The 69,086-nt window shown below is 34.5% G+C and overlaps 4 protein-coding genes and 1 long non-coding RNA gene across 5 annotated transcripts; 3 read left to right on the top strand and 2 right to left on the bottom strand.

Moving 5' to 3' along the window:
• Nucleotides 1–21,912: 21,912 nt before the first annotated feature.
• Nucleotides 21,913–33,186, bottom strand: LOC128159482 (ankyrin repeat and BTB/POZ domain-containing protein 1-like). The gene is made up of 12 exons (XM_052822598.1): nucleotides 33,037–33,186; nucleotides 31,801–31,863; nucleotides 31,103–31,158; nucleotides 29,534–29,678; nucleotides 28,497–28,656; nucleotides 27,237–27,282; nucleotides 26,366–26,482; nucleotides 25,634–25,758; nucleotides 24,960–25,052; nucleotides 24,309–24,470; nucleotides 23,263–23,463; nucleotides 21,913–22,596 (listed from the first exon to the last, which is right to left on the bottom strand). Exons 1-12 carry the CDS (start codon nucleotides 33,090–33,092, stop codon nucleotides 22,390–22,392), a joined length of 1,431 nt encoding a protein of 476 aa, XP_052678558.1. The 5' UTR covers nucleotides 33,093–33,186; the 3' UTR covers nucleotides 21,913–22,389.
• A 167-nt stretch (nucleotides 33,187–33,353) lies between these two features.
• On the top strand, nucleotides 33,354–43,035 carry LOC128159480 (uncharacterized). The gene is made up of 11 exons (XM_052822596.1): nucleotides 33,354–33,620; nucleotides 35,733–35,967; nucleotides 36,322–36,465; nucleotides 36,767–36,882; nucleotides 37,732–37,872; nucleotides 38,464–38,596; nucleotides 39,586–39,754; nucleotides 41,089–41,162; nucleotides 41,482–41,579; nucleotides 41,985–42,080; nucleotides 42,518–43,035. The coding sequence occupies exons 1-11, from the start codon at nucleotides 33,417–33,419 to the stop codon at nucleotides 42,641–42,643; spliced, it is 1,536 nt and encodes a 511-aa protein (XP_052678556.1). The 5' UTR covers nucleotides 33,354–33,416; the 3' UTR covers nucleotides 42,644–43,035.
• Nucleotides 43,036–44,327: 1,292 nt separating this feature from the next.
• LOC128159502 (3-hydroxyacyl-CoA dehydrogenase type-2-like) lies at nucleotides 44,328–48,402 on the top strand. Its single transcript, XM_052822620.1, has 5 exons — nucleotides 44,328–44,386; nucleotides 44,984–45,145; nucleotides 45,678–45,842; nucleotides 46,897–47,134; nucleotides 47,962–48,402. Exons 1-5 carry the CDS (start codon nucleotides 44,363–44,365, stop codon nucleotides 48,147–48,149), a joined length of 777 nt encoding a protein of 258 aa, XP_052678580.1. The 5' UTR covers nucleotides 44,328–44,362; the 3' UTR covers nucleotides 48,150–48,402.
• A 1,749-nt stretch (nucleotides 48,403–50,151) lies between these two features.
• LOC128159533 (uncharacterized) lies at nucleotides 50,152–60,920 on the bottom strand. The gene is made up of 4 exons (XR_008240154.1): nucleotides 60,498–60,920; nucleotides 60,005–60,122; nucleotides 59,502–59,582; nucleotides 50,152–50,245 (listed from the first exon to the last, which is right to left on the bottom strand). It is a non-coding gene; the product is annotated as an uncharacterized LOC128159533 (long non-coding RNA).
• On the top strand, nucleotides 51,195–53,852 carry LOC128159478 (E3 ubiquitin-protein ligase TRIM71-like). Its single transcript, XM_052822594.1, has 2 exons — nucleotides 51,195–51,454; nucleotides 51,676–53,852. Exon 2 carries the CDS (start codon nucleotides 51,735–51,737, stop codon nucleotides 53,382–53,384), a length of 1,650 nt encoding a protein of 549 aa, XP_052678554.1. The 5' UTR covers nucleotides 51,195–51,454; nucleotides 51,676–51,734; the 3' UTR covers nucleotides 53,385–53,852.
• Nucleotides 60,921–69,086: the final 8,166 nt, after the last annotated feature.

The following is a 69,086-nucleotide window of genomic DNA, read 5'->3' as shown; positions in this document are numbered from 1 at the left end:
CTACGTGCCTGTCAAATGCATTAAATATTATATTTAATGTAGTTGACAGGGAATTCACATATATTAGTTAATGTTTATTTTACCAAAGTTGTCCGATTTACGAACTCAACATATAAACTGCCCAAGTACACATACATGCCTACATGTATATTATACATGTAGGCATGTATGTGCACTTTTAACAGGACAGTTTATATGTTGAGTTCGTAAATCGGACAACTTTGGTAAAATAAACATTAACTAATAAATGTGAATTCCCTTTGTGATGTTTTATATATTCCTGAATTAGAACTGATGAAATTTACCATCAGACTATCACATTTATTTCGGCATAGTATGCTTACGCTATATAAATCCTTTATAGTGTCAAACTGACAGGAGGCATAATAATGTGTTATATCACTAGCCAGCCCCCCCCCCCCCCCCCCAAACAAAAAACCACGGATTAGGATTTTCATGATTTGGGATTTTTTTGGTAGGTAAGTTAAATTTTCTTTAGTTATAGGTATCCCCCCCAACCGGATTAGGATTTCCATGATTTAGGGAAAATTTAGTTTTTTTTCCTTGTCAAGATTTCTGATGATTAGTCTAGCCTCCTCCCCCTTTCAATTCGCATTCGACGCCACTGCGTAAGGATCGATACTGGTATCTATGAACCAACGACATCGACGTTTCCGTCTCTTAATGTCACTTCCCATCTGATTCCGTGCATAAAAACAGTCAACCTTTTCGCCATCTTATAATAAGTGATAATGTTCATACACCGATAGATGGATGGGAAGCGTCTATGGTGTCAATATATCTGACTATGTTAAGTATGGCACGCCAAATTCAAAAAAATGAGCTAAACATAGTTTCACAGTCGATAAACTAGGTTTATCAGCTGTTAACTATAGTTTACGGATCCAAAACTATAGTTAACGATTCGTTAACTATAGTTTACATTTGTGAAACTATATTTCACGAATGTAAACTATAGTTTTATACGAATGATAATCATAGTTTATCTATCTGTAAAAAACGTTAACAATAGATTTTGCTGATAAATATAGATTCACATTAGTTAATTATAATTTACAATCGTAAACTATAATTAAGAGTTGTTAATTATAGTTTCACAATACGTGAAATTACATTTATCAGACAAATTCACAAAAAAGAGCAAAACATAGTTTCACAGTCGATAAACTAGGTTTATCGACTGTTAACTATAGATTATGGATCGAAAACTATAGTTAACGATGTTAATCTATATTTCACGTCTGTAAACTATAGTTAACGCGATAATCTATGTTTCACATCTGTAAACTATAGTTAACACTGAAAACAATCATTCGCGATTGTTAAACATAGTTTATCTGGTAAATATAGTTTCACAATTGTGAAACTATGATTAACAACTCTAAACTATAGTTCACGAATGCAAATTGTATTATTTAGACATTAAGGCGCCAAATTCACAAAAATGTGATAAAGATAGTTTTACGTTTGTAAAGCATGGTATAAATGACAGTTAACTATAGTTTAGAACCGAAAACTATAATTAACGATTGTAAATCATAGTTTATCTGATAAATATAGTTTCACAATCGTGAAACTATATTTATCAACTCTAAACTATAGTTAACGAATGTGAATCTATATTTATCAGCAAAATCTATTGTTAACGTGTATTTCCAGACAGAAAAACATAGATTTGCATTCGTAAACTATAGTTTACAGATGTGAAATATAGATAAACGTCGGTAATTATGATTTAGGATCCGTAAACTATAGTTAACAGCCGATAAACCTAGTTTATCGACTGTGAAACTATGTTTTACTAATTTATGTGAATTTGGCGTGCTTTAGATTTGTAAACCGTAGTTTACTGATCATAAAACCCTATTTATCAGATAAACTATGTTTAACAACCACAAATGATTGTTTTCAGTGTTAACTATAGTTTACAGATGTGGAACATAGATTATTGCGTTAACTATAGTTTACAGATGTAAAATATAGATTAACGTCGGTAACTATAGTTTACGATCCGTAAACTATAGTTAACAGTCCATAAATCTAGTTTCTATGTTTAGCTCATTTTTGTGAATTTGGCGTGCCATAGTTAAGACAGTGACTCCTAATGTGTATGGAAAGTGGATCGTTTATTTAACATTTTGCTTTTGGAAAACTACACCATATAAATCTGCTCAAACTACTTCAGATCATAATATACACTTAATTTTAAAAATATATATATATTATACCATTTCCTTTATTTGACTGTAAAGCAAAGATTGATTTTACTCCTTGTTTTAAGTAGAATATGTATTTACAATCTAATGAAATGTTAAAATTTCATTTTTTGCATTTTACAAAAGAATTTACGACCAAATTAATGAATGCTTATTAATCACCAACTAATCAATGATTAGTTCATAAAATAAAAACCCAAAATAAAAATAACAGACAACAAATTATATGCACACACTCAAACCAGTAACAATGATAATGTAAGTACAGGGGAAATTTTGCCCTCTTTTTATATATTGACTTACTTCAATATTGCCCTCGCTGTCATTATCGCCACTCCTTTTATTATCGCCCATGGTCAACTAAATGAAAGACATATTAAAAATGGGGCTCATTTGTTATTTTCTGATTGTTGTTTAAAGGGCATATAAAAATTATTAGCACTTATATAACATTTGAAATACATGTACATCCGTTGTCATTTCACATATAACATCTGGTTGGCTTGCAAAAAAAGATCTCAATAATACTACATGGATGAAAAATTAATTCTAACCAGCCCCCACCCTTCACGACAGACTGTTACTTTATATTTGTAATAATATTATGTTTAAAGTGAAGAACTTGACAATATGACAAGGGTGACAAATGAATTCTAACCACCCCTCACCCTTCAGGGCAGACAGTCACTATATATATATATATATATATATATATATATATATATATATATATATATATATATACTTAAATAAATAAAACAGAATGCGACAGTCCAAATTAAATAAATTGTTTACTGTTTAGCCGGACTAAAACTTGTACTAGAAAATAACACTTTCCTCTTTGATGATGAAAATTACCTACAGATAAAAGGTACTGCCATGGGCACAAAAGTTGCCCCTACGTATGCCTCACTTGTAATGGGGTACCTTGAAGAAAAACTTTATAGTATATTGCCGGATATCTTTGATGCCGATTTTACGCTATACATTAAAGAGAACTGGAAAAGATACCTTGATGACTGTTTCATCTTTTGGACCAAAACGGAAGAGGATCTTATAAAATTTCATTCTATCTTAAATGAGCTGCAGGCCTCGATAAAATTCACTATAGACGTCCATCGTGAGAAACTCCCATTCTTAGATATTCTTATTATCAAAGACGGCGAGAATATCATTACCGATTTATTTAGCAAAGAAACAGATTCCCATCAATACTTGGATTTTCATTCATGTCATCCGTCTCACACAAAAAGGAATATTCCATACAACATGGCACGGCGTGTATGTACTATTGTGACTCACCCTTCTCTTCGCCTACAAAGGCTTCAAGAGTTAAAACAACACCTTAGACGACAGAATTACCCCGTGAAACTTATTAATGACGGAATTAACCGGGCTATGGATATTCCTTTAGCACAACTTAGAAGGACCCGCCTTAAGGAGGAGAAACAAGATGAGAAAATTCCGTTTGTAACTACACATAATCCGTGTAACCATAATATTTTTAAATCAGCAAAACGTTTTTTTCCAATATTAGAACAATCAGAAAATATGAAAAAACTGTTAAACCAATCATCTATCATAAACAGCAGACGACAAGCGCCGAATCTGAGGAAAATTCTCTCCAAAGCAAAGTTCTCGTCCAGCAATACTATTTCCATCAAAAAGTGCGGCGACCCCCGATGTGGAACATGTGACCTTATACAGGAGGGAGAAGGAATAATATTAAAAAGCGGCCAAATTTTAAAACCTAATGCCCCAATGAACTGCAAATCGTCTAATTTGATATATTGTGCGACTTGTCCAACATGTGGAGAAAATTATATTGGCCAGACTAACCAGCTCAACGCCCGAGTGAGAGTCCACAAACAACAAATAAAGGACGAAACAGTGAGAAACACTCCATGTTCGGAACATTTTGCGAAGTGCGGAAAGGGAACATTTAAAATATTTCCGTTTTACAAAATGTGGAATTCAAATGAAATCGCCCGAACCACAAAAGAGGACTATTTTATTAAAATATTTAACCCGAAACTTAATCGAAAATAGATTTATCATATATATAACTTCTATATGTATTGTATTATATGTCTATGCATTGCTTAACGGTGTTGATAAAGTTCACGCCATCGCTACCTTGATGTACATTGTGACGTCATAATGAACTTTAAAAACACGACGTCATTGACAACGTTACAAACAACGTTTTTAATTTTGTATAACTGTCTGAAGAGCCGACATGGCTGAAAGCGCTAACAGTAAACAATTTATTTAATTTGGACTGTCGCATTCTGTTTTATTTATTTAAGTATTTTTTGCTGTACCAAGGCTTTATTTATCTACATATTCTTTGACTGGTACATGATCAGGATGTCACAGACCAGATCCAAATCGGTAGCGGAAAACAACGGAATCGAAAGGATTTTAGAAGAAATATCCGGAAAAATATCGATTCTCTGTAGTAAGTACGATAACTTTACTACTATGTTTGAAACTTTGGAACAACAAACCCGTGAATACAGGGAAAAGGTAGAACTGTTGTTATTAGATAGAATGGAAATTGAAAGCACTGCATCGAGAAAAAATAACGTGGATGAAATTCCCAATACAAATGTGCAGGAATTATTTCAAGAATGGAATGAATGTAATATTGAAAAAGAGGCATTCAAAAAGCGAAGTCAAATGAAAGCATTGTGGTTCAAATTATTGAATGAAAGAAAACAAGCATATTGGAATGCTATTAAAAGTGAAAATCTCGCTGACACATATGAGAGTTGGAAAAGTAAGGAAAACGTTATTTTTCCGAGGAAATTTCGGGTAAAAGAAATTACAGCAGAGCCAAGTGAGGAAACCAAAATTAGAATTAATCTGGCACTTCAAAGATTTGAGACGGAAATTATATTACTACGTCTCAGAGTTCCGAAATACAAGAACAAGTATGAGAAGACTGATGCAATGATGTATGATGAATTGAACAAAAGAAGCAATGGCAACATTCGGAAAAAACTTATTGAACTGTGGAATAATGATGTCACTAGAGAAGAGGAAAAATCAAAAAAGATTCTTGAGTCAAAAACTGCATGGTTGGAACAGTATGAATCTAACTATGGAAACGAACCAATAAAAATAAGTAAAAACGCACGAAAACAAAATCAGAGAAATAAACAGCAAAACAATGGGTACAAAAACCCACGTACGGAGAACCGCTATACATCCAGGCCAAACGAAAGGAATACTGACTCCAGACATATGTCATATGCAGAGGCACTTAAAAAAGGAATCCTACATCATGTTCGCCGTAGTGATGATTCAAACAGTATGTCAGATCAATATTCTAGACATAACCAAAACGGAGTAAAACACAGCAGTCAACAAAACACTGATGGATGGAGATTCGTTTCTAGGGAAAGACGACCACAACATCAGAACAAACCTAGGAGGAACTACAGAAAAGGACCGTATCATAATTCCAGGAATTCTTCCTCGGGACAGAATTGGACTCAAAGAGCTCATTCGGGAAACTCTTCACAAATATCACGACAAAATCCGGAGAATTCTTTTTTAGGACAACGCCGGTCACAAACGAAGCGGAAAAAACAATAAACAGTCGGGAAAACATTGATTGCACAATTCCAACAGAGCCTAAAATCATCAACCTTTCGCAAAGAGACTTAAACACTGGTGAAATACAACTTCTAGAGCATGGTTTAAAATTCACACCAACACCAAAGTCGGACAAGGTTGATGTTGTCACGGACACGGAAGAATTTTGTCGAAAATTACGTTTAAAAGAGTTTTTTCAAAATGAAAATAACAATGACATATCTCTTGTTAAAAACAATAAGGGGTTCAAACCACCGTTAAATAGAGATAAACATCTGGAGGATTATATTTCATGTCTTCGCAATACTGCGAACTCCAACGTGACAGATAAAACTGTTAAGTCTAATATTTCCCACAAACAATATCAAGCAATGCAAACCTTGAAAAATGACCCATCAATTATAATTAAAAACGCCGATAAAGGAGGGGCTATAGTCATAATGGATAGAGACCATTACAAAGAAATGTCACTTTCTCAACTTCAAGATCATCAGTTTTACACACCACTGGAACAGAATGAAGATCGGCGAACCATGCTCAAAATAGAAAAACTTACCAGAAAGTACCAAGACAATCTAACGGATAATGAAATTGAATATCTGACTAAATATGAGGTTAAATCTAGTAATTTTTATGGTTTGCCTAAAATCCACAAATGTAAAAATATCCAAGAAAACGTCAAAAAATGTAACTCTACTTATATCAAACTTCCTAGACCAAATGATCTAAAACTGAGGCCTATCATAGCAGGACCCGCATCTAGCACACAACGGTTAAGCAATATGCTGGATATCATTTTGAAACCGCTATGCACCAAAGTGACAAGTTACGTTCGTGATGATATGGATTTTCTGAACTACATCCCACAAACAGTACCAGGAGACACAATCCTTGTTACATTTGATGTAAGCAGCCTATATACTAATATTCCTCATAATTTAGGATTAGAGGCAATTCAATATTGGTTGGACAAGCATCCAGATCAAATAGATAGTAGATTTTCAAAAGAGTTCATCTTAGCCGGACTAAAACTTGTACTAGAAAATAACACTTTCCTCTTTGATGATGAAAATTACCTACAGATAAAAGGTACTGCCATGGGCACAAAAGTTGCCCCTACGTATGCCTCACTTGTAATGGGGTACCTTGAAGAAAAACTTTATAGTATATTGCCGGATATCTTTGATGCCGATTTTACGCTATACATTAAAGAGAACTGGAAAAGATACCTTGATGACTGTTTCATCTTTTGGACCAAAACGGAAGAGGATCTTATAAAATTTCATTCTATCTTAAATGAGCTGCAGGCCTCGATAAAATTCACTATAGACGTCCATCGTGAGAAACTCCCATTCTTAGATATTCTTATTATCAAAGACGGCGAGAATATCATTACCGATTTATTTAGCAAAGAAACAGATTCCCATCAATACTTGGATTTTCATTCATGTCATCCGTCTCACACAAAAAGGAATATTCCATACAACATGGCACGGCGTGTATGTACTATTGTGACTCACCCTTCTCTTCGCCTACAAAGGCTTCAAGAGTTAAAACAACACCTTAGACGACAGAATTACCCCGTGAAACTTATTAATGACGGAATTAACCGGGCTATGGATATTCCTTTAGCACAACTTAGAAGGACCCGCCTTAAGGAGGAGAAACAAGATGAGAAAATTCCGTTTGTAACTACACATAATCCGTGTAACCATAATATTTTTAAATCAGCAAAACGTTTTTTTCCAATATTAGAACAATCAGAAAATATGAAAAAACTGTTAAACCAATCATCTATCATAAACAGCAGACGACAAGCGCCGAATCTGAGGAAAATTCTCTCCAAAGCAAAGTTCTCGTCCAGCAATACTATTTCCATCAAAAAGTGCGGCGACCCCCGATGTGGAACATGTGACCTTATACAGGAGGGAGAAGGAATAATATTAAAAAGCGGCCAAATTTTAAAACCTAATGCCCCAATGAACTGCAAATCGTCTAATTTGATATATTGTGCGACTTGTCCAACATGTGGAGAAAATTATATTGGCCAGACTAACCAGCTCAACGCCCGAGTGAGAGTCCACAAACAACAAATAAAGGACGAAACAGTGAGAAACACTCCATGTTCGGAACATTTTGCGAAGTGCGGAAAGGGAACATTTAAAATATTTCCGTTTTACAAAATGTGGAATTCAAATGAAATCGCCCGAACCACAAAAGAGGACTATTTTATTAAAATATTTAACCCGAAACTTAATCGAAAATAGATTTATCATATATATAACTTCTATATGTATTGTATTATATGTCTATGCATTGCTTAACGGTGTTGATAAAGTTCACGCCATCGCTACCTTGATGTACATTGTGACGTCATAATGAACTTTAAAAACACGACGTCATTGACAACGTTACAAACAACGTTTTTAATTTTGTATAACTGTCTGAAGAGCCGACATGGCTGAAAGCGCTAACAGTAAACAATTTATTTAATTTGGACTGTCGCATTCTGTTTTATTTATTTAAGTATTTTTTGCTGTACCAAGGCTTTATTTATCTACATATATATATATATATATATATATATATATATATATATATATATATATATATATATATATATATATATATATATATATCTATCATAGTCAAAATCATGAACTCCCATTAAAACCATATATATATATATATATATATATATCATAGTCAAAATCATGAACTCCCATTAAAACCATGCACTATAGATGATGTTACCCTAAATCTTATTTCACGTGTTTTAAATCAGGAGAAATGGCTTTAAACATTCACTGGAAAATAAACATGGTTGTTCACATGATGAAATCCTGTGGAACCTGAGGATTTCTTTTAAGATTTTATCAAGTTTCAACCATATTCTTAATGTCATTGTAATTAAACTTTTAAACATTGCATTTTATTTCTTATATTCACATTGGAGAAAGTCAAATCAATTGAAATTATGAAAATAACCGCTTGTCTGATGATCATATAGATACCAGACACATATTTAAAATTAACAACAGTAACTGAAAAATTAGTTAATTACGTGTAAGGAAAACTTGCTCTAGTTAACGCTTTCAGCTTCAAACCACGTAAAGTACCCTACGGTAAAAAAATTAAAGAATTAATACTTTTGAACAGTAAATCACGGATTCGCCTTTTTGAAACCAACGTGAAATGTATAACTATAGAAATGTATACTTAACCACCAGCGTAAATAACCACTTTTACAGTACTGCCAAATACATTCAATAGAATGCCTAGATTTAATTGCTCTCACATACTGGTACATTGGTAGATAAATATTCCAGTAATGCTCTTTGAGTTACATCAGTTACATCATATGCATAAACAATGAAAAATCTTAACAGAAACTTGTAAACAACATCAATCATCAAACATCAAATTTCAACCGCAAAAATGTTATAACACAATTTAAATCCCATCGGCACTTAACAAGTTGAAGATAAAGCTCTCTTAGAAAACGGTTAATTAACATGCATCAATGATGAATAACAATAATATTTATAAACACTCCAAAACATAACAAACATAACAATACAGGTAACAGTTGTATAGACACACAAACAGATTGGTAGAATCTCAGGATTAACACGTTAAAAATCAGTATCCGGGAAATATACAAGTAACTTCCAAAAACACAATCATTAGAAGTGGCTCAATTATTGTGGATTTGGTTGATACATGTTTATATACATTTATATATAACAAGGTATTATTTTATTTCGGAATAATTATTTTCCTCGGAATTCACCTTTTTCCTGATGGAATATTGTAATTGGCCCTAATAGCCTTAGTTACATGAAAAAAAATATAAATCCATGAGATAGTGTGATTTTAGCAGTGGCAGGGGTAATGGAGAAAAATACATGATTTGCTATGCTCTAAATTTATATATCAGTATTTATCTTTTTTATTTGTTTTAATTTATTCTATTTATTTGTTTTGTAATTGTTTGTTTGTGCTTTATTTGATAAATTTTCATTTGTATTAATCAGATTTGTACGACAAATCTCCTAACATCTTCCGGTAGAAAAGGGGGGGGGGGGTTAGTTTTTCACTGAAAAACTAACCCCCTTAGTTTTTCAGTGAAAAGCTAACCCCCCCCCCCCCCATTCGCGTAAAATCCAGCTGCCTTTCAATTTAGACATTAATATTTGATCTGTAATACGTAAATCATCTCCACAAGCTGTAAATTCGCCACTATAACATCGCAGATGTTGACTGGAAGCAACACTGCGCTCCTCAAATCTAAACTTACAATGAAACGAAGTGAAGTAGCCTTTGTATGCGACAATGCTTGGCTAAAACGCGATGGCTACGATCGAGACGTACATAATCCATACTGCGGTCGCGGCAGTTAAGAAATTCACCGAATTCCGAGTTACAATAAAACATCATAGCTATAAGCTGGACGTTATTTACATGACAAGTTCCAACAAGCACTGCATCCATTGCCACAGAAGATTTACCGCTCCGCGTCACTTCCGTGTTCGTGACGTCATATATTCTGTTTGCACTGAGAGTTGAAATTGATCGGCGGATCATGAATTAAGCCTGAAATATCCACGAACTTAAAATTGGATACATCTTATCAGTCCCTGGCGACATGAAAATAAATATAATTTCAGCGCGGTTTACATGCTACGTGTTTACACATTACTTAAGTAGAAATACTAACGTAACAAGTATATTTTCTCATATTTTACAGGCACATATACTCTAACAGTACGGTAATTAAATAACGTATATATATTGAACAGGTATTTATATGTTTTGTTCAAGTTGTATTCATTAATTTGATTTTTTAATTACCATATTATTTCAGTTTCTGCATGTGATTACAGTACAAGCAGTACGGTTTTTTTTACTATGGACGTTTTGAATGCATGTTTCTTCTTTAGTCAAACTACACAAATAAGCAGTGGTGTGTAGACATGAATAAACGTCTCTCTGTATTTAACCTGTTGGGTTCATCATTTCTTTGAAAAAAATTCCATAATAATCAATATTATTTTAATATCTACTGACAATACTTGAAATACCACGTTTCTAATATAATGCATTCTTGACGCAGTACGTTGAATCACATAATGCATTAGCGTGATCGTAATATTCATTCATTTTAATTTTATATTTGTAACATGCAGATATTAAAATTATATTGAAAAAAAAACCCCACAATGATTTCTATGGAAGTCTGCGATATGTAACGTTACGTTGTTATGAGTTGTGATAGAATTATGGGCTCATTGTAAATCTTCATTTTAATATTCCTTTTTTTGTATTCATACAGCTGGAGACATTTCCCATCACCTAAGTAAAATGCTGTGTCAGTGGTCTGGCAGAAACTAAAGAGTTCTCTTCAAAATACTAATTCAAAGTTTTGAAGTTTCAGGATCCGCCCATGAATATTTCTGCCAACTAAAGTGCCGATTTTAGTGTGCAAGTCTTCCAAAACTTCTTCAAACTGACGTATAGCCTACTGTTACGTCACGAAGCTAGAACTGGAGATGTTCAGAGGCATTGGAGCACCGGTTGCAGGCAGAGAGAGAGAGAGAGAGAGAGAGAGAGAAAGAGAGAGAGAGAATATTTTAAATGATTGTTATGCATGCATACATTTATTTTCCGAACTATGATAACGCATGTTAAACGGCATATATATGTATATACATGTGAATACATGAAACATACGTACATGACTGAAGAAGATTGAATATTAAAGATCACCGGTTGCAGAGAGAGAGAGAGAGAGAGAGAGAGAGAGAGAGAGAGAGAGAGAGAGAGAGAGAGAGAGAGAGAGAGAGAGAAGGGGGAGGGAGGGAGAATGCCATAAAAAAAAATCAATTATTTTTTAAACAAGTAATACATGTAGCTTTCCAAAAAGCTTGCCTGACAAATGAAAATTGTTTCATAGGAAAGATGTACAAATTATGCTATAATATATATTTTTTAATTTTCGCTGCTGTTCATAAATTCATAAATGGAACGCGTATAATCAAGAATCAATTTAAATACATTTATTTTTTTCATCTAGTGCACGTACTACAATATATGGAAATATTCGCCCCGTTTTATTTTCGCTCATTTCGCCCCGTTGTCAGCGGGCGAATTTAAGACTAGGCGAATTCAAATGTCTCAAAATATCTCAGTCTCTTTAAGAAATAAAGTACGAGTTGTCGTGAATGTTGCAGAATAACCTCCGAGGTCGAGAAATGTTGCTTTGAAATATAAAAGCCGAGGCGTTAGCCGAGGCTTTTATATTTCAAACAACATTTCGAGACCGAGGAGGTTATCCTGCAACATTCACGAAAACAAGAACTTTATTTCTATTCTACTAAAATGTAACAGGCCAGTATTTCTATACAGTTCGTTTCTCCTATAGAGAGACGATCTAGGTCATTTTGAAGGCTGTTCCGTGTAACCCCAACGGTTTTGTTAGTAATGTTTACATGTGTATCGATCAAAGGAATCGCATGCAGACGACAGAATTTATCTTTGGATTTTTAATTCTCTTCACTTCATTGTAAAATATCTGTGAGTTATATTCCTAATATTTTAAAGGCAATTTTATACGATTATTACTACTACACGTTATATATTTTATGTAAAAACACGCAGTGATAATGTGCTGGGGAGGTCCTAGGAACAGCCGCATTGATCTCTTAAAATTATCATTAGAGGCAATACACATCGTTTTGACTGAAACTAACACGTGAAACTGATATGGTTTTAAAACATTTTAAAGTTTGAAGTTGTACTTTCATGATCAGTGCGAGACAAATAAGTATTTCTTATCTGATAATTTACTGATGACGTTCGTGGTATATTGGAGAATAATGTCCGCGGCATCTCTTTGATCTTGGCAATAACTGTAGTAGAATTAAGCATAACTTTGGGCGGGCGATTTCAAGACGGGGCGAAACCGTTAGCAACTGAATAAGGGCGAACATATACGGTACAATAATTTGACTATAAGCTTGTAATGTGGGTCTGGGCATTCTTTCCACATATTTCAACCGCTATTTTTTTATAATCATGATTATATTGTTGTTGAATGTGTATGCCCCTTGATGACCCTTCAATTGGTGAATAAACAAACATAGATTTTTAGAATTTTATTATTTCAAATTATTTTAGGATTGTTCATGTATCAAAAAATTGTAGGCTTGACAGCAGAAGAGAAAACAGACAAAATTTAAATTTTATTTGCTAAATAAAGATGCAAAACCAAAGGCCATTTTCGTCATTTCCAACCATAGGATTTTTTGTTTTCAAATAAAGCTACATGTGTACACGCGGTATTCTCACGATCCCAATTTGGACTCGTACACTTATGTCATGTAATATTAATTTATTATGGCGCGAAGTTCCATTAACATGTACTTTCACCCTCTGCCTTTCACCGAAAGGATTAGATCATCGATGCCTTGAATGAACTCATTAAAGAGCCCATCAATGGATCTAGGGGGGGAGGGGGGTCAAAGAAAGAAGATGGGGCAATAAGAGGGCGCAAATGCCCATTTGGTTTAGTATTGAAACAGAATTTTGAATTTTTTGAGTCAATTGTATGAATTAAAATAGTGATGCACACTACTAGTTGTTGTTTAATGTACATTTAGTATGACACGTACATGTAAATTAGTTTTTTTTCATAATTAATGATATTGAACAATTGATCAAAAAATCGGGACAAGCCCCGCTTCAGCGAATCAGTTAATCAGCTTAAAGTTATACCAATATAGGAGATATATGTAATTTTTATAAACAGACCTTAATTAATTTGTTTGCAAGTTTATAACTAATGATTATTCCTTCATCGGCACCACTTATAATTTACTCAATTCTCTCTCTCTCTCTCTCTCTCTCTCTCTCTCTCTCGCTCTCTCTCATTCAAATCACGAGCGGCAATGTCTTAACTCCGCCCAGCTACGTACTTACATTCTACCATAATATACAACATCCCTGTGAATGTTATTGTCATTTAAATTTTAGACCACGTGTTTTTAATTGACCCTTTCATTTTCGCAGTAAAAATCGTGCATCTTGTTTATAGCCTACAGTAGGGACTTGTTATCAAATATAAAATCTCGAGGTTTATTGATTTTAAACTTTATCTCCATTAATTGGTGGATAAAATATGTTCTAGAAATAAATGTGACAATAAAAAAAAAGCAATAGTTTTTTTTTGCTGTTGCAACATTTAACATGCTTGGTAGAGACCCCCCCCCCCCTAAGGGTTTTTTTTCCATCCGCGCCTGACCTAGTAATGGCATCAATAGTGAAACAGTGGGTGCGTTCAGAGTACTGCCGTTGGCAGACAAAAGTTACCACTGGAAAATTTTTTTACCATTGGTATACCAACGGTAGCAATGTTTGCCGATCAAATTTACCATAGGTAGACATTTCTGCAGACGATCTAGAGCTCTGTTAGCGATGGTAACTTTTTTTATGACGTCACAAAAATGGCCGATATTTTATATGCACTGAAGGCAACAGAGTAATTTCACAGCTTTTCCACCTTAAACCTTGTTGTAGCTGAACAATTCCTTAAAGCATTGTAACATTCCAAAATTACAACTGAAAAAAAAAATTCTTTCCGTATATGTAGGCATGTTGCAGGTGTATGGGGGATATTGGTTGGAATACCGGTATGACTGCCATCTAAAGCACCAAAACATTTTGAAATTGAAAGTTTTCTCCAGTTATTTGCTTAATTGTGATGAAGGCTATCTATTTGGCCTTAATATTTTTTAAGGAGGAGAAAATACTCTATAAAAAACTTCCTTTTGAAGATGTTCTAAAACCGGTCAGCTATACATCGAAAATTCTCAAACGAAGTTTCCACAAAACACCAATAGTTCCTTTTCAACATTAGGGGTGGGGCCATTTAGATTGTTGTCGGTATTAACCATAGCATTGACTTTCAAATGTGTCCCTGGACAAACGGTATCAAAATCATCGGGTGTCTATATTATAGTATTAAAGTAATCGCATAGTTATGACTCACTCTAGCCATGTTTTTCCAAAGATATACACACGTTTTGCGGGAGAAGAAAAACTGTAAGAAAAAAATTCTTTATTGTCCACAAATTATAATTTTGAATGTATCCTGAATGTATCTGGTGCAAAATGAACAACGAGGCAAAAATATTGCATCTTGGTTTGACATTTTCCGCTAAATAATCAGCCAGTGTTGACAATGGTACACCAAAGGTACCATTGATAACATTGGTAAATTTCCTACTATCTGTACCCCAAAACTCGTTCAGAGTATATATGGGTCCAATGGCACCAATGGCACAAATTTTTACCATTGGCAAACTGGTATTGGTACCACTGGAAATACTCTGAACGCACCCTATATATACTATTTTATGCAGAATGTTTCTTGAAAATGTCTTGATATACTTAGTTCTTATGCAAAACAGACACCCATTATTTTTTTTAAAAACATGGTATTGCACACAACAAGCATCAGAAATGGCTATGATTTTTTTAAGTAACCTAAGGGCTAATGTTTATATTTTTAACCACTCTACACGTGGTTCAACACGACCGATAACTCTATTCTGAATATCATCGTTTAATTTGAATAACCGCTAGATTGTGAAAAAAACCCTCATATCTTGAAAGATTTTCATGTTTTAACATAAATCAAAGTAGGATATGATATGAAAAACGACCAGAACTTACGTATTTTGAGAATATTATCCGAACACATATACTTCCGCTCGAAATTTCAAAGGAACTGAACAAATATCGGTGAAGTCTCGTGAACTTTCATTCGAGAACCTCTGGATTTATTTTATACTTAACAACGATAGAGAAAACATTCCGAACACATTCGCAGGGGTGCACAATAGGCAACAATTTGTAGCGGTGACACCCCCCCCCTTCCACCAGGATTACACTTATACATGGTGAACCTCCCGTTTACTTGAATACTAATTGTTGCTAATTATATGCCATATGATAAATATTAATCTTTCTTACATAAAATATTAATATTGCTAGCTCACATTGTCTGCATCGTTTTGGAGAATGCAACTTTAAAACCTTAAATATGCCTGATGTCTAGACGTCAGGCCAATTGCGTCATGCAAGCAAAAAGCACGAGAGCTCACTTTCAGACCCCCCCCCTAAAAATAATGGGAGTCAATTCTTCAAACCCATGCAGCCAATCGATTCTCTATTTTATTTTACTTCTACAAAAGTATTTTATTTTTTTCCAGATATGCAGCTTAAATTGCCTCTCTAATGTCAAATATGAGAGGGGACTTGATGTAAAAGTTAGCTTTTTTCTAATCTTTTAAGAAAACCAGGATTGTATTATTTAGAGAGCTCTATCATTGACAACCATTCAAACATTAGTATATACATAACTTTACTAATACATAAATATATGTGTATAATTAGATACTGGTATATAGCTGAATAACCAATAATTGCATGTACAATTTAGATAACAGTCTCATCGGAAAGATTAATTCTGCACACCTTTAAAGGGCTGTATATAAATAAATCACATAAACATAAAGCCATCTTGGGATTTTTGACGACTGGAGCGGATCCTTAAAGTTCAGAAAGGACCGAGGATTCAATTGGGTCTTCGTCGAACACACCATCATGCTCTTCTCTTTCCACCTGATAATGATGTCAGCATTGCATATCAGTTTTGCATCACCAACTACTTTACATATCTATATATGTGTACACTGGTGATATGTACGTATCTGTGCGATAAACCGTATGCATGGGAGTTTTTATATCGAAAGGATACTGCGGACTTCTTCCTCATCGGTAGATTGTTCATTGAATTTCTCAGTTTAATTATTATGTGTTAACGTTACGCCGCCCCAATGATTTTGCCATTTTTTAGAATAAATGTTATAGCAGCGATCTGTGTTTACCCCACCCCCACCTCCTTTATCGATCAAATTCAGTGCCCCAATAAGAAATACATTTAGATGAACTTGCGTTATACGTACGCATTCAAACATTAATCTGTGCACGCTCAAGTTGATCGAGTTACATGATCAAAATTTAAAGAATATATATATAATTTTGTTGTGCGTGCATATAAAGACAGGTGCGCTTTCCTATCCATAGTCCCAGTATTCGTGTACACTATATAACAATGTTCCTTACATTGACGGACAGCAAGATCCTTCGTAATACTTGCACAGGCCTTCGAAGGTGCGATTATGTTGCATTTTTTACCGGGTAGAAAATCTCAGGTCAGGTGGTAAATCTCAGGTGAGGTGGGGGAGGGGGGGGGGGGCTTAACGCTGCTAATCTCTATACACAGGAAGGAAATTAATACACAGGAAATAAATAAATTGTCAGAACTGATTTTAATTGGAATAACCTATTGTTCTTAATGTCTGTATGACGCGATTTTATACGGAAATGAATCAGTCCAATCTAACAGCTGAACTGTACGTTCTACATCGAAGTCTGTGTCGTCCAAATTTTCTCTAAACAGACGTGCGTAAAGCACAAGTCAATAAATGCAGTAAATTAATTCTGCTTAAAAAAATATAGCTCACCACATTGTACTTAATTTCAAAAAATTATTGTAAAAGAAAACAATGCGATCCATAAGAATCTGGAATGAAAAGGCAGCCATGTTACGATGACGATGGAGTTGTTTACCAACTCTTGCACCAAGTTCAATAGCCTGTATTACCAGTAAATAAAGCTTTAGTAGCTCATACGTTTGTTTTGAAAAGAAAATTTAATATGTTTTGAAGCTGCTCATCTTTGGGAATTTATTAGGTCGCACACATTAAAATATGGTGTAATTTCTATTACTAAATGAAAAGTCCCAATCGGAATAATTAAATTGGGTGTAATGTTTATTATATCTAAAACAATTGAGCGTTCACTCCAGATGCACCTGTTTAAAACCACAAAAGACAATGGCGAGAAAAGTTTTGTAGTTGTAATAGGAAATATAGCTTTATTTATTTTCCTTTTTTGATGTTTTTGTTTTATTTTGTTTTTTTGGTCAAGATTTCGGATGTTTGCCGGTTTGCCATTTGTCAACTCTTCATTTACTAGCAGCAAAAAACACTTACATCCCGCAAGGTACATGTACTATAAGACTTTGTATTTAAGTTACACATGCGTTTGAAATCAAGCCCGGTCTCCCCCCCCCCCCTTTCCTCCGGAAACAACATCACAAATTCAAATGACCTCGCATTGTTACAAAACTGGGATAGTCAGACATATCATACATTTTTGTTTAATCTCATAAAAAATCAGCTCCTGTCCCGGGAGGAAACGCTCTAAATTCAACTCGGCATCTATCGGTTAGTTTAGCAGTCATCTATGTAGCACGATGGATATATACATGTAACTTCTGACCCACAAGTCCCGTGTTTGGAATATAGCAGGGACCTTTTTTTAACCATCAATCTTATTAAAATAATTATAAGACTTGTATAAAACCGCTTTTAATAAATTTTAAACAGTTGATACCCCCCCCCCCCTAAAAAAATAAATGGGTAGACCTTTATCTGTCAATCAAACACATGATATAATTCTATTTTTATGTATCACCGGGAAAAATAAGGTATTTCTATCAAACCCAAAAAAAATCCGAAGCCTAAGTCCCGACTGATGAAAGTGGAATAAATGTTTTTTTCCTCAGTGGTACAATGTGATATTGGTATACATATCTGAAGGTTTGCAACTTTCGGTCTTAAAATTCCGATCCTCCAACCGAATTGTTTTTTAGACCGGAAGCTACAGACCTGCAGCTTATACCGGTTTAACAAATAAAGGAGTTTAGACAAAATGCCTTTAATTACAGTGCATCGAAATTGCATTTCATATTGATAATCTCTATAAAATATAAAAATTTGGGTTTACATGGAAAACTTTTCCCACAGGTGAAGAGGATTCTTACCTTATTCAATAATCCCAACACGTCACTTTCTAGTGGCGTCGGAAGCAAATTGAAAGGGGGGGGGCTAGACCTATCATCAAAAATCTTGACAAGCAAAACGGAAAAAAAGGCAAATTCCACAAATCATGACATGTGTGTGTGTGGAGGGAGGGGGGGGGGGGTACCGATACCTTCAATCTTCAATATCACTCTTAAATTTCCTTATTTTCATTTCAAATTCTATAATAGATACTCCCCCCAAAAATTGGAAGGGGGGGGGGGCAACTTCGTGATACTTCATTTTTTTTTATATGTAAATTAAAGAAAAATAAAATGATGTTTGCTGCGAGAAAAGTTGGGGGGAGGGGGGGCTGGCCTGCCCCCCCCCCCCCCCCCCGACGTTTCCGACGCCTTTGCTTTCTACTGTGTTTAAGCTGCTTATCCTGGTATAGTTGCCTGCTTTGGACCCCTGCTCCAGTCATGTCACGAGATTTGAAGAGTATAAGTAAAAATATACGTTATTAAAATATGACGGGTTTTTTCCATAAAAGGTCAGCTCAGTGTGGTAGAACATAAGTAAAAAAATACGTTATTCAAATCTTGTTGTAAGTGGTGCCCACCGATGGTCTAGGTAAGAATCTCAATGAAAGCTCATGATTTGTTTTGTTGTTGTTTTTTAAATAGAAAAAAATTCACAAGAAGATTTTGCATTGCAAGTGACTTCAAAAGTACCCGGATAAGAAACTTCGATTATTGTGTAAGGTGTTTAAAGTGTCTTTGAATGGCAAAAATGTATTCTTTATTTAATTCTAGACAGGAAGGGGGTGGGGGGGGGGGGGGTAATCACTCATTTGCTACAGTCAGACCGGTATGACACTTATCACACAATGTCATGGAAATGAAATCTGATTTTATGCGTATTTGCAGTTTACGGGATTGAAATCTATTAAAAGCATGTTAAGACTATAAACCTAAAAGTGATTGATTTCTTTTTTATGAAAGATCCAGTAAAAATTCATCTTTTTTAAGAATCTACATAGCACATAATACACGTACATATTTTAGGGTCCAAATTCAACTAGCGTTTTCCTTTTCAACGAATCTGTTTCCTGTGAATTTAATTTTTATTTAATATTCAATCTTCTTCAGTCATGTACGTATGTTTCATGCATTCACATGTATGTACATATATATATGCCGTTTAACATGCTTTATCATAGTTCTGAAAATAAATGTATGCATGCATAAAAATCATTTAATATTCTCTCTCTCTCTCTCTCTCTTTCTCTCTCTCTTTCTCTCTGCCTGCAACCGGTGCTCCAATGCCTCTGAACATCTCCAGTTCTAGCTTCGTGACGTAACAGTAGGCTATACGTCAGTTTGAAGAAGTTTTGGAAAACTTGCACACTAAAATCGGCACTTTAGTTGGCAGAAATATTCATGGGCGGATCCTGAAACTTCAAAACTTTGAATTAGTATTTTGAAGAGAACTCTTTAGTTTCTGCCAGACCACTGACACAGCATTTTACTTAGGTGATGGGAAATGTCTCCAGCTATATGAATAAAAAAAAAAGGAATATTAAAATGAAGATTTACAATGAGCCCATAATTCTATCACAACCCATAACAACGTAACGTTACATATCGCAGACTTCCATAGAAATCATTGTGGGGTTTTTTTTTTCAATATAATTTTAATATCTGCATGTTACAAATATAAAATTAAAATGAATGAATATTACGATCACGCTAATGCATTATGTGATTCAACGTACTGCGTCAAGAATGCATTATATTAGAAACGTGGTATTTCAAGTATTGTCAGTAGATATTAAAATAATATTGATTATTATGGAATTTTTTTCAAAGAAATGATGAACCCAACAGGTTAAATACAGAGAGACGTTTATTCATGTCTACACACCACTGCTTATTTGTGTAGTTTGACTAAAGAAGAAACATGCATTCAAAACGTCCATAGTAAAAAAAACCGTACTGCTTGTACTGTAATCACATGCAGAAACTGAAATAAAATGGTAATTAAAAAATCAAATTAATGAATACAACTTGAACAACACATATAAATACCTGTTCAAGATATATACGTTATTTATATACCGTACTGTTAGAGTACATGTACCTGTAAAATACGAGAAAATATACTTGTTACGTTAGTATTTCTACTTAAGTAATGTGTAAACACTTAGCATGTAAACCCCGCTGAAATTATATTTATTTTCATGTCGCCAGGGACTGAGATGTATCCAATTTTAAGTTCGTAGATATTTTAGGCTTAATTCATGATCCGCCGATCAATTTCAACTCTCAGTGCAAACAGAATATATGACGTCACGAACACGGAAGTGACGCGGAGCGGTAAATCTTCTGTGGCAATGGATGCAGTGCTTGTTGGAACTTGTCATGTAAATAACGTCCGGCTTATAGCTATGATGTTTTATTGTAACTCGGAATTCGGTGAATTTCTTCACTGCCGCGACCGCAGTTTGGATTATGTACGTCTCGATCGTAGCCATCGCGTTTTAGCCAAGCATTGTCGCATACAAAGGCTACTTCACTTCGTTTCATTGTAAGTTTAGATTTGAGGAGTGCAGTGTTGCTTCCAGTCAACATTTACGGTGTTATAGTGGCGAATTTACAGCTTGTGGAGATGATTTACATATTACAGATCAAATATTAATGTCTAAATTGAAAGGCAGCTGGATTTTACGCGAATGGGGGGTGGGGGGGGGGGGGGGGGTTAGCTTTTCACTGAAAAACTAAGGGGGTTAGTTTTTCAGTGAAAAACTAACCCCCCCCCTTTTCTACCGGAAGATGTTAGGAGATTTGTCGTATAAATCTGATTTTATACAAATGAAAATTTATCAAATAAAGAACAAACAAACAATTCAAAACAATTAAAACAAATAAATAAGATAAATACTGGTATATAAATTCAGAGCATAGAAAATCATGTATTTTTCTCCATTACCCCTGCCACTGCTAAAATCACACTATCTCATGGATTTATATTTTTTTTCATGTAACTAAGGCTATTAGGGCCAATTACAATATTCCATCAGGAAAAAGGTGAATTCCGAGGAAAATAATTATTCCGAAATAAAATAATACCTTGTTATATATATATATACCTATAATTCATAAAATCACATTATCTATAACAATTCATCAGTTATTCAAGCAAATATAAAAAATTTTTAACTCCAATCCACAAAAATTAGTCCCCACAAATATAAATGATACCACAGTATCTTTGATATTTAATTAGAAAAAATATCAAACCTAATGGTCATAAAAAACATATTTTCAAGTATCTGAGAACATTCCTAATTCAAAGCGAGGAATAAATATCCATGAAAAATTGCATGAAGCTAATCTCGCTGATTTCATAATCTCACTTTTATTTGTCAGACAGTTGTAAATCAAAGTAAGCTATAATATAATTTGGTTTTCGTGACTTTGTATTCTTGAGATTAACCCAAAATGGTTGAATCGCGGAATTAAATACTCGCATAAGATAAGGAATCTACAGCATATAAACTTAAAAGTTTGGATTGACCACTGCATCTTTAGTCAATTGGATAAGAGAAAATATGTTTATCCGTCTAAGTTCATATCTTCCAGCAGATCATCCACCATCCGCAGCCGTTCATTCGCCTCCTCCATCTCACTGTACGTCTGCACAAAGTTGGTGAGGTGGAAGCGGATATCGTCAATGATTCCAATGGAATCCGTCTCCTGGCGCATTTTGATCTCTGACGCGTCCTCCATCACTAGTTCTCGGAAATCCTCTCTGTGAATCAGCTACAAAGAAAACATCTCAATACAATTATACTCATCTCTGTGGATCAGCCACAGTGAAATCAAAACTGATTTAAACACAACACGCTGTTGTATTAAGAAAACATGATAAATAGTCATTTTTTTCCTGATCTATAGGTCTAAAGTTATTTACTTTACAAGAAAAAAATTGAATACATGTATAAAGATTCAAGAAATATAATAAAGTGTGTACGTTTAACCAACCATTTTAAATTACATTTATTATATTCTTTTTTAGCAATATTAAAGACTTTTTATTATAATTTATATTTTTATCTTTAATTTCAATGTGCAACTCGCAAATTTTTAGTACTATGTTATCTTGGAAGATAAAAACAAAAAAAAAAGATATGATAAGAACTTAAACGAAATTATTCCCTACCTTTAAATAAACATGTATATAAATACTGTATACGGGGATATAGTCATTCACGTTTTTTTTTTACCCCTTTCACCCTTGTTGTAAGCGAGTAAATTTTAGGCTGGGCGAATTCCAATTCACAAGTTATTATTTTTAAAAAATTTTTTAACGCAACTGTGCCTGGACAAATTCAAGAATGGGATAAAACCGTTAGAAAGTGTTAAAGGGCAAAAATAACATTTGCCAAAAATACCAATACAACTTATTTCTACCGCCATTGAACTCACATTAACTAGGTTGTTGGCGATAAATTCCGAACACTGGTCCTCGAGTCTGGCCTGGTTAAACAGACGGGCGGATCTAAGAACTTGCAGCACGTTATCGGAGTTGATGTATTTACCGATACAGTTGGAACACTGTCGTTTCAGGCCCGGCAACATGTAGAGATCGGCGTACCATAGAATGTCGTAGACCGTGTTCTCCGACAGCTGAAAGCAGACAGATAAAGTTAATTTAACTTCAAACAAGATATCTGTGAGCCCATGCTCTCTAGTGATACCCCCGCTCTCATGTGAATATGCAAAATAAGCAAAGTTGACATTTAACAGGAAGTTGACATCAAATTTAACAAAGAGTGTGTTAAAAATTCAAGCATCTGTGATTGACAGTTGCTGAGATATCTTTGAAAGAAATTTGTTACGGACAGACACACAGACAGACAGAAACACAAGGGCAAAAGTGTTTACCCCCCCTCTCCTTTGGAGTGGGGGTATAATTATGAAAACTCGTGTATTTGTTTGGCTATTAAGCAATTATTTTTTTATTAAGGAACATTCATTTTTTTTTTAAATTGCTCAACTATTGTGCAGCAGATAACATTTTTAAACCTGCTATTCTTTTTTGAGTATATTTACTAGATGAAGTAATGAACCAAATAAAAAATAGAATGATATATGAAACGGATTACATGTTGTTTGATGCAGAGCTTGCTAAAACACTACCATCAACTTGAATGCAAGTTGTGCCTATACATGTACTTTAGGATTTATGGACTACATACTGTAAACCAACTTTTATTTGTAACAAAATTATTTTGTGATTTATTGAAAATAAACAAATTCAAAATCAGGACGATTAATTTTTGTGAGTAAGCCTTATTTAAACCGGTGTTGTTCAACAACCATATGACTCGGGCTAGTTCGTGGCAAGAAATATTTACCTAACATAGATAAGGCTCTCTGGAATCTTGCGAAATTTTATAGCTGAGATCATGAAAAGAAGGTGGTTAACAGTACATGACTTATTCAGTATACAGTCTGTTAGCAGCACTGACCTGACAGGAGTCCTGGTAAATGTAATACATTATCTGGGTAAAGATATCACAGGGCACGTCATTGAGGGTCACCAAGGGGAGATTATTCTCCAGGCGTCTGCTCTCCCCAAAGTGGTCGTTTAGCAGGGCCTTGAAATAATCGCTTCTTCCACAGAAAAATACCTTATTAATTAACAGAAAAATAAAGCAATCAGCAGGGTTCACATTTTACAAAACACTTATTGACAAAGTTGTAAACATACATGTGTATATACATGTACATCTTGGCATAAAATGAAAATATTCAAAAATTATTTATTCACACCCTTTTTAATCTTTAAAATCACATTTTACTTTTATTGTGTTGAACTATGCATCATTTTTATTTTGGTTGTATATCCTAAGTTCTATTGTAAAACAGACCCCACACCTTGAAATAATCAGTTCTCCCATAGAAAAGTACATTCAGTTGAACAGGAAAGAAAGGAGAAGAAACTTTTGCATAAAAAAGTCCTCTTACTAGAAAAATATATCATAGGAAACCCACTGTTGATAACACTTAGTAATTCTTTTCATCATAATTATGATAATGGAGAAAAGAAAATATTCAAGTGCTCAACAAGTCAACCTTAGGTTTTCAAGTGCACATGTTGTTGGAACACCATTTCTGACCTTGTGACAGAGGAACTTGTGTCCTTCCACACTGAAGCAGACATCTGGGTAGAAGGATGCGTACTCAGGCTCAAACGGAAGCTCTCCCTGCACCTGTGTAGGGATGAAACAGAATGAGATCGATACCCAAATATGTAAGGCCCCCAAAAATTAATGTATTTACATGGTTCTCAGGTCAATAAATTCATAAACAGGTATTTTAATTTCTAATGTTGTAAGATTTCTAAAGGGGAATAACTCAAATTTTATGATTGAGTAATTCCCCTTTTCATAATGCGGCAATAATACCAGTATTAATCAGTCGGACATGAATACACTAAATTAATTTATCTATTAACGAAGTTCTTAAAAAACCAATTAAGCAGTCACAATGTTCAGCGCATCGGGTAAACAGCAATACAACAGAGTTATTTCCCTTGTAGAGGAATCAATAGCAAATAAATCATTAAAGAAATTTGAGGAGCATTCATTACATAATTTGAATTTTGGAGTTTAATTTCTACTTTGTGTGCTTGTTTCTGTAGAGAGGGGATTAAAAGAGAATTAAAAGTAAAACTGTTAATAAAAAGAGAAATTACATAAATTCCAAGTATGTTTAAAATTTAATAAAGACAAATGATTTAACTCTTTCAGAAAAGAATGAAATGCTAAAAAACACAGGATAAATCTCTTACAAAGGTGGATAACTCTCGAGGTAGTGCTCGATCAGCTAGCTTCCCAAGGTCAAACTCAAGGTCAAATGAATCTTCTGACTTCTCTATCAACAGGTTGGTGATGTTAACACCAGGTTTCTGCATTTCTGAAACAGATTGATCACAGATGTATAATCTCAGCAGAGGTTCTACTCTGAGCTTGATAATTGAAATGATGCCTTCTTTGAGCCAAATTTCAAACAAAATTCATCATGGATTTCATCTCGGCCAAAGCCTACACCAAATGTAATCTCTACCGAGATTGATCAATCAAAGATAGAGAACTTAATTATAACAATACATAATTATTATACAAATTACATGCATTCAGCAATGAATCACTCACTTATCAAACTCTCTGAATAAATATTGATTCCATATATCTGACTTCTTAATCTACTAAAATAAAACTGATTAAGTAGTTAGAACCTGGACTTATTAAAATCATAACATTAAATTTTTTATAAAGCAATGATTAACTGACTTTATAGAATTAATATTCAATTCACTGATTGAACTTTGGAATCAATTAACTCACCAAATGAGCTTTTTTTCTGTAAATCATGTTTGAACTTGCAAGCTCTATTTTATGGTATTTATGATTATGAGCTCCTTTTTCTGGCAGCTCACCAAATGAGCTCTGGTTTTTTTATAACCTTGAATTAACTCACCAAATGAGCTCTGTTTTTTTTTTATAACCTTGAATTAACTCACCAAATGAGCTCTGTTTTTTGTAAGCGTCCTCAATTTCTTTGATGAGTTCTGGTAGCTGGCACTGTCGGGCGAGTCTCTTACAATCCTCAATGTTGTCGATGTGTGTTTCTAGTCGACCTGCACACATCAGTAAAAAAAAAAAATTTTTTTTACAAAAATACATGTCATCAGCAAGTCCAAAATTGGCATGAACTGTTAGTGTGAGGGGGTCAGTGATGTAGGAGGAAGCCACAAATAGTTAAATAAAATGTTTAAATTACCAGGGTATTAGAAACTATACCCATTAATTTTACAATGATTGATAAATGAAACAAGCATATTTTACGTTATTAAGTTTATTTATCTCTTGATAGAATGAATGTTAGAGCGAGGGGTTCAGTAATGTGGGAAGGCACTGAAATATCCAGGAATAAGTTTCTGTGGGGTGGGGGAAAGGGTCTAATTGTAGCTATATAGGAGAAACCCACAAATGACTCTTCTTTCAGGAAAATGTGTCACATAAACTTATCATTATTATATCAAAATCCTGATAGACATGTATCACGATGCTATGTATATTGTTACATGCTTTTCAATACACACAAACATCCTGGTCAATGAAATTAATTTCAATGAACACTAATAAATAATTATCCTGGTTGCCGAAATTAAGGTGGTATGGGACACCTCCATGTTGTGACGTTTTACTTATTAATATAAACAATTAAATCAAGTGTTATTTTATAAATAGTCTCTAACAATTATAATTTAATATAATGTACATTAATATTGACAGATGTCCCATACCACAAGTAATGTAGGAAGAAAAAAATATTGTGGTTTTCATTCCTTGAAAATCATTGTGATCATTTTGTAGATTTTTTTTTTTTACCTGTGTAGATGTACTGTAGCAGAGATCTGAAGGCCCATGGGGCGACCTGTACAGGGACAGAAATACTTGTATAAGAACAATCCTGTAAAACACTTCATGTACTGTTACATTGTGGGAAGTACTGTAGATTCATAATTAAACACGTTGCACGAGGATATAAAGTCTGTGTAAAATTGTGAGCAGCAATCCTTGCAGATTTTGAAATTTTGCCTTTATTTTTCAGACAAAGTTGAACTATATAAAATTATTCAATAATAACAAAAAATTGGTGATTGAGATTTTTTATTTTTGCGATTTGATACAAAACAGCGGAATTACGGAATTAAGTACTTAGTGACATGTAAAACAAGGAATTTACAGTTGGTTTATATTTCATAGCATACAGTAAATTCTGAATTAAACATGAAAAATTAACATCTGTGTAAAAATCGCAAGAAGCATTGATCCCCCTTCCCCCTAATGTGGTTTTAAAATTCTTGCTTTTAAATTCTGTCAGTAAATTTGTGGTAAGTGATCCTATCAATAAAATACCCTGGTATGTTATTAATTGCACTTCAGTGAACATTTGAATTTGTGGATTAACTCAATTAATAATCCAACCTACAACAAGTGAAAATCTGTCAATGTGACAGCAAACCGGGTTTTCTTTTATGTGAACTGTATCCATAATCCATGTCAACCCATATCCAGTGAAATGGTGTACCCTATATGCAATATTTTGCCAAAAAATGACTAAGTTCAAAAGCTGGAATTTTTTTCATAGATTATCGGAAATCAAAATCCTAGCAATATGCACACCTCTGATATATGTAAAATTGGTCTGCAAAAGAACAACTTCCTTTCTTGAAAATTGTAGGAGGAGTTATCCGTACAATTAGGGTACCCTATATGCAATATTTTCCCAAAAAATGACTAAGTTCAAAAGCTGGTATTTTTTTCATAAATTATCAGAAATCAAAATCCTAGCAATATGCACACCTCTGATATATGTACAATTGATCTGCAAAAGAACAACTTCCTATCTTAAAAACTGTAGGAGAAGTTATCTGTACAATGAGGGTATCCTTTTGGCAGCCACCCGCCTGCCCACCCGCCCGCCATTTTCACCATTTTAATAACCGGATTTTTCCTTTGGAAAACCCAGTTAAAAATTGGTATTTAATACATATTGATGAAACAGCAGTTATTAATAATCATACAAAATATTTATGTAATTCAAAACCAAACTGAGTAATTAAGCTTGATTTTACTACTGCATACCAGCTGATGTTTGATAACAATGTCCTTCCTGTTCTGCCAGCGAGTCTGAAAGGACTCCGCGAAATACGAGCAGCGGGCACTGAGGATGCAGCGATGGGCCGGAATCTTTTCTCCATGGACGTGAAATGTGACGTCTTCATGCATCCCCATCTCCAGCAATCTGGAAACGAGTCACAGAGTATTAAGTAGGTCTTGTCTCTACATCAGGAGACAACAAATTAACCATCAGTTCTACTTAAAATTTAATGATATGACTTGTTTAGCAATAAACTATTGTTTAATAAAGAAAAAAATCCTTATATTTTACCTTTTAAACCTGGGTAATTTTATTAATTTTTTTATAGAGCTCTTTTTAAAAGGGAGATCAATACGGTCTAAAAATGGTCATGACCTCGACTTAAGCAATAAGGAATCATTCTTTGAGTATTACGAGGTTAAAATTATGGCCGGAGCTTGATCAAATCCCAAAAAGCCCAATGGCAAATAATCCCCTCATAATATTCAAAGAATTATTCCTTATTCCTTAAATGGAAAATGTCATAGACACAATTAAAGCCCTGCATTGATGTGACCTGTGTAAGGGTACATGTACATCATAGGCACTTTTAGGTCACCATGTTATAGGAATTAGATACTTAGGTATTCCTCGTAGAAATTCCATCATAACATTCTTGAGGGCATAATGTGATAGAGCTATATTTTTACCATTTTAACAAGACCTTGGACTTTTGGTAAGATGTAACTATCTTTTTTTTGCGTCAAAACTAGTTAATGATGCTGGTTTCAAGTGAAATATACACAGACAGCGTAAACTTAGCAAAAAATCGTGATGATTTTTAAAGAGCCATGGCTGAGCGGCCAGGAATAAAATACACAGGTCTAAGTCACATTGCTGTTTGACACAACTAACAGAAGTTCAAGCTTCTGTTAAAATGGTTCTAAGTCTTACCTACATAGAAACTCCTTGTAGAGGTCCCTAAAAATCATAGTGTCTTGTAAGACACCATGTGATAGCTAGGACTGCGTTGATGTCTTACCTGCGTAGGAACTCCTCATAGAGGTCCCTTCGTAAGGTCTTAGAGGACACCATGTGAAAGGACTTCAGTAGGTTCCTGATTTCGTTGTTCAGAGCCCCGTACAAGCACCGCTCCCCATCAAATGTGTTGGCCTCACACCGTGCACCTACAGAGAAGAGACATTTATCATAATTATGAAAGAATCAAAAAAGTACATGTACCTTACTGGCTTACTGATAATGTCAACTTTTTGGGGGTTGACATTCTTTTTTATCTGAAAATCCAATTAAAGCATCTATTGTGAAAGTATTCTTCAAATATCTTAATTTAGTATTAAAAAATTTATTCCATTAGAAAGAGATTCCTGAAAGATTAATGTCCTGTAGGGTTTAATTTTACTTTATTTTCAAGTTCATTTGGTAAATTAATATGTAGATCCATTTAGTACCTAAGAAAAAAGATGCATAAACTTGTACTACTATTCCTAAATAAACATGAGGAATTAATATTCATGTAAAATCACAAGAAGCAACTTTTAAAGAGACAGTACAGCTGAAAACACATGTGTGAATAACTTCAGATTTACCTATTGTATAGTTAGGAAATAAGAAATAACGTTTATTGTAATAGTTGAAATACATGAAAATCCCTTTCACATACTTAATTAACGTAATTATGAGCTTCCGGAAATTCAAGGATCGTACAAACCGGAATAATCTTATATCGTTTATTTGTACCACGTGGACTTTGATTGACAGTAATTGACACGTGCTGAAAACTACAAGATCTTCGTCCCACTACGGTCATCATGGAAAACAAGGTTAAAGCGATTCTCTAAATGAAACACATCCTTACTTACTCGATAATTTATAAATGGTTTACCAATTTAGGTTCATTTTAAAATGAATAGACATTAATATGTCAAATAACCCCTCAAGGGGCCTCATTTATAAAAATAGATTTAGGTTGTAGCAACTCCTATGATAAACACGAAAAATACAAGCTAACAAAATAATTATTGTGGTTATTTTAAAAACTTTGAACAGTTATTACCTATGAGAAGTAGAAAAGACATATTTTTATCAACAAACCTGCCCAGTAGATTCTTCGCGAGCCCTGCATGTGTTTTGTTTACAGTAAATACGCATGCGTAATAGTATAGAAGGCTGAACCCCGAACACGTTGCGATTTATTTATGTGATAGGTTATACGTAATTATTAATTTTAATGAAATAATTAGATTTATTGCATGGAGAACTTTGTAATTTTCTGAAAGTTTATACATTCATGAGTTGTACAAAAATACCGAACCCGATCGGAAAAATTTTTCAAGTCGGTTTTTCGATAAGATGCGCCGTACTGTCTCTTTAAAGATTTTTATGTGCTTTTATTTTTCAGACAATTTTGAACTAATGAAATTATAACAAAAAAAATGGTGTTCGAGAATTTATATTTTTGAGGTTTAATTGATACAAAACAGTGGAATGGCGAAACTAAGTTATAACTGGCATAATATGAAGAATTGACAGTATTTGATGGACAGCACTTGTACAAGCTATTACAGCATTAATTAAATGCCACTTATCTTACCATTCTCAAGCAGGTATTTGACAACATCTTTGTGTCCACACAGGCAAGCATAGTACCTGAAATGTACATAATATATCAAAGTTTGAATGACAACTGATTGAAATGTTTTTTTAGAATATGAGAACTGACTCATTATGCATACTGTAGGAAAATATCATGGGGAAAAAGATCACAGTTTTCTAAATTTGCCAATATTGGTGGTCATTTTGGTTCACAGAAGGAAAAAATACAAAAACTTAAATATATACACATATCTGAACTAGTGATCTGTAAACTAGACATCTTCTCTAATCAGGGGTTTACAATACATAGTACATGTATTATACCTTAATCTGCATGAATCTGATTAAACCTGATGTAATACTGATAAGTCCTGTTTATATTAATTAAAGTGAAAACATGGAAAATGCACAAGACAATTTGCCAAACAATTATTTATTCCTTCTATCATGTTTTTTTTACAATTTGATATTATGAATGCAATATCTAGCTTGGGTATATAACTTCATTTATTCAAGTATTGTTTGATTACTGAACATCATCTAAAAGTTGCTGATGAGAAAAATGGTCACCTCTCTATATTAAGTATATAATTATAAAGCTAGTTCATCCAAACATAAATTTTAATGCATACAGTGTGAACAATTTCATTTACAAGTAACAGTAGATACTCATTGTTGCAGTAGTATTTGGCTTACAATGGAGTGCTGTCCCATTTATCTCGGACATTCAGTTCGATTTCTTTCTGCTCAACCAGATACCTGTTGAAAATATTTATTGGACAATCACATAGATAATAAAGTAACTAGATATGTTGTTTTAGTACATGTATATCACTGGTGCATGTAGCTGCAGATCTGTACCTCACTTCATGTTCCAAAAAAATTTAGATGGATGACCCATTGACCATTGAGCATGGAAAAATGACTATATTATAGTATAGTGCCCTCAGGTAAAAAGGAAGAGTGATAGATTCAACCATTTCAATTTTAATGATTGTCATTGTATATAAAAAATTAAACTATATTATTTGACCAAAGTTTCTGCTTCCATCACTTTTAGCTTACTATTTCACTTATCATAAATACCTTTGTGCCCAAACTTTGTTCATCCACTAGAATGACAAGAAAGTCCAGAATTTCAAGTTTCAATTAATGCACAACCAAAAATAAAAAGTATACTACTGGGATTTTGCAAATGATAGGAAAAGTACCCAGATGATAACATTAAAATCATGCAAAGTGTCCCTAGAACTTACAAATGGAGAAAAGATGTAAACATTTCCTTTTACAAATCTTTGTATGAAATCTGTTTTCGTTCATGTTTCCAGTAATTTCTCAAGGTAAAAATAAATGAAGTGCCAATTAATAAAGAAATCTTGGATTTTTCTTGGTCCTTAGGTCGATTTCAATTGTACTTTTTTGACAGGTTTGTGTATTATTGTTAAAATGCGTCAAAAAGTGATAGAATTAGTCATCTGGGATAGACTACTGGCGACCAGTTCTCACCGAGTACCATATTTCTCGCCTGTACATTGTGACGTCATTTTATCAACACATAAAATTATAGACGAAAAATGACGTCACAATGCACTGGCGAGAAATGGTACTCGGCGAGAACTGGTCGCACGCCAGTATAGTTGTGTTTGCATGTAAAACAGTAAAATTTGAATTTAAATATATGAAGTGAAAAACATTTCAAGGTAAAATCAATAATGTAATGTAAATCCATGTAACATATTCCCTTATCATGTCACTGAATGTTCGACATGGGCTTTGACAGAAAATCTGCGTCTTTTGCTACATGTACAAACGACAAAATAAGCAAACACACTCTTTAGACTAACAGAAAGTATTTCACTAACGTTATGCAATGTCAATAAAGTAATCTGTCAACATACAAAGTTATTGACTTGAGTTTTTAAACTCGCTTACTTTAATTTTTGTAAATCTCCTCTTCTGCAACAGATAAACAACTCATGCGTGTCCATGTTTGTTTACAAACACAGCAGCATCCGCTTTTTACTCATCTGTGTTACGTCTGTCAGCTTGTTTACAAAACTTCGAGGCCGCTTCTAACATTACCAAATACAAAAGTAAAATAATTAGTCATCTGTAGCGCAAACTATCACTAAGTATTAATTTGATCTATATCAATGTAGAAATAAATAAATTATTAAGTTTGAGACATCGAAAAGTATGAATTAATTTTTTTATAATCAGAATTGATAAAACGAAAGTGGGTCGCTTACGTCAACATGACTAGAAAAGATGGGATCCCCCGCCGTTCCCAATTTTGATCCCCAACAGTAAGCATGTCGTCTGCTGTCATGATTGTCGCCGCAGCGGTTTCAGTCCCATTTATCGCCATTCTCCTGCACAAGGCGAGAAAGCACAGGAAACCGTACCGTAAAAAAGTAATATCCATTTTCACAAGGTTCCCTAGCCCTGGGGTAACGAAGACCCGCCTCATACCGTGCTTGGGTGAAGAGGGCGCGTCTTATGCTCAACGCAGAATGGTAACGATTTTTATATCGAAGCAAAGGCAGAGAATGGTATTTAACATATTGTAATAGAATATGAGGAGAGACCGCAAGTAGATGCACTCAAACCCTGATGCAAGACCTCAACACTGTACACTGCCCATCGAGCTAAAGCAAAGGATTAAACCTCTATTTAGTGCTATAGTATGAGAGTGGCAGTACTGAACTTATTACTGTATTCACTATACAGGTTTTTCTGCCTCTTGTTATTTTTGCCCTCATCTGCAAATTGGTTTGCCTTGCACAATTTAAAAGACAGTTATAATGATTTCACAAATACATATACCGGTAATATGTTTAACAAAACATTGCTTTGAAGTTTATGCTATATTTAACATGGCTATGTGCCATTACAACTAAAGTGAACCAATGAATTGATTCAGAGTACTTATTAATAATTAAACATGCTGACAACTTTTTTAGGAGTCTAGCAAAATTAAGCTTTGTAGCAACCTCTAATGATACAGTATCCTCTTATGATATAAAGTTGCAGAAGTGGTCAGACTTCTGACCATTAATTATATAATTTTACCAATAAATGCAACAAAAATTATATCAATAAAGATCAACGATGTACTTATTTTGCATTTTTTCTTATATCATTTGTGCATGGACGTGAAATTTGACCTCTAATTAATGATATAATTTTGAAATTACATGTATATCATTAGTGGACGGCTAGGTAGTTCTATAATGATAAAATATCATTAACGCTCAGAAGTCTGATCACTAGTGCTGCATTGCAAGTTTATATCATTTGTGGATATTGCATCATTAGAGGTTGCTACAAAGCTTCTCTCAACTTGGACAGTAATATCCGCCTACAAGGGCGAGATGCACATCTCGCTGAATTTAAAATCTCACTTTTATTTTTCGGACAAGTGTAATCATGGTAATCTAAATGAATCTATGCTAACAGTTCCGTGTTCACGATTTTATATTCTTGCCATTTGATGCAAACCGGCTAAATTGGATGGACAACCTGAGTGGGAGCTACAGTTCCGTACGTGTTAAATTGCAATTTACGGCGCACAAAAACTTGCTCTAGTTTTGGATTAATTAATCTTATTTACACACAAATTCTGTGGAAACAACAAGGACCATTAAATTCTTCAGACAATTTACTACCAATGTTGTTGCTATACTTGCCTCAGACTTTTTTCATGAACAAGCTAACTGACATTTGAAAATGAAGTAATTACTGGTATGTGAAATTCACATGCAGATCAAGAATATATCCATTTTGACTTGCAAACAAAAAAAACTTATTCACTTAACAGAGCTGGTGATGGTGTTTTAAAGAATTAATATCAGAGGCAAGTAAGGTGATGATATCTGTAGTAAATTATTCAAGGAATTTTTTTGAAATCAAATACTTGTACAGAATGTGTTTGGAAATAAGTACAGTAAAACACAGTGATAGAGAACAATCTTATAATGAATTGATGCTTACAGTGAAGGAATTAAATTTTCATTCCAATGCCAGCGGCTATATTTCATTCTGTAAACTTGACAGATATAACAAATTTCGATTATACAAAAAAAACACAAAAAAAATCAACCATCCCTGGCACTTGGTAATAAGTTTCTTTAATCAGTCTAAGACCAGCGCAAGATTTTGTGTGCCGTTAATTGCAATTTTTTAATAGGCAAGGAACTGTAGCTAGAGACCTGCAGCAAATATTACTTGAAATGAAATCACAGTATTGTATGATCGAGATATTAACAAATACATGTAAATTTAATAGAGTTACCTTATTCATAAAAAGTCATGAGTAAAAACCATATCAAGGTGTCCAACAGAGTATATTACTCCATTCCCGATATCCTTCTATAAATAAAAAAATTTGATTTAGAACAAGAATTCTTGTTTGGTTTTCTCAGCCAATGTTCTAGCTTATTCAACAGCCTTCAAACTTGAAACAACTCCTTTCTTAGCTAGGCCAATGGACTAAATAAAAGGGACATTTTAATATAAGTGGAGGTATTTATCTGTACTTCTCTTACATTTATTTAGAAGGGAGAGAAAAGGAAAGGGGAGGATTGAGAATTTTTTGAAAATCTTGGCTCTTTACGGATCCTTTGTAGACAGAACACATCTTGGAGCGAATGAAAAAATACTGCAGACATCATGAAGACACTGACATAGCTGTTTGGTACAATGGTTCCACTGAGGACAATATGCGATACTGGCTGATCCCCAAATCAGGGGGAGATAACTTCATGTACTTCTTCCAACAGCCACCAGGTGGCCTCGGAGAAAAGTTAAGGGAAGCAACTTTGTCTGGGTTTAGAGGAAACAGAGAGTATGTAGTAATAATAGGTAAAAATAAAACTTGAAATATGGAAAATTATATTTGTATGGATCAATACAATAATGGTTATACATATGTATCTGAATCTGTGCAGTAAAAAGGCAGTTAATGACAAGTCCTAGGGACCTGTGGATTAAATATACTTCACTTTAGCAGTAATTCAACCATCATATCTATAACTTGATGAAATATTATTGTGTTAAGATATTAGTGTATGCAATATATCAATGTATGTGTTTTCTCTCCCTAGCTATGAGTATTATGTGTGCTCATCAATAAAGTTTTGCAATTTGGTCTCATGCACCTGTCGGTGTACCAATTATCCTACATTACTGATCTAATAATAATGTTCCTCTCCACAGGTTCCGACATACCAGGGCTTGAACCTGGGGTGATGGAGGAAGCGTTTGATGCCCTGAGGGGTGGGACTGAGATGGTGCTGGGTCAGGCAGAGGATGGGGGGTACTTCCTGGTGGGCTTCTCCAAGGCTGCTGTCCACAAGATAGGTAGTAATTTTACCTATAAACATTAAACATTGGTTGTTATTAAACAATTTGTCAGATGAGTGCATAATCTACAAATGCACATCCAATCAAAATAATACATTTTCAACCCATATCTTTCTCATGTTTCTGGCTGAATCTGTTAAAGGTTTGCGAGAAGTGGAGCGGATCAGAAACCTTTAATTGGCTTCGATAGAACATGAACAGCGCTCGAAGCACAACTAGTCTTTGAGGGGTGTTTTAATTAAGTACATGTATTTGATAAACAGTTAAGGAGAGCTATGATTTTTTTATGTCTTGATAGGTGGTGTTTTTGATGGGATTGACTGGGGAACAGAGAAAGTGTTCCAACAGCAGTGTGCTAAAGCCAAGGAACTGGACATCAATCTCAAGATTCTGAACACAAAACTGTCTGATGTGGTAAGTAATATTATAGACAGCACTGTCTGATGAGGGAAATACTGTAGAAGCACATATTTTTGTTGGGTTAAAATTTCATTGTTTTGAAACCAAATACAATTTCGCTGGCATTTAATTTCATCATATCTTTATCCCTAAAATGTATTGCACATCAAATCTGTAATTATTTATTCATGTACTTGGGTGAAAAAATTGTCATGGATTTACGTTCGTTGATTTATACCACTAATGAAAATAATGAAATTAAATCCGCATAGAATATTTCTGCTTTTACAGTATCCCATACCACACTAAAGGAAATTTCATATAATATAATTTTATAACTGTAGTTCTACTCACCCTCATTACCCTCGGAAAATTTAAAACAGGGTTAATTTAATGTAAAATTAATTTTTTATCCCTTGAAATCGACTTGTATGGGTTGAGGAGGCTAGATGCTCAACAAATTACATGTATCCTTAGAATCTTTCCTTACATTTTAATAATGAATTGAATGAAAATCCAAATATTTTAGGTTATAAAATTAGAAAAAATTTTTGTATCTGTATTCCTGGGGTACATAGATTTTTACTCTCAGTGAATTAAATTTTTCTGAGAATGACCACAACCATTCTGTTGTCAGAATTGAAAACTGGGTTGAAATTGTTGAGATTTTGATAAAATCAACATAGGCTAAAAAAAAAAAATGACCATACATCATCGATTCTTGTTTGTCTTGAAATGATTTGTCCTAGCAATATAAAAATAAAACATGTGCACCCCCCTCCCAAAAAATACATCATGCATCACTCATTTGGTTCTGGTTTGTTTTGTTTCGTGGGTTCTAGCTCTTTGAATGTTTTTTGACAGGACACGGAGGAAGATTTGTCAGTGTTAGAGGGGGCCCTACAGATTCATCGCCAGAGTTTGACGGACAGGAAGTGGAGTGTGATAGTCCCGACAATGAATGAGGAGGAAAACATCATCAGAACACTGCAGACGGTCTGCCAGGTGAAAAATGAGTGAGTGAAAGGTGGAGGATTGCATGATAAACAAATGAGTGAAGGATAAAAAAAAATACATGTATGAGTGAAGGATTGAAGAAAAATGGTTGATTATTTTAAATTGATGACATCTAGATGTGTGCCAGGTTAAGGAGTGATGGGCGGAGAATTACATCAGTCCTATATTTAGAATTACATCATCCTATATTTAGAATTACATCAGTCCTATATTTAGCAGTTGGTAAGGCTAAATGTATTAAAAGTCTGAGATAAGGAGAAAGATTATATTCCTTTGAGAAAATAAGAATAAAGGGCTTCAAATGTAGGCCAATGCTTAGTCATTCAGGGTTATTGAGTTGTGGGGAGAGGGAGGGTGTTATATCCAGTGCCTACTATTATAGTGACACCCAAGTTTTACACAAATACGATATACCCAGTACTTGCTTTTTTCCCCCCTATTGTCACGATGTTTAGTTAAAAAAAAAAACCTTAGAGCATAGTAAAAAAAAGAATGAAGAAGAAAAAATGATGATTGAACTTATTGATTGCTAATTAGTTAACCACATTTTGAATGTTGAGCTATTTGTTGTTCATGTAGAACTGTAGCAGTGAGGCCAGAATACAGGAAATAATTGTGTGTGATGGTGGCAGCAAGGATAACACAGTTCAAAAGGTCAAGGACTTTTCTCAGAGGGTCAATGTTCCTGTCAAGGTCACTCACAGTCAGCCGGGTTGGTTTTTTCAGTCTTTAAACAGAGTTATAAATATTCATGTGTGGATCCAGAAATTTTTTCCAAAGGTGGGGGGTGGGTGGGGGGAGTCTGAGGCATATTGCATATTTGTGATAATTTTACTATGTAAATAAAATAAATTTTCATTTTCCGGGGGGGGGGGGGGGGGGGGGGGGGCCCTCCTGACCTCCCCTCTAGATCCATGCATGTTGTTCTTTTCCCAGCTCTCATACAATTTAATGAAAATAGGTACGAATGGTAGAGAATAATATATTTGTCATATTTTTGTTGAAATCTTATGGACTAACCTCTGACAAGTAAATTTTTTATGTTTATTATGCCAACATTGTACATATGACTTCATTTAGATTACATTTCATTAATACTGCAGTGACAAGTGATTAATTTTGAAGAAGCTGGAAAAAAATGATATCATGATACTGTAAAAGCTGCATGGTGGTTAAGTATGCATTTTCTATGGTCAAACAATAGCCTGGGAGTTAAATATGTAGATATATGATTTACCTCTCTAAAGTTGAGAGTTTTTTTACCAAACCTACAGGGTTTTTTACGCGTAACTAGACTAAGTGTAAATTTCCCTAATGCCTAAATAACCACTTTTACAGTAGACCTTAAATTAAGGTTAAAATCTGTAAAAATAGGCACCAGATAGATCACTTTTAAGATCACATGGAGTTTTAAAATATCAGTGATTGTAAAAATCATAGCTGCATGTCTGTTGCTATATATATTACAGACAGTTAGATTAAGACAGGAGCATACAATGCATCAAAGTCATACAAGATACTCATTATCCCTTTCCTTATACTTGTAGTATAAGATTATTTTGCACATAAAACCTATCAGCAAGCAGTGTAAATCAAATGCTTTTTATGCATGCTGATCCAATGTATTATCATTAACTTCTAGTGCCGTTGTGTCTATCAAATATGTATTTACTAATAGATATTTCTCTGCTCTTTGATCAGGTCGAGGATTTCAATTCAAACACGGAGTAGAGGGAGCCACAGGTGACTTCCTGTTGTTTCTGCACAGCGACACCCACTTGCCGTCAAACTTTGATGTCGCTGCAGAATCTTGCCTGAAGAGGCCAGGGAATGTGGCGGGATCATTTGCGTGGAGCGTGGACACTGATAGGTTTGGGTTTTTTTGTCTGTCTCTTAATTGTCTTTATATAGCTCATCTACATGGAATGTAGTTTTCTATAGGTTTGTTTGTCAGGGCCAACTGTGGTTTCATCAATATTCATTGAATACCAATTTGCGTGGATTTCATTTTTAAGTTTCTCCATGAAATTAAATGTTCATTGAAGTGCAATTTTTACCATCAATTTGTATTTAAAGGATCACTGGCCACGAATTTACCTATCCTTGAACATGTGATTTTCACTTTTTCCACGAAAAATGATACCCTTGAATATTAATGAAACCACAGTATACACTTAAACTTCGATATCTCAAACACTGATATCTCAAATACTGTAACAATGGATAAGTCGATGTGATTTGTAAGTCCCAACCACTGATTTTTTAAGTATTTTACCCTCGATATCTCAAATAATTGGATATTTTGAAGTTTTTAAACAGTCCCTTTGAGATAACGAAATTGGCTGTATTTGTCTCTTCTGTTGTGATGGAAAAAGGAGAGGGGGTTGTATTGAAACTACAACATGTAGTTAAAAATTTGATACTCATGGTTTGTTTGTCTCCATTGATTACAAGAGAAAAAGGAGAGGGGGTTGTATTGAAACTACAACATGTAGTTAAAAATTTGATAGGTTTGTTTGTCTCCATTGATTACAAGAGAAAAAGGAGAGGGGGTTGTATTGAAAGTACAACATATAGTTAAAAATTTGATAGGCATGTTTGTCTCCATTGATTACAAGAGAAAAAGGAGAGGGGGTTGTATTGAAACTACAACATGTAGTTAAAAATTTGATAGGCATGTTTGTCTCCATTGATTTCAAGAGAAAAAGGAGAGGGGGTTGTATTGAAACTACAACATGTAGTTAAAAATTTGATAGGCATGTTTGTCTCCATTGATTTCAAGAGAAAAAGGAGAGGGGGTTGTATTGAAAGTACAACATATAGTTCAAAATTTGATAGGCTTGTTTGTCTCCATTGATTGCAAGAGAAAAAGGAGAAAAAGAGGGGATTGTATTGAAACTACAATATGTAGTTAAAAATTTGATAGGCATGTTTGTCTCTATTGATTTCAAGAGAAAAAAGGAGAGAATTAAGGGGATTGAGTTGGTAATTAATATCAAAATTGCTAGATTTGCTTTAAAATATACATGTGAATGTTTAATTTAAAAGTAAACAAATAGGAAGTATTTTGGTTTTCTTTTACCAATGCTATTATTACATACATGTATCTACATGTAGAGAACATTTATAATAACTATTTTAATCAATACAGCATTCTTGTGCTTCAGTCTTCATGACAGTAGTTCTTGTATTTGTCCATTTTAGAAGCGATGGTTGGTTTTTCAACCTGGAGATGAGAATTTTAAAATACTTCACCAACAGGAGGATACAGAATCATGGTACTGTAAGGATGGCCTTCCTCTTATTAATTATTGTTAAAATTAAGTTTTGCCAATTCCTTACTTATCACTGTGTAAATCTTAATAAGGAAAGATAGCAAATAAATTTTTTTATCAATCTAAAACACCAATCTAGTAGCTGCAATAATATAGATATAGCCCTCTCCCTTTTTTTTTTCTTTTTTTGGATGGGGGGGGGGGCTCCTCTCCAGTAAACATTAAATAAAAAAAATCTTAGAGGGTTAGATTATTGCAGCTACATGCAGGTGATCTAGATGAAACTGGTTTCAATTTCTATTGACTTTTTACACATTTTCAGAATTGCCATTTGGAGATAATGCCATGTTTACAACCCGCCATGTTTACGACCAGATAGGAGGATTCCAGGAAGTCTATCTATTAGAGGATGTTCTCTTGGTAACAGAGTTCTCTGTTCTTGAATTAATTGAAAGTTTTGAGATGACTAATGCATCTGTGACAGTCAGATCGGTTTGATTGCTGGCGCCAAATAGCTCAGTCAGTGGAACATCTGACCAGAGAATCAGGGGGCCCAGGTTCGAATCCTGGTCTGATCTGTCAATATTTCTCCCATACTGTCACACTTGGTGCCATTCAGACCAGCAAGTTGTAGTGTTAGATTCAGTTGTTTCTTTAGACTATTTAAAAAAAAATTAATTAATCTAATTAAGGCTTAAAACTCTTGGCTTGGGAAAATGTATTGTCAGGAACAAATTATTAATCACATTTTTTTTTAAAGGTAAATTGAAGATACATGTACATAATTTGACAGGAACAAAAATTAAATGCTCTGTTTTTGAACAGGTAGAGGGGCTTTGGAAAGTCGGCCATATTGGAATAGCAGAAGGAGAGCCTGTTATCACGAGCGCACGTCGATGGAGGAAGTGGGGCCTCTTTAGGGTTAGTGTCTCTGCAGTCAGTGTCCTTATGAGGTTGTCGGGCTTACTGAAGACTTTTAATTAATGTCAAAATGAAACAAAGAGCCAGCTGATTCCATCATCTGTTCTCTGAAAGGTCCCTGACAATTAGCATTATATGTATTCAAACAGAATATTTATTCATAAAAAAAATATGACACTTTGATTTTTATGATAGTACCATCATGAAATGTGTTGATCAGCAGCACAAGAATTACAATTACTGTGCATGCATTTTTTTATCAAATGAAAGAAAAAAAGTTTAAAGCAACATTTAATCTGTTGGAACAGAAAGCAAGCCAGTGCTGGTGGTCTTTAAGCTTGAGTCACATGTCTGCTAACTGGGTACTAAATAAATGATCTATGACTAAAGGTCTGAGAGCATAACAAGTTCAAATTGTATTTCCTCTATTATTCTAGATAACTGGCCTGAACCGCCTCATCTTGTTTGCACATTACCTAGGTGTCTCCACAGAAACGCTGGCTCTGTGGTATTATGGAGACAAACTCAGAGTTGTCATGGCAGCAAACAAAAAGGATGCCTGAATAAATGTGTTGATTCGTATTTGACCTTACAGAAGGTCAAGGTGACATTGTGATGGGAAGAATAGGTACCCTAGAACAGATCTGGATGAAGAGTTAGTGTTAAGTTCTAATTCATGAACAAAATCTATTGTATGTAGACGTACTGATAGAATTAGCATCCGATACATTGTCAGGTGTAACAAGCTTGTATAGCATAAACAACATGTGTGCATAAATGTTTTATAATAACTGTTAGATTTATTTGACATTTTATCTATTTTTTGTATATTTTAATGTTTTTATGAATATATGTTTCAGATATACCACCAGTGCATGTCTTATTTTGAATAAAAAAGAAAAACTAGTACTGTACATGTACATGATTGTATTTTTAATAAAGAACATTTATATTTGATTCATTTTGTACACATGTGAAAGAATTATAATTCGACTATGATTATAAATTGAATTAAATTGATTCAGGTTCAAGAGAATACCCAAAATTGGGTAATATTAATCAAATTGCATACAGTTTGTAATTTCTAGCATTATTGAAGCCATGCATTTTAAAATATTGTACATATAAAGCAGAGATAAAAGATTGGTGCATGAAGTCGAATAATTGTCTGGCCCCATGCAGCATGCAGTTAATCCATTAATCCACTCTGCATGACCATGCATCACATAATCCTTCACCCTTGAAGATCAACATCACAGGGTTTTTTTTCCTGCCAGGAGTTAATTAACCTGTCCTTTCCAGGCCGAGGTTATTCACTAATATGTAAAGGGATGGCAAAAATGTTGACAGAATTCATCAGAATTTCCATTTCTGTGGATTTCGTTGTTGGGTTATTTCAATTCATTTGTGTTAACATTGCGAAAAGCATTACCAATTACATGTACATTGTTTTGAAAGACTCCTTGGCCACAAATTTACATATACATTGTATATATCCTTCATACTGTCTTTAAAGGGACTTGGACACGATTTAAGATCAAAAATGTCATTTTTATTTTTTATGTATAAAATGTTTAACTGGTGCATTTTAAATGATTGACCAAAATATTGAATGTTAAATTCAAGTTACAAGCAAGATACAGAGGTAAGAATTGGTTGTTATGTAAACAAAGCTCGAGTCTTATAGTTGTTTACAAAAAATGTAATGTAGAAAATTACCATTTCTTAGACAAAATGACATGCATAAACAATTTAAACTAATTCAATATCTTCATAAATACTATTATCAACTAAAGAAAGATAAATTTGATTGAAACTTACACCAATACAACACATATGTAAAAAATGACAATATTGAGCTTTGTTTACAAACAAACAATTATGAACTCTGTATCTTGCTTATAATTTGATATTTGACTTTCAAATTTTGACAAAGCATTATAAACTTCTATATTTATCAGTATAAAAATTGAAAATGGAAAAAATAAAATTTTAAGTCAAATCGTGTCCAAGTCCCTTTAAGACAGAATGCCCAAGAATATTTATGAAACCCACATAAATGCCATTTTATGCAGATATGATTCAGTTTTTGGGAATTACCTTTTTCTCAATATTTCTGAGGATTAGTCTACCCCCCCCCCTTTCAATTTGCTTCCGACGCCAGTGTAGTCTAACAAATCTAAAACTACTGTACGAAGCCCTCTTAGTCCAAAATTATGCGAATAAATCGTGGTATGAAATACTTTACATTCGAATAGATATGGAACAAATTAACATAAAGCATGTCAAAGTTCACATCGCTAAAGGTGAATATATTTTGGTGTTTCCTTATTATTGGTTGCATGTCAGGGATCAATTATCTTTTCACCGATTTAAGGACCTTTTCCGTAACGAGGATACAATTTTTGAAATGCAATGGTTAATAGAAATTCTGTTTTGGGGGCGGTGCCAATTAAACCCGAAATTCCTCGAAAGCATGTTTTTAGTTACAATGAAGATTAGCCAATAGGTTCATTTTTCAAATTAGCTTTAACTTTAGGATACTTTTAGAATATCTTTGTTTTGAATATTGCTTTAAGTCTTTCTTACTTGCTGTCGTAACAAACGGCAAGTTTATGATAATGATATTTCTAAACCACAGGGACTACAGTAGCTGACGGTTGTCTGATTGTGGAATTCTATATTATTTGTTCCCGAGGACAAAAAAATGATTAAAACTGGAAATCTTATACACCTGTATTCAGTGTATTAATATAAGATCATTCACTGAAAACAAATGTTTCAAAAGTGTATTCATTTATAAAGAACTAAAAGTGGAAAAAGCAAATGATGTCTGGTGTTTTTATTAGGGGTTGGTCATTTTGGTAGTTGATTACCGATTTTTGATGGCTGTTGTTTTGTAGGGGTTGGTCAGTTTAGTGAGTGGGGGAGCCTCGGGGCTTGGGCGTGCCACTGTGGAGAGGTTCACCAAGCAGGGGGCCAGGGTCGTCCTGTGTGACCTTCCATCCAGTGATGGAGAGAAGGTCGCCAAACAGATGGACAACTGCATGTTTTTGCCTGCTGATGTAAGTAATTTCATTTGTGTTGGTAGGTGCTGTAATATACTGATAATATATTTGACTTGATGTAGAAATTTTCTCTTTGTTATATACACTGGTACTTCAAAATAAATCCAGCATATAGCGTATGTAGATAAATGAATGATGACAGACAGATATACATGCAAATGTACATCTGATTCAATTGATTTTTTTAAAGCAGTAAAATAAATAATAAGGTGATTGTTATCTTTTTGAACTTGCCTTATTTTTGGTTTTGTTCAAATATGTTGTTCAATTATTTTTTGATGTCACTTGAACAATACATGTAAGATTTATGAATCAATTTTGGACAAAAATCTTTAAGTCTAGAATGTTTAATTTAATCTGATTTTCAATTGAAGTGTTGGATGTGATATTGTTTTATTATCAATAAAATCAATTTTTACAATATCAAGACTAAGAACTCTACCTGAACAAGATTTATATAAAATATCTTATATCGTACTTTATCCTCCTGAATTCAGCTTTGGGAACATTCTGGTTATTCTATTTATAGATCACCTCGGAAAAAGAAGTCAAGGAAGTTCTAAGAGCTACAATGGAAAACTACAAATGTTTGGATGTGTTGGTGAACTGTGCGGGAATTGGTGTGGCCAGGAAAACCTACAGCATCCAGAAAAACCTCCCCCACCCCCTCGATGAGTTCGAGAGGGTGTTAAAGGTGGGAACTGCATAGAATGAAAAATTAAAAATTTCCATACAATTCACATAACCTAATTTAGCAAAAAAAAACTTTTTAAAGTAAAATTGGTGTTATGGGCACCATGATGCGTTGTTTATTTAAAATTGTAATTTCTAGCAATGTACTGACTTTTCCATTTGCTCTCCTATATATATGTACCATTATATTAAAAGTGTAAAAAGTGGGCACTGCATCAAATGCAAATGTTTAAAATATCCAATGGATATTATCCATACAAATATTGCACAACTTACTGTAAATGTACACATATTACATTTTTCACTTTTCCATTTGCTCTTCAATATACATGTACCATATTTAAAGTGAACAAAATGGGCACTGCATCAAATGCAAAAGTTAAAAATTTCCATACAAATATTGCACAATTTACTGCAAATGTACCGGTACACACATTGCATTTGGCTGTGTATTCTTTTTAGTGTTTTTGTCGGAAATTGGCTTCCGCTAAATCAAGTACATTGCTAAATGCCATGCATATATGTGTAAAACAGGTGCATCTAGAAATCAAGCTAATTCAACTCTATGCTGACTTCTTGAAAAATCAATTTCCACCAAATATCATACACGCCAAATAAAATACCTAATGGACGCTGTAAAGCAATGGTTTAATATGCATATGCTATGTCAATTTGATGGATATCGTAGTAGAAAAATTTCTTGATCATTTGGGCAAAATTTCCATGAATAAAACTGCTAAAAAAATTGTTACAAACAAAACATTCTAGAAACAGCCAAATCATCCTAAAGATTCACCCAGACATTGAGATATATTTTAATACTATGAAAGATTGGCATTCACAATAAAATAAACTTTTGAAAGTGGTGAGTTAAACAAACATACATCCATGTTTGCAATACTTTAAACTCTATTGGTTTAAATTAGTAAATACAAAACTACAAACTCTGCGTGAATCCAATAATTAAATAATAATTGAGGAATGAACCTATTAAGAAGATTCTTCTCTGTTTACAATATGCATTTCCAGTACACATTGATATTGAATTTTTTTAGGTTAACACATTGGGAACTTTTAACATGATACGTCAGGCGGTGATTCTGATGGCACAGAACGAGCCCAATGAGGACAAGGCCCGAGGGGTGATCATCAACACCTCCAGCGTCGCCGCATTTGATGGACAGATGGGTCAGGTGGCTTATGCAGCGAGTAAGGCCGCAATCGCAGGAATGACACTACCCTTAGCTCGAGACATCGGAGAGTTTGGAATCCGAGTGTGTACAATCTGTCCAGGTAATGTTGTGTACAGTGTTAACAGGTAATGTTGTATACACTATGTACAGTTAAGGTCAAGATCTAGTAAATGAAAGGTGCCTACAGGTTTATAAAATTTAAGATATAAATTCTTTTCATGATGCTTCATAACAATAGCCTTGTTTGATAAGGAGTACCATGGCTAAAATTTTAGGAAAACACAATGAAAAATCATGTTATAAACTGTCATTTTCAATGAAATATGAAGGAAATAAACAGATTTTGGAGTTTTGTCCATTTTTGACTATTAAATATATCTAGAATGCCTATTGTCTCTCCAAAAACGGAATGAAACGAGCTCTTGACTTGCTCTTTAAAATGATGTCAAATTGAATATAGGTATCAGGATTACTTTTCCAATGATTTAACATTAAATGTGAAGAAAATGTTTAATTCCTTTAGAGCCGTAAAGTACGGGAAAACAATTCTTCAAATCAATTATGACGTCAAAATGGTTCTATCACCAAAAAGACGCTCAGGAATCATTTACTAGATCTTGACCTTAATGTTATGTACAGGTAATGTTGGGTACAATGTCTACTGGTAATGTTGTGATGACGACTGATCGACATCATGTGTGATATTTATCTCTGATTGGATGATGTCATTGTGTGGTATAAGTCTTTGATTGGATGATGTCAGAATTTGATAACTCTCTGATTGGTTGACACCGTAGTGTGATTTTAATTATTGATTGGTTGATGTTATTGTTTAATTTTACACTTTGATTGTGTAACAATGTTACGTTTGACATACATGTATGTTCAATGAAATTTCAATGGAGCTGTTGACCATTTTATTTCTAGGTGTATTCGACACTCCTTTGCTAGCAGCCTTGCCACAGAAAGCAATTGATGCCCTGACCAAAACAGTTGTTTTTCCTCAGAGACTTGGAAAACCTGATGAATTTGCACAGATGTGTCAAACAGTTGTTGAAAATCCTTATCTGAATGGAGAAACAATCCGATTGGATGGAGCTCTCCGAATGGTATGACAGTCCTCAATTCCTATTGGATCAGTATTGCTTATTGTGATGTCATAGACTGAGAGCACTGTAAACTGAGAGCATTGTGAAGTTTTGATTGGGCGAATTAATGCAAAATGACAACCAATCATATGAAAGTTGTGAACAAAGATTTTTTGTTTCATTGCTGTAATGTAATCCAAGAAATTAAACAAGATGAAAATGCTGTGATGTGTTTTTGATACCCTACAAATTTTTGTACAATAAAATGTTGAAAAATTAATGAATTTTTCACTTGGTTTATTTCAATGTTAATTATGGTCCTTGCTTACTAAGACCATGCACAGGTGCTTTGGTCTCCTATATGCATACGTATGATGCCTAATGTCCATATAACCAGTATTATTTAAGTATTGAATCCTTATTTTTTGTGATTTATAGGTCAAAATTTCTGTTTTATCCTAAGGGTAAGTTCAAATTAATGGAAGAGCCACTGTAATAGCCGAAAGCGTGAACTTTGATTCTCGCTTGTGACGTTGCATTTTACAGCGTTCAACGTTTGTGACGTCATAATAAAACTCGTCATTTTAACCTTGGAGTACCTTGTGTGTGTTACGGTCTTACAACTGCAGTACCTTTTCACACACTTTACATGCAAAAAAATATTTGGAATGTAAATATATGTATATTAGGTATCATACATGTATATGCATGCATATACCGGGGTAATGAAGGGAGATTTTTCATCTGAATCATTTTGAAAATGCAACATGAATGTGGAAGCATCCAAATCATGTTACGGTAAATATAATTCTACTATAGTTGAATTGGAACTCTATTTCAAAAATCACAAATCAATATTAGATAAATTGTGTTTACAAAATATTGGGATAATTTTAGAACAGAAATAGTGTAAGACAATTCTCCATTGCTTTTTTCCACTCTTTTCATGATAATTAATTGTAATATTTAAAACATAAATTATACAAAGCCAACTAGTATTTTCATTACATTCAAAAGTTTTGAATTGTGCACTGTATCTTTAAAAGCTAGTTGCTTTCTCGAGTGGCTGCTTTCCATGATAAGAAATTTTTATTTGGAATTGATAAAACTCGTCACCCAGACATACTAATTTTGAATAAAAGAAAGAATTTTTCGATCAGATTTATTTTCTTTGATTTTACTTTTGATTTTTCGTGCATTTCAATGTACATGTAACCATTGGCATATATATGTATTAAGTATGTTTAAAAAACTAATTAATTATTTATTTCGTACATGGTTTTACTTGAATATACATGTACTTACATGAAAAAACACATTTAGTATTCACATTTTACAGCCTTTTTCAACGAGCAGATACAATCTGATTAAAATCAGATCCTCGATCCGCTCCTTATTTTATCATCGCTACACGAGGTGTTACGACAATAGAAAAAAAGGAGCGGATCAAGGATCTGATTTTAATCCGATTGCGGTCAGATGATTGTTATTATAAACATGTACTTGAATTGAACGGTACTAAGTATTTAAGTGGGGAATAGCAGAATAGATAAAATATAATTGAAAGTTTAGGTTACAATTTTTTCAACAAATACTGTATGCAAAATATTGCCATTTAGATGTTTGTAAATGTAGATATTATATTTCGATTTTAATTGAATTTAAGCTTTAAGTCGTGTAAGGCTTTCTGTGGGAATCCTTAACTTTACAATCATAATTCAAAATACATTCATTCAATCATTAACAAGTATAGGATTTTAATTGGGGGGGGGGGGGGGGGGGGGGGTTAAAGGTTTAGAACTGACTGACACATACTTTATAAGACAACACTACATGATATCTAAGAAAAATTATGTTCTTATGACAGCTGTATTATTATTTTGATAAATCATACCGTCTTATAGTTAATATATGTATATTGTGACGATTATGCACTCCTTTTTTTCCATCACTTTTTGACAAATTTTAACAAAAATTTTAAAATATGATAGCGTGAGCGGTTTTTGGAGAGAAAAAAAAAGACATTAAATACTAAGAACACGATAGATAATTTATTCTTCATAATATATAAAAGCAGGGATTCTGGTGCAGCAACAGTGGACTCCCAGTGTGGCCATTGGTACCTGTAAAAGATGGAAAAAGAAAAAATAAGTAAAATTAAAAAGGAAAACAAAAGAAAAAAGGTTTGAATGTTATCATTCACCCAACCCGCCAGACTTGGTGTGAAGAATAATCCTTGGCATAACTTTTTATTACAGTACAATACTTTGGTTGAATCTGATACATGTAGCGAGATATACAGGACTACTGAGGTCATTCGTAGAAACTAAATGCAGAAGATTTTGTATACAGAAAGACAGTCGAGTGGAAAGAAAAATGGACAAAATCCAAGACGGAAAGCAGAAAAAACATTGTGTTTAGAACTTTCGGGGGTGGGGGGGGGGGGGGGGGCTTAAGGTGGTATGGGACATCTGTCGATGCGTGAACTTTGTGAATATGGATAATTGATACTAAAAATTAGAGAAGAATAGACCAGGCAGCAATTTATTAAAGTCACTTCACTTTCGAAAGTTGTCAGGAATGGATAGCAGGAATTTTAGGCCCTAAACGTTTAGGCCCATATGTGTTTAAGGACTAAATATTTAAAATGTTTTGGCACCATTGATATTTTTTCCCTTCAATTCACTTTATTTACAAACGTAAAATTTTTATATTTTTGATTAGTTTAAGAAATAATTTTTCTATGTTAATATTCTTGTTATTACATTGATACGTTGATCTACGTATTATGTAATATCCATATTACGGGTTTTAATTATTAATTAAGCGAGGAAGTAGGCGTAGGTGACAATATAAATTCTACAATAAATTATTACCAAAATTGCACAACTTTAGATAGGGGTAATATAAATTCAAAACGAACTTTTAACAAAAATCCTCTTGACATTTAAAAAAATAAACCACATATGCATCCAGGAAGGCATGCTACTGTTTTACGTGGAAGTTACACAAGTGCTTGAAAATCAAGCCCAGGTCTTCTCATCCCCCCCACCCCCGAAAAAAAACTATCCAAAATTGAAATGACCTAGCATTAGTACAAAACTGGAATAGTCAAACATCTTACACATTATTTTTCATCTCATAAAAAAAATCGGCCCTGTCGAGGGCGGAAACGCACCAAAGTCAAAGGGGATTCGGGAATTATTTTGCCTCAGCTATGCCACCTAAATAAATCCACCCCTGCTATATATAAGTTAATCACGTGACGATCACAAAGGCCAACAAGACCAGGAAGAAAAATACCGTAATCGCCATGTTGGATTTTTGTAAAGGTTTGTTTTTTAATTAGTGAACTTAATTAATTACTATTTCATTTTTCCACAAATTCAAAATAAAATAAATTAAAAAATGCGTTACTTAAAAAGGTCTTAATCAAGAAACTCAAACTATTGTATACGTGTGCACGTTCAACATGCAAATTAGATGGACATTAATTAAATGATTTTCTGGAGTATGATAAACTATAATAAGTGATCGACTTTTTTTTCTTCAGAATATCTCTTAAAATCCCATCAAAGTGTCTGACTATGGACCCTGAGTACAGCCTTCAGGATGTGTTACGGTGTCATCTCTGTGAGACCCCGGGCCCCCCCTATGTACTGTGTCATTTGTAACAAATATCTGTGTAAAGCATGTGAGGGGGACCATATATCAGATTTTTCTAAAGAACACAAAGTGGTGCCATTTGAAAAGAGGGGATATACTCCAAAGTGTCAAAAACATCCCTCAAAAATATGTGAACATTACTGTAAACAATGTGGCATTCCTATTTGTGCAACATGTCTTTCCTCTGAAGAACACAATGACCATCATTTTTTTGAAATAACTAAAACCATGGACAACAAAAAAGAAATCATTCAAAAAAATTTACGTGAACTAGAGAAAACCATTTATCTTAAATATCAAGAGATTGCATCCATTATCACAGACCAGAAATCTGCTCTGAATGAAAACTCAAAGAAATTAACAACAGAAATCGACAAACACGGAGAAGACTTGCACAGAGAAATAAACATCATTATCAGAAACATGAAATCTAACGTGGAGGAAATGGACACCAAACACCTGGCTGTCTTAGACAAACAGGAAGATGAAATTAAACACACCATTTCTGAAATCACACAGACCATTACTGAACTGAAGACGTTACTGGACTCCAATGATATCAGCCGTGTCTCTGCCTACAAATCCAGGAATGATGAATTCAGAAGATTGCCTCCTAAACTCACAGTGTCCTTACCAAGTTTTACTCCTCAGAAGATCAACCAAGAACAGCTTTATCAACAGTTTGGTTCCCTGTCAGCATCATCTCTCGAAAAAGAAGAACATGGCTACACAATGGAATCTCCTGGTGCTGAGTCCTCTCCCCCGGACAGACCGCTCATTGATGTACCACGGATCATCACACAGATAAACATTGAGTATGGAGGATTTAATCCATTAACCAGTGTGTCCAGTCTGAGTGATGAGGAGATGTGGACGCGTGGTTATAATGACAGTATCATGGGACTGTACAACCTCAGTGGGAAACTAGTGAAGTCAGTCCAAACCAAGTCAGGGAACGATCCACGGGACATAGCAGTGACAAGGAGTGGGGATCTAGTTTATACTGATTACTATGATAGAACTGTGAACATAGTGAAGAATACACAGATACAGACAGTGATCAGACTACAGGGGTGGAGACCTCACGGTGTCTGTAGTACCTCCTCTGGTGACCTCCTGGTTGTCATGGACAGTGATGATGGTAAACAAACAAAAGTTGTGTGTTACTCTGGCTCCACAGAGAAACAAAGTATTCAGTACGACAACAAAGGACAACCTCTCTATTCATATGGTAGATATAACATTAAATACATCAGTGAGAACAGGAACCTAGATATCTGTGTGTCAGACCATGGAGCCCGTGCAGTAGTGGTGGTCAATCAGGCCGGGAAACTCCGGTTTACCTACACTGGTCCTCCCTCTACTACCAAGGAACCATTCAATCCACTCAGCATCACAACAGACAGCCAGGGTCGGATCCTGACAGCAGACCGTAACAACCACCGTATCCACATCCTGGATCAGGACGGACAGTTCCTCCGCTACATTGACAACTGTGATTTACAGGATCCATGGGGTTTATGTGTGGACACCAGAGACAACCTCTTTGTGGCTGAGTTAACAGGTAAAGTGAAGAAAATACAATATAACATGTAAACAAACAGTGTTTATAATAATCAAACTATTTGTTTATTTATTTACATGTAACATTAGTGAAGGAAATCGAAATTACAAATGAAACAAACCATGTTTTATAATAATCAAATGGTTCATGATATTGAATTACATTTAAATAAAGTAAATATTACATGTAAATAAATTATTTTTGTTTGATAATTTATATTGTTTACATGTCAATCAACAATCTGTATTACATTTTGTATGTGAACAAACTACATATAACTGACTGTGTTTACATAATATATGTCAACTGATTGTTTTATGCATTAAATGTAAACTGTGTTTATATATTGGATGTGATTGTCAACAGACCAAATGTGGTGATTTAAAACTCCAAACATTGCGTGCCATCAAACTGTGTGTGTAATATTATTATATTTAATATATGTTAAATTTGAATACAATGTATATTGTTTATATGTGTATATTAAATAATAAATGTAAACTAGATCTCGTTACGAGTAACGAGTAGGTCTTCCGTCCGATTTTGTTTTCATATGATACGATGAAATATCGATATTCTCTGCCAAATCTGCGATCTTGGTGAATCTAGGTTTTTTGTCTCGAGACCGAAAACGGACGAACAAAAGAGGTTTATGAAAATAAAAGCTAGGGTTTTTTATACATATGTTTAGTGTACACTACTGTTAATCATAGCAGATGAAACACCAAAGATAATCAGTTAAACTTGTGAAAAAAATGAATTGTTTGAACTCTTCTGGTGAGTACCGGAAGTGACGGTTGACAAAAGAAAACCCGTTAAATATATCTTCAATCGATTGTCTATCATTTATAAAAGTTTGTGTCTCAATCACTTACAGTGACTAAAATCTCGCTGGTATCAATTTTGTAAAAAAGGCTAAGTACCAAAGATATTTGAAATCTTGCTTGTTTTCAAGTTATCTGTAATATAGTTTACGAGTGTCTTGGCTCCTCATTTAAGGGGCCAGCCCCTTTTTCTTGAGTTCAATCGAAAGTTCTCACGAATACTAACATTTTTTGTTCTTACACCCATCTAAAATTGTTGTTCATTTTTGAGATACAAATGATTGAATATTTTAGGGGCCAGCCCTATAGATCCTTAATGGGGACAGACTTTGGAGTTTTGATTAGTGGAATTGATTAGAATCATCAATGCAAACATTTTCTTTTCTACATTGCCTAACAAAATATGTCTCCTTCTCTAGATATATTGCATCAAAGTTTAAGTACTTTGGCCCCTTAAAATCCCTAATTACGTCATAAATGGGTGTGAAAATGATTTTACCTGATAAATATTGCTACAATCAACAACTTTGCTTCTATATTGCATTACAAAATTTTGATCGTTTTTAAGTTATTTGCAATAGAGTTTACGAGTGTCTTGGCCCCTCATTTAAGGGGCCAGCCCCTTTTTCTTGATTTTGTTGGAAAGAACGTTTAATTATCTACTATTTTTGTTATATATGTCTTAACAAAATATCAACTGATAAAAAGATACAGATGAAAACGTATGAAGAATTTGAATGAAAATTCGTACCCAATTTTCGTGCCTAGGCGAGCTCCAAAAAATGGCGCCACTGGCGTAAAACAAAATAATAGTGCACAACTTCAGACTATAGACTACCTATCCTGAAAATTTCATAGTCATATCTCTGATAGTTTCTGAGATCAGCTCTGCACAAAATAGGTCGTAAAAATGTACAAAATGGCCGATAAATCGTTACCGGAAGTGCCGACAGGAAAAATCTCAAAAACGTATGAAGTTTACATCAAGACTCATCTTCTCTGAAAAAATGGTCGAAATCGGTCGAATAGTTTTCGAGAAATCTCGTGCACAAAATTTGTGGAAAAAAATAATAATAATAACTAGACACGATCTCGTTGCGAGCAACGAGGAGGTCTTCCGTTCGAATTTTAGAATGAAATATGACATCATCCACTTTGATTTTCGACAACAAAACATATTATGGAAAAAGGAGTGAAGTACTAATGCTTTATTGTATCGCTTTTTATAAGTTCTCTTGCTTTTTTATATACTTGCATTTCTTTCAATTAAGATAGAAAAGATCAAAGTTGTTTACCTCTGGTCCCTAAAAACCCTAATTGGGTAACGCAAGAAAATCATTATATTGTTAGGATATATAAACGCATTATACCTAATCTAGCTTTAATAACCTTTCACAAAATGGCTCTCATTAAAGGGCTATAGATAAACGGTTTTAGTCAAGAGCTCTTTGATCCCCTAATTTAAGGGGCAAGTCCTTTTTTCTTGGATTCAAATGAAAGGACATTTAATTCTAAACACATTTTGTCAACAAGTGTTTAGAAATTCGTTACCGTTTTGGAGATATATGAGAAAAAAGGTTTTAGTGGTCGATCCCTATTCTCCTTATAGGGGCCGTTTAACGAAATTTTGAAGGTTGCATTTTGTTGAGAACATCATTTTGAACAACTTTTCTTCTGTATTGCATTACAAAATATATTTCCTTTCTGAGATATGGGTGATCAAAATGTTGGACTTTTGGCCCCTAAAAACCCTTAATTACGTAACACATGATAAAATCATTACATTGCTTGAATACATAACTATAAAATAAACACATTTGCTTCTACAACATTTCACACATTATCTCTCAGTAAAGGGCTACATATTAAAGATTTTAGAGCCCTATGGTCCCCTTATTTAAGGGGTCAGCCCCTTTTTCTTGGTATCAAATAAAAGGTCATTTAATTCTACACCACTTTTGTTAAACAAGTGTTTAAAAATCCGTAACCGTTTTGGAGATATATGAGAAAGAAGGTTTTAGGGGCCGATCCCATAACTCCTTTTAGGGGCCGTTTAACGAAATTTTGACGGTTGCATTTTGTTGAGAACATAATTTTAAACAACTTTTCTTCTGTACTGCATTACAAAATATTTCTTCTTTCTGAGATATGGGCGATCAAAATTTTGGATTTCTGGCCCCTAAAAACCCTTAATTACGTAACACATGATAAAATCATTACATTGATTGAATACATAACATTGAGATACACACATTTGCTTCTATAACATTTCACATAATATTTCTCAGTAAAGGGCTACAGATTAAAGACTTTAGAGCCCTTTGGTCCCCTAATTTGAGGGGCCAGCCCCTTTTTCTTGATATCAAATAAAAGGTTATTTAATTCTACACAAAATTTGATAAACAAGTGTTTAGAAATTCGTTCCCGTTCTGGAGATATATGAGAAAGAAGGTTTTAGGGGCCGGTCCCTTATTTCCTTTTAGGGGCCGTTTAACGAAATTTTGACGGTTGCATTTTGTTAAGAACATCATTTTGAACAACTTTTCTTCTGTACTGCATTACAAAATATTTTTCCTTTCTGAGATATGGGTGATCGAAATTTTGGACTTTTGGCCCCTAAAAACCCTTAATTACGTAACACATGATAAAATCATTACATTGCTTGACTACATAACATTGAGATAAACATATTTGCTTCTATAATTTATTACAAAATATCCCTCGGTAAAGAGTTACGGGTAAAAGATTTTAGAGCCCTCTAGGTCCCTAATTTGAGGGGCCAGCCCCTTTTTCTCGATATCAGCTGAAAGATCTTGTAAATATAAACTTTTTTTACATTACATATTTTAACAAAATATTTTCCAGAAAAGAGATAAAGAGAGAAAAGCACAAAAAATAACGACGCTTTTTTAATGTCAATTTTCGAGCCATAGCGAGCTTTGGCGCCAATAGTGCTAAACATACAAAACAACAATCATGCAAAACCTCAATCTTTCCTTTATCAACCGTAGAAATTTGAGCTCAAAATCTCTTATAGTTTAGGAGAACGGCCGCAGACAAAATACCCATATAAAAAATAGAAAAATCTCAATATCTCCAAAACAGATGTGACGTCATCAATGTAAAAAATTTGCTATCAAGTTCAGACCACTATCTATCACATCTGAAAATTTGATGGAGATCGGTGGAGCCGTTTCTGAGAAATCGCGTGCACAAAAATGGGAAGAAAAAAAAAGAATAAAAATAATAGGGAAAAAGAAACCGAAGAATAACAATAAGGTCTTCCGTTGGAAACGGAAGACCTTAATAATAATAAGAAATCGTACGAAAACTATAAGGTCTTCCGTTGGAAACGGAAGACCTTAATAAACTGTATAATTATGATGTGTGGTTGATTACATCAATAACATAGGTTCTTGACATTACAAACATTTTTTTCTCAGAGGTAGAAAGTTCTCTTAACTTTACACTGCTATATAAAAGTACATCATCTCATAGTTAGGAAAACCATCTACCACTGAGAAGAAATATTTGTATTATCCAGTGCTTAATCGGGTCTCAATTAAAAAATGAAATGCTTTCGTGTTTTCATGTGTAATGTGGGTTTAGAAGACAATGAGAATAGCAGAAAAAATAAATCACTCTAAATTGCCTTCGATGGTTTTAAAATTTTCAAAATTGATCGTTATTGTCGATCAGCACGTTTCACAGAAGGAACAGCCAATTCTTCTATGTATTACAGTTACCATGGTTACTATAACTACTTAGAAGTCTAAGGTCAGCCCGTGTTAGTCCGTATTTATCAAAGTTTGGATTATTTTGTGATGGATTGTAACATAACAACAAAGATAGCACGGACTGACCTCAGACTTACAAACAGTTGTATAAGTCCCATATATGGAAGAATTTCCTGTACCTTCTATTCAATGTACATGTACTAACTGAGAAAACTGGTAACTTGCAAACTTGCCTTTAATGGATAACTGAGATTTAGAGAGAAATTAGGAGAGAGAGAGAGAGAGAGAGATGTAAAAACATGTATAATTAATACAAGAGGCCCATGGGCCACATTGCTCAACTGAGAAAACATAGTCATAATAAAATCAGCTTTATTGAGTCATATACAAAATATTTGAACAATTTTGTAAATGAGGTCCAGTATAAAAATATCTTAAAACTCTACCCCCTTATGTGGCCCACACCGTACCCTCAAGGTTCATGATTTGAAGAAACCTGAATCTGCGAATGCTTTCATACAAGTTCCAGCTTTTCTGGCCGATTGGTTTCTAAGGAGAAGAATATCAAAGACTTTTCTCTATATATTCCATTAAAAAAAATTGACCTTCTCACCCCAATGTGGTCCCACCCTACCTTCAGGTTAATGATTTGAAAAACGTGAATCAACTATATCTGAGGATGCTTCCATACAATTGCAATTAACAGATTTTCTGGCCAATTGGTTTCTGAGAATAAGGTTTTGAGAGATTTTTCTTTCTTTTCCTACGTAAAAATTCGACCCCCCAATGTGGCCCTACTCTAACCCCGGGGATCATGATTTAAACAAATTTAAATCTACTCTACCTGAGAATGCTGCCACACAAATTAGAGCTTTTTTGGCCAAATGGTTTGAGAAGGAAAATTTCAAAGATTGTGCTGTATACAATCCAATGTTAAAATTAGACTCCCATTGTGGCCCATCTTATAAGATTAGGTAATTACCCCCCGGGATCATTTTTTGAAGAAACACAAATCTTCTCTATTTGAGGATGCTTCCGCACAAGTTAAATTTTTCTGGCTGAACGGTTTTTGAGTAGAAGATTTCTTATTAAAAAATACCAAAACATTTTTAATAATTCTTAATTATCTCCTCTTGAAAGATGACGTAACCCTTCATTTAAACAAACTTTAATCCCCTTTACCCAAGAATGCCTTGTGCTTAGTGTGGTTAAAATTGACCTAGTGGTTCTGGAGTCTAAAATATAAAAAGTATATGGACAGATCGACTGATGGACAGACAGACGTCGGACTAAAAAATTATCAGAATAGCTCACTTTAGCTTCCAGCTTAGGTGAGCTAAAAATGGCTTCTTTTGGTGATTCATTTGGGCTATAAAGGAAGAAATCATTGCAGAAAATACATAATCCTTTTGGTTATTTATGTTTTTTATCTGCAACGGTAGCTACCATCACACCCACATGTACCACCAAAGAAAGCATTTTTTTTTTAAAAAATAATTTCAAAATTTATAAACAAAAAGTTATGAATTTTATGAACAACTTGATAGGCTTTATAAGGATCAAATAACATTAGTTTTAAGGTACAAACCTCCCAATGAAAGTCTGTAGATTCTAAGCTAAATTGCTATGTAGGTAGTAGTTACTTTCAAGCTGTTTTTGTCTGCAGGGTCTGAAAAATGCAGAAAATTATAAGTCATGGTGAAGAAACCTAATTATATATTTAGTACAATTACTGTATTACAAGATTTCATCTTTATTAAAGTCCTAGGACAGCAACTGCAACACCAGTAATATTTGTTGATTACTTGATGATTAAATTTTTTCTATGAATAAGAATATCTAATGTTGAAAATTCAAAATATGAAAACTGCACTTCAGATTTTTTGTTCACCAGTAAAATGTATGAGTTATCTTTCTTTGACCTCAGTCACTGATGGATGAGTTATTTCCCTTTATTAGTCTGATGATACCAAGTTGATATTCAGGCAGGCTTCTAATAAAAAATCATCTTACATAACTAACAGTACTTAAAAATTAGTTGATTTTGTGACACCTATACCTGTAAATTAGTTGATTTTGTGACACCTATACCTGTAAATACGTATAAAGTGTGACCCTTATCATGGATCCACTGCTTGACCAGCTGACTGCTCAGTGATGACATCCTATTTCAGAAAATTGAGTTGCCGGAGGGAAATGCCTTTCAGACCTGTGATCAAATTTGGAAATAATTGGTGATAGTTGATAATAAATTAGTTAAAAAAACCCACATTTTTTTCCCCTCAGTTTAAACATACCGGTACATAATATTCTAGCAGCTAGAGTTTTTGCAAATTTTTGTATATATCAAGAATTGAGGCAACCCCACCCCCCCCCCCCCCCCCAAAAAAAAAAAAACCAAAAAACAAAACAAAACAAAACAAAAAACTAAAAACCAAAAGACCACACAAACAGTGCCAATAATTAATATCAGAAAAGTCATATCATATGAAGGAGACTAAGGCTGGTCAACAAATTAACCATATTATTTGTCCTAAATTTTGAAATATGATACATGTACTTTTGGCTAAATAGATAAACTAACTTTTAGTAAAGAAAATAAATATCCATAAGATCTTTATGGTGGTTAGGAATCAACTCTCCCAAGGATCTTTATGGTGGTTTGGGACTCGATATCCACAAGATCTGCATAGTGGTTTGGATTCCCCAAAGGATCTGCATGGTGGTTTGGGATCCCCCACAGGATCTGTTTGGTGGTTAAGGATTCCCCACAGGATCTGCATGGTGGTTAAGGATTAATCTTCACAGGATCATGCAGTATGGTGGTTTGGGATTCCCCACAGGATCTGTATGGTGGTTAGGGGTTCTCCACAAGATCTGTGTGATGATTTGGGAATCTTCACAGCAATCTTCAAGAGAATAAATGGTTCAGACCAATTGAGTGTCGCCATCTCCTACGGCAGAGGAAGGCAAATGATGATTAATTTCAACAAAGTGTTTGAAAAAGAAGAAATCAACCATGTATTGTAATTACTTCAAATATTACTTAAATATATGACAACACATCTAATCGAATTTTTAATATGAACTAAGAGACAGTCACATTAATACATTGATTCACAGATTGTTCACATTATTAAATGTAAAGAAAAGATCTTAATTAAAAGGGTGATTGGGGCACAAATAAAAATGTTTACATTTAAATCAAAGTAGTCAATCTTGCATATTCATATGCCATGCCAAATGTAGTACATATATAGTCTCTCTTAAAAATCATTAATGAAACAGAAAGTTCAAATAAATGTATATGTTCAAAATTCTGTAATATAACTGTATATTATAACTGGCCTCTAAGTTATAGCGTAAGGGAAGTAACTCTAAAGAGATATTGCCATTCTCTACATATGTTCCCTACAATATACATGTATATACATTTTTACTGTACATTTTTATCAGATTTGAGCAATTTAGCTGCAGGCCGTAAATTTAAAACAAACTACTGAGAAGCTTGGTCCTCTTCTTTCAAAATCTTTCAAAATAAATTAATATTTTCTCAGCAATGAACATGCACATGTACATGCATGTACAGCCTTAGAGGTTTCAGAAAGGCTTTTTTCACTCCAGTATAGAAACACCATACATTTAAACTTCAAAGCTTTGTATTATGTTATAAGTGTAGTAATTAGCGTCCAACATGTATACTTGTTTGACACTATATTAAAATAAATAGTGGATCAGCCCCATTTACTCATGGCAGAAATCCCTTGCTAGTCGCTTTAGCGCCTCTTATAATTAATCCTAATACGAGAATGGGGGGGGGGGTGCCAAATGTTTTGATTGCAACTTTGGACAGGCACGTAACAGCGTTTTTCAAAGTAATTAAGGAATTAAGGGGTAACAATTAAATTGGGGATGGTTTTATCTGTTGAAACATGTGTGTTTGGTTTGTATAACTGTGTGATACATACCTATCTGTACATTATCAATTTCAAATTTTCAAGTCATTAAAACATATCATAAAATATTTACTTACATGTAGCCCGATCACCTACATAATTAATAGAAATACCAAAGAGTAAAAAACTAGTCCAATATACAGAGACTTATAGGTTGACAAATTGGCGAACAGCCGAAACCTAGCTGTCCTGATCATGCATAATTTCCAATTTTGTTTACTAGCATAATCCTTAGATGTAAAACTGTATATAAAATTAACCTCTGCATGTAAAATAACATATACTTCAAGCCAGAAACACAGGCTATATACATGTACATTCTTTTCCTGATAAAAATATCACCTAAAAGCTCCAATTTATTTGTTTTATCATTAAACATACCAACTTACATGTACATACCGGTATACTAGATGATGTCACCATTGACAGAGTTCTGCTGCAGCCCTTGGGTGGGACAAACCTTCCATTGCATACCACAAATGACAAGATAACTTTTGTTTTGTGCATGCATGCCTATATAGCTCTTTAATGATGGTCTTCTGAAAATAAATAAGAATTTATTTGTTAACCAAGAATTTTCACTGGTCACATGTAAGTGGGGATTCGTGTTTGGTAAGTAAAATTGTATAGAACAGCTAGATAAGCTTTGTAGTCTATCTTTCAAAGCAATTATTTATAAACGGTATACCAACAAGAAACATCCCTATCCAAGAGACCCATATAAGACAGGTACATCACTCACAGCAACAAATTGTCAGAGAAACTCTTGGTAACTTGGGAAGATGAACACATGACAGTTGCAATTCAAAAAACCCTGTAGACTTTTTATTTAGTTTTGGTTGTGTAATCTCTAGTCTCTACTGACACCTGAAGCGGTAGAGAAGCATTTTTTTCAATTCAAGTGGATGAACGCAGTTGGGTATAATTAACAACATTTATCTATGAGTATGATTATCGAAATATCAAGTAAAAGCTGGTGGTGAAAACAGAAACTTGGGACAGCTGTTTCAAAATATGTCGTATTCGTAGTTTTACATAGAAAACTATAATGGGCAAACAGAAACTTTATAAAAGCATTTGGATGTCAAGTTTTTTGCCCAAAAAATAAAATATGGAATTTATAATAAATTAAAAGGAAATATCTGGTATTTATAACTAAACCTTTTAATTTCATAATGTAATATTCATAAAATGATAAGGTTGAAACCTTTGAGTACGAAATATTCTGAAACAGGCTATTTGTGACCTTGACTGGAACTCTTCAGCATTGGAGATGTGAATGAGTGTGGAAATGAATTGAAAAATAAACAAGTTCATATTTTGTGGGATATAAATCTTTTAACGGTAGGAACCTAACATTTTATGTTGATAGGGAGTTAAAGGGATGTTCAAAGTAAAAAGTTGAAGCAAGCAGAAGATTTAATTCAGCGTATTTCTAACATAACAACCGGCCGAAGTTGGGGCAAATTTTCCCGAATCACTTTGTGTGGCACTGGTCTGAGATTCGGAAGAGACGTCCGTCAAAAAAATTTCAGTCTCGACGAATCTCGCTGAGATTACCTGAGATCAAACTTTTTCTTCTTCAAATCTTCGTCTGTGGACCTCATTTGTGGCAGACACCAACATTTTTATGCATTACGATCCCGATTATAATTGAAGAGTCTTTTATGCGCACCAGAGATGCAACACACACATTCTATAACACTACAGCAGTATACTTTTATTTATCCCGATTCACGCATACATTTACTGGTAAAAATATTTATTCTGAAACAAAAGCGTAAAAAGACAATCTGCAAATTGATTGGGAAAAAGACAATTGTTCACAATGTTTGTAAACGAAAACTACTGGGTACATTTTCACATGTTCTCTACTTATTTCACCTTCATAGCGTCCAGTTTATCTAAGGTTTCTCACTTATCAATATTGTTGTATGAACAAATTTTGAGAAATGTAATATTGAAATCTTTAGAAAAAACAGACCAAAAACATATTTTAAAAAAAGGATGGGGGGGGGGGGGAGGGAGGGGGGGTCAGTATATATTCACCCCCTGTTTTCCCAAGATCTTTTTGTATTAAAGATAGACAAAAGAGACAATTTCTCTATGATTATTACTATTTGAATTGAAAGTAAAGCTTTCTGTATAATTATCAAGAAGTTTATAAAAATAATTCAGTCCCCTGAATATTTTTGCAATTGCTTTGCAGGCACGTAGCATCGTTTTTGAAAGTGGGGGGGGGGGGGGGGGCAGACCCATCCAAAAAATCTTGACAAGCCAAAAAAAAAAAAAAAAAAAGAAAAAAAAAAAAAGGGAAATTTAAAGTTTCCAAAAATCTTCAAAATCCTAATCCGTGGGGGGGGGGGGGGGGGGGGGGGGGGGGGGTCGATTTGACTACTTATTTCCTTATTTTCATATCAATTTTTTACTAACTTCAAAAAAAGTGGGGGGGCCAACTCGATGATAATTCATTTTTTTATATGTTAATTTTAAAAAAAATTGTTCCTGCGAGAAAAAGTGGGGGGGGGGGGGGGGGGGGGGCAGGCCCCCCCCCCCTGGCCCCCTCTGATGCTATGTGCCTGCTTTGACTTGTGCTCAGGCAGATAAATACTGCGGGACTAGCATGCTGGCAACCCTATCTAATATTCAACAATGGTTTTGGGCTTTAGATTCTTATAAACAGAGAATATGATGATCTACTTCAAGAAAAACCAAGGAATTGCCAAAAGATAGAATTATTGAATTTCTAATCTGCCGGAATGATTTAGGGTCACCCACATAGAAACGTAACATTGGCCTTATTGGTATATAATTTGAATACATGTTATATTTTGATGAACGATTGGAACAAATAGAATAAAAATAGAACAGAATAGAATATAATAATGAAAGGGAGTTCATTAAAAAAAAAACCAACCCTCAAAATCAAGTCCCAAAATCTGAGTCAAATAAAAAGAAGTTCAGTTCCATGATTTTAAACTTTAAAAATAGTTTCTATGTTTTTATTCATGTTAATCCACATTACAAAGATCATTCAATGGATGAAGATTATCCATCGGGAAAGATCGCATTAATTAATTAAGTAATAAGGAATGATCATTGTTGGAGTGTTGTGAGGTGATCGTTATGGAGGAATGATCATTTTTGGAGTGTTGTGAGGTGATCGTTATGGAGGAATGATCATTGTTGGAGTGTTTTGAGGTGATCGTTATGGTCGAGGCGTGATGTTATCCAATAAAGGCCGACGGGCTTAATGATAGATTTGATCACACAAGACCATATATAAAACCATTTGAACAAGACATTGGACTTTCGGTTGGACGTAGCTATCTATTTCTTGGGTCAAAAAAAATAAAATGACACGATTTCAAGCGAAACATGCACCGATTGCGCAGTCTTAGCTCAAAAGCCAGACAAATCTCGCTGATTTCAAAGAGCAATGGCTTAGTGGCCAGCAATGAAAAAGATTGGCCTACGTCACATTGCTGTTTGGCACAACTACCCAAAGTCCAAGCTCTTGTTAAAATGGCTCTAATGACAAGCTCATGCATTATCTGCATATTCCTTATTCCTTATATTTAAAGCATAATTTTCTGCAACTATGCCACTTAATTTTAAATTATTGACATTTTTACGTTAATTTCATTTCGTATAGTTATATAAATAAAACCCGCTTGTGTCGCAACAATACGTCATTATTGACATTGGCAAAGTTATCGTAATATACGTTAGAAATTTGATTTGTAAGCGTAATGTTATCGCAGACAAAGACAACTGGAAAATGTTGAAATTACGTGATAAATGGTATAATTAAGAAACACGATTTACGAAACTCATATACGTTTATTTTCTTTATTGTCCGGCTGGCCGGGCTTTGTTTTTCGGGGATATGTGGTTTCGTTTATTTCGCGTATATTACATTAAGAATATACTGTTACGTCTAAAATTGATTCTACATAAAGATATATACAAACCCCTTCCCAAATGCAACCAACCTAAACACATCTGTGCGTCAAATCATCATTGAATTGTGTTGTTGTTTTTTTTTTGCTTGGATATGCTTCCAAAAATAAATATGATTTCTGCATTGGCCCCGTTTTTATAGCCGAGTTATCGTGAGTTGCATCATCACACGCGCTCCTATCGTTGTCCCCGCCCCCACCGCTGGTATTTTACCGTCGTCTACTACACTGTATGTGAGCCCAACATCACGGTGTATTGGGACAGACAGTGTCCGTGTTATATCCTCCACATCACGGTGTACTGGGACAGGCAGTGTCCGTGTTATATCCACAGCATCACGGTGTACTGGGACAGACAGTGTCCGTGTTATATCAACAATATCACGGTGTACTGGGACAGACAGTGTCCGTGTTATATCAACAATATCACGGTGTACTGGGACAGACAGTGTCCGTGTTATATCCTCCACATCACGGTGTACTGGGACAGACAGTGTCCGTGTTATATCCACAACATCACGGTGTACTGGGACAGGCAGTGTCCGAGTTATATCAACAATATCACGGTGTACTGGGACAGACAGTGTCCGTGTTATATCCTCCACATCACGGTGTACTGGGACAGACAGTGTCCGTGTTATATCCACAACATCACGGTGTACTGGGACAGACAGTGTCAGTGTTATATCCACAACATCACGGTGTACTGGGACAGACAGTGTCCGTGTTATATCCTCCACATCACGGTGTACTGTGACAGACAGTGTCTGTGTTATATCCACAACATCACAGTGTACTGGGACAGACAGTGTCCGTGTTATATCCTCCACATCACGGTGTACTGGGACAGACAGTGTCCGTGTTATATCCACAACACACCGTGTACTGGGACAGACAGTGTCCGTGTTATATCCACAACATCACGGTGTACTGGGACAGACGGTGTCCGTGTTATATCAACAATATCACGGTGTACTGGGACAGACAGTGTCCGTGTTATATCCTCCACATCACGGTGTACTGGGACAGACAGTGTCCGTGTTATATCCACAACATCACGGTGTACTGGGACAGGCAGTGTCCGAGTTATATCAACAATATCACGGTGTACTGGGACAGACAGTGTCCGTGTTATATCCTCCACATCACGGTGTACTGGGACAGACAGTGTCTGTGTTATATCCACAACATCACGGTGTACTGGGACAGACAGTGTCAGTGTTATATCCACAACATCACGGTGTACTGGGACAGACAGTGTCCGTGTTATATCCTCCACATCACGGTGTACTGTGACAGACAGTGTCTGTGTTATATCCACAACATCACAGTGTACTGGGACAGACAGTGTCCGTGTTATATCCTCCACATCACGGTGTACTGGGACAGACAGTGTCCGTGTTATATCCACAACATCACGGTGTACTGGGACAGACAGTGTCCGTGTTATATCCACAACATCACGGTGTACTGGGACAGACGGTGTCCGTGTTATATCCACAACATCACGGTGTACTGGGACAGACGGTGTCTGTGTTATATCCACAACATCACGGTGTACTGGGACAGACAGTGTCTGTGTTATATCCACAACATCACGGTGTACTGGGACAGACGGTGTCCGTGTTATATCCACAACATCACGGTGTACTGGGACAGACGGTGTCCGTGTTATATCCACAACATCACGGTGTACTGGGACAGACGGTGTCCGTGTTATATCCACAACATCACGGTGTACTGGGACAGACAGTGTCCGTGTTATATCCTCCACATCACGGTGTACTGGGACAGACGGTGTCCGTGTTATATCCACAACATCACGGTGTACTGGGACAGACAGTGTCCGTGTTATATCCTCCACATCACGGTGTACTGGGACAGACAGTGTCCGTGTTATATCCACAACATCACGATGTACTGGGACAGACAGTGTCCGTGTTATATCCTCCACATCACGGTGTACTGGGACAGACAGTGTCCGTATTATATCCACAACATCACGGTGTACTGGGACAGACGGTGTCCGTGTTATATCCACAACATCACGGTGTACTGGGACAGACACTGTGTTTTCAATATAATTTTGATTTGCAAAAGGAGCAATTTATTAAAAGAGTAAAGGTGTGAAGCACCAAATCAGTAAATCCTGGGATATCGGAATAGTCTGTAAAGGTATTGTTTGTTAATACGAGTACATTTGTCTACTGTCTTTTGAGTACCATGTATACTGTACAGTGTGTAGAGTTATTATCATATACAGTTAATGTTGTGAACTGTCTGTCCAGATATTGTTGTGTACAATGTGTACAGTAAATGTGTACAGTGTAGATGTACAATGTGTAGAGTTAATGTGTTCTGTCTGTCCAGATAATGCTGTGTATAATATGTACAGTAAATGTGTACAGTGTGTAGAGTTATGTCGCCTACTTTCTTACCAGATAATGTTGTGTACAATGTGTACAGTCAATGTGTACAGTGTAGACGTACAGTGTGTAGAGTAAATGTTGTGTTCTGTCTGTCCAGCTAATGTTGTGTACAATGTGTACAGTCAATGTGTACAGTGTAGACGTACAGTGTGTAGAGTAAATGTTGTGTTCTGTCTGTCCAGCTAATGTTGTGTACAATGTGTACAGTGAATGTGTACAGTGTCAGTATACAGTGTGTAGAGTTAATGTTGTGTACTGTCTGTCCAGATAATGTTTTAAACAATGTGTAAGTCAAAGTGTGCAGTATCGGTATACAGTGTGTAGATTTAATCTTGTGTAGTCTCTATCCAGATAATAAAGTGTACAATGTGTACAGTCAATTGTACAGTGTAGATTTTCGGTGTGAAGTGTAAATTTTATGTACTGATTGTCCAGATAATATTGCGCACAATGTGCACGGTACAGTGTAAATGTACAGTGCGTAGAGTTAATGTTGTGTACTTTCTATCCAGATAATGTTGTGTACAATATGTACAGTCAATATGTACTGTCTGTCCAGATAAAGGTGTGTACAATGTGTATTGTCAATGTGTACAGTGTAGGTGTACCGTGTGTAGAGTTTATGTTGTGTACAGTCTGTTTAGATATGTTGTGTACTATGTGTACAGTCAATGTGTACAGTGTAGGAGTACAGTGTTCAGATTTAATGTTGCGTATTGTCTGTCCAGATAATGTTGTGTACAGTGTGTACAGTCAATATGTACATTGTTGATACAGGTACAGTGTGTACAATTAATGTTGTGTATTGTCTGTCCAGATAAGATTG

This window comes from Crassostrea angulata, chromosome 8 (genome assembly GCF_025612915.1).
Source record: "Crassostrea angulata isolate pt1a10 chromosome 8, ASM2561291v2, whole genome shotgun sequence".
In the NCBI taxonomy this organism is placed as follows: Eukaryota; Metazoa; Mollusca; class Bivalvia; order Ostreida; family Ostreidae; genus Magallana; species Magallana angulata.
The sequence above is the reverse complement of the archived record's forward strand: the minus strand, read 5'-3'. Positions and strand labels throughout refer to the sequence as shown.

Coding starts and splice junctions, on each gene's coding strand:
- LOC128159482 (XM_052822598.1), bottom strand. CDS start 33,092: ATGGACACGCATGAGTTGTTTATCTGTTGCAGAAGAGGAGATTTACAA. Junction 25,759..26,365: donor CAAAAAACAGAGCTCATTTG/GTGAGTTAATTC, acceptor AATCTGTTTCAG/AAATGCAGAAACCTGGTGTT. Junction 24,471..24,959: donor ACAAGTTCCTCTGTCACAAG/GTCAGAAATGGT, acceptor TTAATTAATAAG/GTATTTTTCTGTGGAAGAAG.
- LOC128159480 (XM_052822596.1), top strand. CDS start 33,417: ATGTCGTCTGCTGTCATGATTGTCGCCGCAGCGGTTTCAGTCCCATTT. Junction 37,873..38,463: donor CACTGCAGACGGTCTGCCAG/GTGAAAAATGAG, acceptor TTGTTCATGTAG/AACTGTAGCAGTGAGGCCAG. Junction 39,755..41,088: donor TGGAGCGTGGACACTGATAG/GTTTGGGTTTTT, acceptor TGTCCATTTTAG/AAGCGATGGTTGGTTTTTCA.
- LOC128159502 (XM_052822620.1), top strand. CDS start 44,363: ATGTCAAAGTTCACATCGCTAAAG. Junction 44,387..44,983: donor CAAAGTTCACATCGCTAAAG/GTGAATATATTT, acceptor GTTGTTTTGTAG/GGGTTGGTCAGTTTAGTGAG. Junction 45,146..45,677: donor GCATGTTTTTGCCTGCTGAT/GTAAGTAATTTC, acceptor TTCTATTTATAG/ATCACCTCGGAAAAAGAAGT.
- LOC128159478 (XM_052822594.1), top strand. CDS start 51,735: ATGTGTTACGGTGTCATCTCTGTGAGACCCCGGGCCCCCCCTATGTAC.